The sequence below is a fragment of the Leptodactylus fuscus genome, chromosome 7 (assembly GCF_031893055.1).
Source record: "Leptodactylus fuscus isolate aLepFus1 chromosome 7, aLepFus1.hap2, whole genome shotgun sequence".
In the NCBI taxonomy this organism is placed as follows: domain Eukaryota; kingdom Metazoa; phylum Chordata; class Amphibia; order Anura; family Leptodactylidae; genus Leptodactylus; species Leptodactylus fuscus.
Genome location: NC_134271.1, coordinates 147,419,013 through 147,491,101, shown reverse-complemented (window position 1 = coordinate 147,491,101; position 72,089 = coordinate 147,419,013). Strand labels below are relative to the sequence as shown.

The following is a 72,089-nucleotide window of genomic DNA, read 5'->3' as shown; positions in this document are numbered from 1 at the left end:
GTGGTGGTAACTTGACCTCCTTATACCAGTAAGTTGAGGTCCCTATTTTTGCATGCTTCCCCTTTGGATCCAGAACTAAGAAGTCCTCAGTTCTGAGTAATCCCTTTTTGATATATTTCCATCATTTTTGCAAAAAAAACCAATCTCCTGCCCATTATCCTTTATACTAATGTAATGGACCACTGATTGGGGTCAAGTCCAGGGTGTGACTAACCTCTTTGTAAGCATTTCTCATCCAGTTTGCTGTACAACATCTTATCTTCCTGATCACGGTCCCCTAGCAATGCAGAGGATAAAACAAAAGTAAATTAATAGAAGTAATTAAAGGGGTTTTCTAGGAATACGGGGAATCCTAGCGGGGGCTGTGGTAGGGTAAAATAAAAAAAAGAAAAAGATACTCACGCTCACTGGTCTTCTGTTCCAGTGTCAGGTCCCTGATTCCATCCCGTGAAGGCAATGGACTGGCAGGAAGTGAGGTGGCATAGGTGACCACTGTGGCCAATCTCTGGACTCATCGGACACATGAAGATACCAGTGACATCACTGCCAATATGTCACCGGTATCCAAGGTGTGACTGCTAAGTCCCATCATTAATCACAGCTGTTAGCTGAGCTGCGTTCCTTCTGGCCCAGCCAGTGGCCAATGCCAGAATGGTGGACCCAGGAGAAGGTGAAGCATTACTTCTTTACATATTTTATCCCACCACGGCCCCCCAGGATTTCCATTTCCTCTGGAAAGTCCCTTAAACTCTATATACAGTATGGATTCTAAAAACATATTTGTGGTCTAGCCATAAGGAGACCATCATTGATGGTCAAGAAAGAATAATAAGTAAACGTCAATGTGAAATCTGGCAAAATACCACAGGATGGAGAAAACCATGCTGAGCAGATAGAGGACCAAAGCCAGGACCACATAAACCACAGGGTGAATGGTGATTTAGCATGGGGTTCTATGGCAGCTACTGAGGCAAGATTATACTGTGTGGGAGTACCAGGGGGAATTATTTTGTGTGAGATCATTAAGTGGATATTATTCTATTTCAGACCACTGATGGAGCATCATACTATGTAGGGAACCACAATTTGGGGTATTCTAGTATGTGGGATAGCATAGGTGCTACAGGGCTTAACTCATTCTGGGGGCCTACTCCAACAACTTCTTGCTAATAGCTTACACCACTTACTGGAATCCTTAATATCTGCTGACTATATGGAGTTACTGGGTATGTTTTCAGTATAGTCATCCCCTATAGTACTGTGCAGGCCCCAAACAACTCCATGGCTGGTTTATGCACAGGACTGTATGAGGAATTAAATGGTCATGGCGCACTACACGTATGTGCAAGATTTTAGCAAGGGAGCTGTGATGCAAGTGATGGAAGATGTAGCAGGTTTTCTCACTTTCAGACAAGTGCTGGAACAGGCTGGAAGCCCTACCAATGTCTAGAGGAAAGAGGTTCATGGTGCCCATTTGGATTCTACCTTGCTGAATTTTATTTAGTTATGTCAGTCCCTATGGTGACCTGCAAATACTGCCCAGAAATCTGGGTTAAATATCACAAGATACTATTGCTGCCTTCATTCAAGAAGTTACTGGAGGTGTCCCACTTTCCCTTGTGGGCTGGAGCCCTGGTTGTGAGAGAAACATGAATGGAGTAAAGCCATATTTGCACGGAGGTGCGACCGAGTGAGCAGAAGACTTTAGTCCATGTGCTGAAATAATGGTTGATTTTGGTTATAACTTCCTCCTTCCAGGAGATTGAGGAACATGTTTCGTCCACAATCTTCAGCTTTAAGAAATGAAATGCTAAGTTTGGAAGGACAATTTACAAAAACACTGACTTTTTGAAGGACATGTATCGTAGCTCTTTCCATATATGATGGAACTACGTTGGTGCACTGAGATGAACAATGAAGCTGGTTGGCACGTACCTTTGGGAAGTTTAGTCACCAAGATGGTAATAATGAATATCAAGAGCAGAGCAACTGTGGCGAGCACACATAGGATTATTGTGATCCATACTACAAGATGAAAGACAGACTGTTATTGATGGTCACAGTGGGACATTTTGCTCAGAAGAAGACAATACAATAAGGAAAACAGAAGAGACAATGAGAGCTTCTCTACTCAACATGTACAACTTCCATGTTACCCACACCCTTGGTCACACCGACTCAACTCATTGTATTCGGTAAAAGAGCTCCACATACAAGAAATTGTGTTGGAATAAGGTGGGACGGGGTGGGACCCTATCTCCACGAAACAGAATATCTGCTGTATCCCTGAATCCAACTCATTGTATTCGAGGATCCATTTTGGACAAACCAATTTGGTCACACTAGAAGACCACTATGAATGCAGAGATGGTCCTTGTCCATTTTAGCCCAGACAACTAGCCTACATACAATGCTATGCAAAAAAATCCCATCAATAATTGGTGTGACCTATGCCCTATGGAGGAGGAGTCCTGGAAGTGATGATATGATCCCCACAGAGCTCTGACCTCAACATCTTCAGTCTGTTTGGGATGACATGTATAGACAGAAGGGTTGGAGTAGGCACAGAAGATCTGGGCTTAGTTCTCCAAGATGGTGGGAACAACCTCCCTGCCGAGTTCCTTCAAAAACTATCTGCAAGTATCGAGAAGATCTGATGGAAGGCAAAGGGTAAAGGTCAAACCGAATATTGATAATGCTTACATTTCTCTTTTCTTCATTCACTTCATTTTGTTGAAATAATCCATTAACCCTTTTATTTCTGAAAGCATTTTAACTTTTCCTTCCACAATGGTCTAAAACCTTTGCCTAGAACTGTATAAATGAATAAAATACAAGTTGTCCTGAACCTTCTCCTATACAGTAAAGCTATATATCATGTATAGGTCCTAAGTATGGTTCCTGCCGTTTAGTCTGTTACTTTCCCTTTAAGGACGTGACAATTATCAGACCAGATAACACTTTATCAGAAATATAGCTCCATAGCCCCCTGATGGTACCTGTGACCTGCTTTCTGGATGGGCTGGTCTTAGTGTTGTTCCTTGTGGTGGTCGCTCCAGTGCTGTTTGATAAAGTTGTGTTTGGGATTCTGGAGACTTCCTCTTCTAAACCAAAAATGAAGACATCTCAATGACTTATGAAGTATGCAAATAGCAGACATGATATGAAACCCCATAATTCACATGTCCTATATATAGACAGGCGATGGTGGTGGAGGTTCCAGCCTTTGACCAGTGGTATATGTAAGTCAAATAAAGACAGAGCCCCCACCTGCCGCTTGTCACCATATCAGATCTCTTAGGCTCTTTTCAGATTGAGTTTGAGACTTCCATTGGAGTGATAGTGGAGGTGACATATACCATTGTATAAGCGTATAGTGGCATACATTGCTCGTAAATACACACCGGTCTGTTGCAGCATTTGGTGTAGGCCCCAGTTTACCAGCAGGAGATTCCCATACACATACCTAGCTTACAATGCTGATGACACAGTGACACACACATATTAGGTGTCCCCATTAGGGTTGAGCCGATCTTGACTTTTCAGGATCGATTTTGAAATCCGATTTCCAATCATTTTTCATTCGAACCCGATCTCAATCCCAATTCCGATCCCAATGCAAGTCAATGGGATTTTTTATTAATCGGAGATCAGATTTTAAAAGCAATCCTATTCACTATACAGCATGGAATCTAACAATTGAACGCTTTAATTGTTAGAATCCACGCTGTGTAGTGATTTTTTTAAATCACTAAGTAGCCAGAGGATTTTTTTAATCCTCTGGCTTCTTAGTCCGCCCCTGGTGTCCACTTACCTGCAGAGATGGCTGGTCCGGTGCCCAGTGTTGTCGTTCTTCTTCGCCTCGCTGTCCCCTGCCTCCCAGGTTAGGAGAGTGTGGGTGGGTAGTGGGAGAGGAGACGTCACATCTCCCCACCCTGTACCCGCCCACACTCTCCTAAGTCACAAGCCCCGCCTTCTTCCTAGCTCTTTAACACTAACCTGGGAGGCGGGGACAGCGAGGCGAAGAACAACAAGAACACCGGGCACCGGACCAGCCATATCTGCAGGTAAGTAGCTACTAGAAATGTGAGTTAGTCTCCCACTAGAATGAATGGATGCAGCCAGCGCTCAGGGGGTTAAGGCTGTATGCCGGCTGCTTCCATTCATTCCTATGGAACCGCAGCGGAGCCTTCACACTGAGTATACACTCCACTCAGAATGAAGGGAAGGGGTTCAAAATAGGTTACAGGAGGGTACACCTACCGATTATGCTCAAATTGTAGAACTGAACGCACTGGCCTGATGTCCGCCTCAGGACGCTCCCTTTATAGAGTCCTCCGTCTTCTCTGGTTAGTTTGGTGATAATTAATGACCCATTGGCCGTAGACTTCAGGCGTCCATTGTAGATCGGACTTCTAATAGTAACCAGTTTCCCAGGTTCTGTCCCCGCAAAGATATTTTTGTTTTTGTTGTTCATCCAGGTGATGTCCCAGACCTCAGTCTGCTGTACAGGGAGTAACACCTCGCCTCCTACCTCACTGGAGACATGTTTTGTAGTCCCACAGGTTTCTTCAGTGGTCAAACCTGGAAAAAGGAAGGAAGCTCACAGTTTACTGGATATTTGTCCAAAGAACACGAAGACAATAACCATATGAGAAGATAAGTAAGGAGAGACGGAACTATAAGGGTTGAAGAAAGAACATCCTGGCCCTGGTGGTCGACGACCCTTTGCTACATAACTAGAGAAATCCCACACACTAGGGGACCCTGTTTCGGATTTTAAATTGTTGCCCAGGAGCCTCAAGATTAATCTTTTCCTTTAAGGTCTTAATAATCTGTTCATCCATCTTAGTTTCCTTGAAAGTTTACTTCCAACCAATATTTTAATATGGTAAAGAAAATTTCTCCCAAAAAAAAGTTCTGGGGTAACTAATGGTTTACTACCAATGTCTCAGGAGTCACATGTGTCTTTCGCATTGGTGGTTGCTCTAAATGTTATGTTGACCTAGTGGCAACATGGAGGTCATGACATCGAAATATTTCTAGAGTCAAAAACATGTCACGACCAGTTAAAGGGATTTGCCTTATCTATTCATGGTGATTTTGTTCCTCTTATTTTTGCTATTGAGTAGGGTTGAGTGATCGGGATCAGGAAAGATCGGATTCCGCTCGATGATCGAGCAAATTTCACAATCACGATCGGGATCGGTTGGAAAATGATCAGAAATTGGATTTTAAAATCGATCCTGAAATCTCAAGATCGGCTCAACCCTACTCTTGAGTCATTAAACATCCTGGTGATACAGTTTTATTTTCATGTATATTATATTCTTATGAAACTTTTTTAACCCCTTAAGGACCAGGCCATTTTTTGGTTTCGCATTTTCGTTTTTCCCTCCTCACATTTCAAGAGCCATAACTTTTTCATTTTTCAGTTCACAGAGTCACATGATAGCTTATTGTTTGCGGGACAAATTGTACTTTGTAATGGCACCATTCAATATGCTGTGCAATGTACTGGGAAGCTGGAAAAAAATTCAGAATGAGGTGCAATTGGAGAAAAAATGCATTTGCGCCATTTTCTTATGGGTTTAATTTTTACAGCGTTCACTGTTTGGTACAAATGACATGTTACCTGTGTTCTACGTGTCAGTACAAACGTGGTGATACCAAATTTATATAGTATTTGAAATGTTTTGATACTTTTAAAAAAAATGATAAACTTTGCAAAATAGAAAAAAAATTTTTGTGTCATCATGTTCTAACACCTGTAACTTTTTCATATTTCCATGTATGGAGCTGGTTGTGGTGTCTTTTTATGCGGGACAAGATGACGTTTCTATTGATACCATTTGGGGAAAGATCTGATGGTTTGATCACTTTTTATTCAATTTTTTATAGGAGGCAAAGTGTTGAAAAAAACGCTTTTTGGCTGTTTTTATTTTTTTTGCCGCTACGCCGTTCGCAGTATGGGATAAATGTTTTAATATTCTAATAGTTCGGGCATTTTGGAGCGCGGGGATACCTAATATGTTTATGTTTAATGTTCTTTATTTACTTTTATAGCTAATCTAGGGAAAAGGGGGTGATTTGAACTTTTATATTTTTTTTATTTTTTTAATACTTTTAAAAACTTTTTTTTTTCTTCTGTTACATTTATGATCAGACCCCTTAGGTACCTTGAAACCTAGGGAGTCTGATCGCTCATACTATTCACTGCAATACTACAGTACTGCAGGGAATAGGAAAATCGCAGCACTTCTATTAGATGCTGCCTCTGGCATCGTCTAATAGATCTAGTGCAGAGACAAGCCTGGAAGCCTTCAATAGGCTTCCGGCTGTCAGAGCAACCGATCACCGCCCTCACGTGACGTTCAGGAGGGCGGCGATCGGGGAAACATGGCGGCGCCCGTGCCGCCGGCGCCGTTTACACGCTGCGGTCGCGTTTGACCGCAGTGTGTAAAGGGTTAACAGCAGCGATCGGCTCGGGCACCGACCGCTGCTGTTATTGGCAGGTCCTGGCTGTATGATACAGCCGGCATCTGCCGTGTATGGAGCGAGCTCAGCGTGTGAGCTCGCTCCATACATCCCCATGCGACCCATGACGTACAGTTACGTCAAGGGTCGCTAAGGGGTTAATGTTTTTGGAAATTCTTTATACAAGGGAACATGGATTAGTAAATTACATAAATTTACCATTTAATGCCAGATTGTAGAACTGAACGCACTGGCCTGATGTCCGCCTCAGGACGCTGCCCTTATAGACTCCTTGGTCTTCTCTGGTTAGTTTGGTGATAATTAATGACCCATTGGCCGTAGACTTCAGTCGTCCATTGTAGATCAGACTTCTAATAGTCACCGGTTTCCCAGGTTCTGTCCCTGCAAAGATATTTTGATCTCTGTGGTTCATCCAGGTGATGTCCCGGACCTCAGTCTGCTGTACAGGGAGGGTCACCTCTCCTCCCACCTCACTGGAGACATTTATTGTCTCCCCACAGATTTCTTCAGAGGTCAAACCTGGAATAAGAATTGGATTTTACCAAAATTCAGAAAAAAGAAAGAATAAAGTTTCACAAAAAAGAGAAAAAATAAGGATGTTAGCTTCCCAGGGATGTGAAGAACCTGATTTTTATGCATGTTCGATAGATGATAGATAGATAGATAGATAGATAGATAGATAGATAGATAGATAGATAGATAGGAGATAGATAGATAGATAGATAGATAGATAGGAGATAGATAGATAGATAGATAGATAGATAGATAGATAGATAGGAGAGAGATAGATAGATAGGAGATAGATAGATAGATAGATAGATAGATAGATAGATAGATAGGAAATAGATAGATAGATAGATAGATAGATAGGAGATAGATAGATAGATAGATAGATAGATAGATAGATAGATAGATAGATAGATAGGAGTGCTGCCATTTTTTCCATTTTCTATATAAAGTTGAACATTAGCCACCTTCCAGTTTGGCTTTGCACCCGGTTTGTATGCTGTGCTGCTTCTGCATTTTATTCTACTAGATAGATAGATAGATAGATAGATAGATAGATAGATAGTAGAGATGAGCGAACAGTGTTCTATCGAACTCATGTTCGATCGGATATTAGGCTGTTCGGCATGTTCGAATCGAATCGAACACCGCGTGGTAAAGTGCGCCATTACTCGATTCCCCTCCCACCTTCCCTGGTGCCTTTTTTGCTCCAATAACAGCGCAGGGTAGGTGGGACAGGAACTACGACACCGGTGACGTTGAAAAAAGTAGGCAAAACCCATTGGCTGCCGAAAACATGTGACCTCTAATTTAAAAGAACAGCGACGCCCAGCTTCGCGTCATTCTGAGCTTGCAATTCACCGGGGACGGAGGTTTCCGTCCAGTTATCTAGGGCTTAGATTCTGGGTAGGCAGGGACAGGCTAGGATAGGAAGGAGAAGACAACCAACAGCTCTTATAAGAGCTAAATTCCAGGGAGAAGCTTGTCAGTGTAACGTGGCACTGACGGGCTCAATCGCTGCAACCCAGCTTTCCCAGGATCCTGAATGGAATACACTGACAGTGTATTCCCGTATATCCCATATATACACCCCAAATCCCCGTTCCAACGGTGTGCCCCCCCCACCTTCACCTCAGAAATACCCTGCAAGTCCCCTAGCAATAGAATTGGGGCTATATACACCCACAATTTTTGCTACTGGTATATAGTGCCATTGTCTGACTGGGAATTCAAAGAATATATTGGGGTTACGTGCACCCACAATTTTTGCTACTGGTATATAGTGCCAATTTCTAACTGGGAATTCAAAATGCGCAAGGCTCCCGGAAAGGGACGTGGACGAGGCCGTGGGCGAGGTCGGGGGAATGGTTCTGGGGAGCAAGGTAGCAGTGAAGCCACAGGGCGTCCCGTGCCTACTCCTGTGGGGCAGCAAGCATTGCGCCACTCCACAGTGCCAGGGTTGCTTGCCACATTAACTAAACTGCAGGGTACAAACCTTAGTAGGCCCGAGAACCAGGAACAGGTCTTGCAATGGCTGTCAGAGAACGCTTACAGCACATTGTCCAGCAGCCAGTCAGACTCTGCCTCCTCTCCTCCTATTACCCAACAGTCTTGTCCTCCTTCCTCCCAAAATTCCCAAGCTTCACAGAACAATAACCCCAACTGTCCCTGCTCCCCAGAGCTGTTCTCCGCTCCTTTCATTGTCCCTCAACCTGCCTCTCCACGTCATGATTCCACGAACCTAACAGAGGAGAATCTGTGTCCAGATGCTCAAACACTAGAGTCTCCTCCATCTCCGTTCGATTTGGTGGTGGATGACCAGCAACCCACCCTCATCGACGATGATGTGACGCAGTTGCCGTCAGGGCATCCAGTTGACCGGCGCATTGTGCGGGAGGAGGAGATGAGACAGGAGTTGGAAGAGGAAGTGGTGGATGATGAGGACACTGACCCGACCTGGACAGGGGGGATGTCAAGCGGGGAAAGTAGTGTGGATGTTGAGGCAGGTGCAGCACCAAAAAGGGTAGCTAGAGGCAGAGGCAGAGGTCAGCAGCTTAGGCGAAGCCAGGCCACACCCGGAATCTCCCAAGATGTTCCAGTTCGTACCCAGCCCCGAAAAACTCCCACCTCGAGGGCACGTTTCTCGAAGGTGTGGAGTTTTTTCAAGGAATGCGCCGAGGACAGATATAGTGTTGTCTGCACAATTTGCCTCTCGAAATTGATTAGGGGCTCTGAGAAGAGCAACCTGTCCACCACTTCAATGCGCCGTCATTTGGAATCCAAGCACTGGAATCAGTGGCAGGCAGCAACGGCAGGACAAAGGCCGCCTGCCGTTCACGCCACTGCCACTGCCTCTGCCACTGCCTCTGCCTCTGCCACTGCCACGGCTGACTGTGCTGGCGATGCACTCCAGAGGACGAGCCAGGACACCACTTCATCTGCCTCCGCCACTTTGTTGACTTCTCCCTCATCCTCCCCTGTTCCTGTCTTATATCCTTCTCCTGCACCATCAAAGGCACCATCAGGCGCTTCTTTACAACAACCCACCATCTCTCAGACATTGGAGCGGCGGCAGAAATACACTGCTAACCACCCACACGCGCAAGCCTTGAACGCCAACATCGCTAAACTGCTGGCCCAGGAGATGTTGGCGTTCCGGCTTGTTGAAACTCCCGCCTTCCTGGACATGATGGCAACTGCGGCACCTCGCTATGCCGTCCCTAGCCGTCACTACTTCTCCCGGTGTGCCGTCCCCGCCTTGCACCAGCACGTGTCACTCAACATCAGGCGGGCCCTTAGTTCCGCGCTTTGCACAAAGGTCCACTTGACCACCGACGCTTGGACAAGTGCATGCGGACAGGGACGCTACATTTCACTGACGGCACACTGGGTGAATGTAGTTGAGGCTGGGACTGCTTCCCAAACTGGCCCGGTGTACCTCGTCTCCCCGCCTAAAATTCCTGGCAGGGACACGAGAAGAACACCCCCCTCCTCCTCCTCCTCTACCGCCTCCTCCTCCGCCACCCCCCCCTCCTCCGCTGTTAGATTGACCCCAGCTACGAGTTGGAAACGTTGCAGCACTGGCGTTGGTAGACGTCAGCAGGCTGTGCTGAAGCTGATCAGCTTGGGGGACAGACAGCACACTGCCTCCGAGGTGAGGGATGCCCTCCTCGATGAGACGGCAATATGGTTTGAGCCGCTGCACCTGGGCCCAGGCATGGTCGTTTGTGATAACGGCCGGAACCTGGTAGCAGTTCTGGAGCTTGCCGGACTCCAACATGTTCCATGCCTGGCCCACGTCTTCAACCTAGTGGTGCAACGTTTCCTAAAGAGCTACCCCAATGTTCCAGAGCTACTGGTGAAAGTGCGGCGCATGTGCGCCCACTTTCGCAAGTCGACAGTAGCCGCTGCTAGCTTAAAATCTCTCCAGCAACGCCTGCATGTGCCACAACACCGGCTTTTGTGCGACGTCCCCACACGCTGGAACTCAACGTTTCAGATGTTGAATAGAGTGGTTGAGCAGCAGAGACCTTTGATGGAATACCAGCTACAAAACCCTAGGGTGCCACAAAGTCAGCTGCCTCAGTTTCACATCCATGAGTGGCCATGGATGAGAGACCTTTGTGACATCCTACGGGTCTTTGAGTAGTCCACAAGGAGGGTGAGCTCTGAGGATGCGATGGTGAGCCTTACAATCCCGCTCTTGTGTGTTCTGAGAGAATCCCTGATTGACATCAGGGATAACTCAGATCACACAGAGGAGTTAGGGATAGCATCCGATCCGTCACAGCTGGAGAGTAGGTCCACACATCTGTCCGCTTCACTGCGTTTAATGGAGGAGGAGGAGGAGGAGGAGGAGGAGGAGGAGGAAGAAGAGTTGTCCGATGATGTGATGGTGATACAGGAGGCTTCCGGGCAACTTCGAATCGTCCCATTGTTGCAGCGCGGATGGGTAGACATGGAGGATGAGGAGGAAATGGAGATTGAACTTTTCGGTGGGGCCAGAGGAGTCATGCCAACTAACACTGTGGCAGACATGGCTGAGTTCATGTTGGGGTGCTTTACAACCGACAAGCGTATTGTCAAAATCATGGAGGACAACCAGTACTGGATCTTTGCTATCCTTGACCCCCGGTATAAAAACAACATCTCGTCTTTTATTCCGGTAGAGGGGAGGGCCAATCGCATCAATGCTTGCCACAGGCAATTGGTGCAGAATATGATGGAGATGTTTCCAGCATGTGACGTTGGCGGCAGGGAGGGCAGTTCCTCCAGTAGGCAACCAAGTTCTCACCGGTCCACACAAACGAGGGGCACACTGTCTAAGGTCTGGGACACCTTGATGGCACCCCCTCGCCAAAGTGCCGCCATGGAGGGTCCTAGTGTCACCAGGCGTGAGAAGTATAGGCGCATGTTGCGGGAATACCTTTCCGACCACAGCCCTGTCCTCTCCGACCCCTCTGCGCCCTACACGTATTGGATGTCAAAGTTGGACCTGTGGCTTGAACTTGCCCTATATGCCTTGGAGGTGCTGTCCTGTCCTGCCGCCAGCGTCCTATCTGAGAGGGTGTTCAGTGCAGCCGGTGTCATCATCACTGACAAGCGCACCCGTCTGTCAGCTGAGAGTGCTGACCGGCTCACTTTGATAAAAATGAACCACCACTGGATAGAGCCTTCATTTTTGTGCCCACCTGTGTAAAGCACCCCAACATGAAACTCCATGTCTGTACTCAACCTCTCCAATTCCTCCGCATCCTCATACTCATCCACCATAAGCGTTGCACAATTCTGCTAATACTAGGCTCCCTCCACCCTGATTTCCCCCAACTCTGCTGGTTAGAGGCTCCCTCCACCCTGATTTCCACCAACTCTGCTGGTTAGAGGCTCCCTCCACCCTGCTTTCCCACAACTCTGCTGGTTAGAGGCTCCCTCCACCCTGCTTTCCCACAACTCTGCTGGTTAGAGGCTCCCTCCACCCTGCTTTCCCACAACTCTGCTGGTTAGAGGCTCCCTCCACCCTGATTTCCACCAACTCTGCTGGTTAGAGGCTCCCTCCACCATGAATTTGCCCAAACTGGGCTGTTTAGAGGCTCCCTCCACCATGAATTGGTCCAAACTGGGGTTTTTAGAGGCTCCCTCCACCATGAATTGGTCCAAACTGGGGTTTTTAGAGGCTCCCTCCACCATGAATTTGCCCAAACTGGGCTAGTTAGAGGCTCCCTCCACCATGAATTGGTCCAAGCTGGGGTTTTTAGAGGCTCCCTCCACCATGAATTGGTCCAAACTGGGGTTTTTAGAGGCTCCCTCCACCATGAATTTGCCCAAACTGGGCTATTTAGAGGCTCCCTCCACCATGAATTTGCCCAAACTGGGCTGTTTAGAGGCTCCCTCCACCATGAATTTGCCCAAACTGGGCTGTTTAGAGGCTCCCTCCACCATGAATTGGTCCAAACTGGGGTTTTTAGAGGCTCCCTCCACCATGAATTGGTCCAAACTGGGCTGTTTATAGGCTCCCTCCACCATGAATTGGTCCAAACTGGGGTTTTTAGAGGCTCCCTCCACCATGAATTGGTCCAAACTGGGCTGGTTAGAGGCTCCCTCCACCATGAATTTGCCCAAACTGGGCTGTTTAGAGGCTCCCTCCACCATGAATTGGTCCAAACTGGGGTTTTTAGAGGCTCCCTCCACCGTGAATTGGTCCAAACTGGGGTTTTTAGAGGCTCCCTCCACCATGAATTGGTCCAAACTGGGGTTTTTAGAGGCTCCCTCCACCATGAATTTGCCCAAACTGGGCTGTTTAGAGGCTCCCTCCACCATGAATTGGTCCAAACTGGGGTTTTTAGAGGCTCCCTCCACCATGAATTGGTCCAAACTGGGCTGTTTAGAGGCTCCCTCCACCATGAATTGGTCCAAACTGGGGTTTTTAGAGGCTCCCTCCACCATGAATTGGTCCAAACTGGGGTTTTTAGAGGCTCCCTCCACCATGAATTTGCCCAAACTGGGCTGTTTAGAGGCTCCCTCCACCATGAATTGGTCCAAACTGGGGTTTTTAGAGGCTCCCTCCACCATGAATTGGTCCAAACTGGGCTGTTTATAGGCTCCCTCCACCATGAATTGGTCCAAACTGGGGTTTTTAGAGGCTCCCTCCACCATGAATTGGTCCAAACTGGGCTGGTTAGAGGCTCCCTCCACCATGAATTTGCCCAAACTGGGCTGTTTAGAGGCTCCCTCCACCATGAATTGGTCCAAACTGGGGTTTTTAGAGGCTCCCTCCACCGTGAATTGGTCCAAACTGGGGTTTTTAGAGGCTCCCTCCACCATGAATTGGTCCAAACTGGGGTTTTTAGAGGCTCCCTCCACCATGAATTTGCCCAAACTGGGCTGTTTAGAGGCTCCCTCCACCATGAATTGGTCCAAACTGGGGTTTTTAGAGGCTCCCTCCACCATGAATTGGTCCAAACTGGGCTGTTTAGAGGCTCCCTCCACCATGAATTGGTCCAAACTGGGGTTTTTAGAGGCTCCCTCCACCATGAATTGGTCCAAACTGGGGTTTTTAGAGGCTCCCTCCACCATGAATTTGCCCAAACTGGACTGTTTAGAGGCTCCCTCCACCATGAATTTGCCCAAACTGAGCTGTTTAGAGGCTCCCTCCACCATGAATTTGCCCAAACTGGACTGTTTAGAGGCTCTACAAACAGAAAAACAAAAAATAGAAGTCGGCACTCCAATTAATATGCAAAAATTAAAATATACTTTTAATGTCCATAATTAAAATGAATAAACCAACATAGAAGACCAGTGCAAAAATTTGAAAAATACAAAAAACAAACACTTACAGCATGATGAAAAAATAGACGTGCTCAAAGCATGAATGAACCAGCGTTAGTAGCCTACGCGTTTCAGGGCTTTAGCCCCTTACTCATGGCAGAATGCCATGAGTAAGGGGCTAAAGCCCTGAAACGCGTAGGCTACTAACGCTGGTTCATTCATGCTTTGAGCACGTCTATTTTTTCATCATGCTGTAAGTGTTTGTTTTTTGTATTTTTCAAATTTTTGCACTGGTCTTCTATGTTGGTTTATTCATTTTAATTATGGACATTAAAAGTATATTTTAATTTTTGCATATTAATTGGAGTGCCGACTTCTATTTTTTGTTTTTCTGTTTGTATGGCCTGGACCGGGAGGTATGAAGCCTTGAGCACCCAAGCAGAGTATTTCTAGAGTATCGCACACTATACAAGCACTTGGCACGGGGGCTGTGTTCACTTTCCATATGTTTAGAGGCTCCCTCCACCATGAATTGGTCCAAACTGGGGTTTTTAGAGGCTCCCTCCACCATGAATTGGTTCAAACTGGGCTGGTTAGAGGCTCCCTCCACCCTGATTTCCACCAACTCTGCTGGTTAGAGGCTCCCTCCACCATGAATTGGTCCAAACTGGGGTTTTTAGAGGCTCCCTCCACCATGGATTGGTCCAAACTGGGGTTTTTTAGAGGCTCCCTCCACCATGAATTGGTCCAAACTGGGGTTTTTAGAGGCTCCCTCCACCATGAATTTGCCCAAACTCTGCTGGTTAGAGGCTCAATCCACCCTGATTTTCAAAACAAATGTTGGTGCCAACCTCAACTTACTACAAGGGCCAAATTCACTGCTGGTGACAAGCTCTCCTCACTGCAAGTGCCAAATACACATGTTTCAAGGTGTTTTCCTACTGTCAGAGAGGTGGTATTGAGTGTGTAAAGTGTGTAGTTGTTAGGCTGTGATGTTGGGGTAATAGAGGGTCTTTGGTGTGTTAGATGCCCCCAGACATGCTTCCCCTGCTGTCCCAGTGTCATTCCAGAGGTGTTGGCATCATTTCCTGGGGTGTCATAGTGGACTTGGTGACCCTCCAGACACGGATTTGGGTTTCCCCCTTAACGAGTATCTGTTCCCCATAGACTATAATGGGGTTCGAAACCCGTTCGAACACACGAACATTGAGCGGCTGTTCGAATCGAATTTCGAACCTCGAACATTTTAGTGTTCGCTCATCTCTAATAGATAGATGATAGATAGAGAGATAGGAGAGATAGATAGATAGATAGATAGATAGATAGATGATAGATAGATAGATAGATAGATAGATAGATAGATGATACATAGATAGATAGATAGATAGATAGATAGATAGATAGATAGATAGATAGGAGATAGATAGATAGGTAGATAGGAGATAGATAGATAGATAGATAGATAGATAGATAGATAGATAGATAGATGAAAATTTTGTACAGGGCCCAGGATTCTCAAGTTACATTAAACAGATTTTCTGGTTCCTAGACCACTTTTGATATTGATGACCTTAACCTTCTGTATCCTGAGGATAGGTCATCATCAGACCTTTGGTGGTTTGGGTCCTATACTTATTTGGGCTATATCTGTTCCCCATATAGCGTCTCTGCTCCATACAAGTAAATAGTATAAACCTGTAGTCCTCCACAAAGGCTAAGATAGAGTGGACTGAGCCATCTTCTTCTGTCTCTATCAACTTTATGACCTCCGGACTAGACAAAGCCCTGAACACCTGATCAGGATGGGACTGGGTCTCTGACCCTCATCATTCTCATAATGATTACCTATTCTGAAAAGAGGTCCTCAGGATCAAAATTCGCCCGACCAGGAACCCCCTTTACATTCTTAAAATTATACTCATTCATATATATTTCTACAATGCTTGGTGAGACCAATGACTAACCCAAATCTTGATGTTTTAGATAAACCTCTAGAGTCGTAGTCGTAGCTTCTGGAACTTTCCCATCCAAAAAGTAGTTGTAGGCTATACAGTATATTATTTAGATGAGTGTGCCCCAATAAGAGATTAGGGAGCTACATTTGGCTCTCATCCCTTTACATGAAGGTCCTCATCCAGGGACATCAGTTTTTCTGAAGTATTTATGGGGTCAAAAACATGTCACGACCAGTTATTACTTGCCTATTAGCCATGGTCCTTCAAGAAGTAGACTATGGACATTCTAGCTATCTAGCTTTGAAGAAGAGCTAAGTTTATCACTAGCTAGCTTCTAGCCTCAAGATCACATAAAGTCTTAGAACTTACCTTTGTGAAGGTAAAGAAGTATCACGGAAAACGTTAAGAGATGCCCCATGTTGTTCTGTGTCTCGGTGCAGATATTCCGTACTTGACTTTCACTTCTTAGAAGAGAGTAGAGACCTCAACCACAGACCATCGAACATCTAACAGCGATGGTGGCCAAGAGCTCACAAAAAGAGGTGGAGTTTCTGTATTAGAGCGACAAAGTCCCCAGATGGTGATATGTACTATAAGGACTACGTGTACAGTCTTCAACATCCAGGGATGGCTGACACCACCAAAACTGTCCTCTCTTGAGGACACCTGGTGATGTCCCCATACAGTAGAAGGAGGCCGCCCTCTCTTCTGGTGGGAGGAAGATGGTGGCCAATGGATTGTGAATGTTTAGTTATTTGATCTGTATCTAGTTGTGGTTTTATATAGACAGGGCAGGAAACCTCACCATAGTTCTAGAATATATTACATATAATGTCTGCAATAAGATGAGGTGCAGGTACCTAAAACATGAACGTAGACTAAAAAGGGGATGTGAACTTCCTCCTAAGATGTACAAGCTAAGAGGAACTAAGACAAAGCAACTAAACGGAGGAATAGGAAACAATAGCCTGGTTTTAAGTGACTACAAGTAATATACATCCAGATAGATAAATAGATAGATAGATAGATAGATAGATAGATAGGAGATAGATAGATAGATAGATAGATAGATAGATAGATAGATAGATAGGAGATAGATAGATAGATAGATAGATAGATAGATAGATAGATATATAGATAGATAGGAGATAGATAGATAGGAGATAGATAGATAGATAGATAGATAGATAGATAGATAGGAGATAGATAGATAAATAGATATGAGACAGATAGATAAATAGATAGATAGATAGATAGGAGATAGATAGATAGATAGATAGATAGATAGATAGGAGATAGATAGGTAGATAGATAGATAGGAGATAGATAGATAGATAGATAGATAGATAGATAGATATATAGATAGATAGGAGATAGATAGATAGATAGATAGGAGATAGATAGATAAATAGATATGAGACAGATAGATAAATAGATAGATAGATAGGAGATAGATAGATAGATAGATAGATAGATAGATAGGATATAGATAGATAGATAGATAGATAGATAGATAGATAGGAGATAGATAGATAGATAGATAGATAGATAGATAGGAGATAGATAGATAGATAGGAGATAGATAGGTAGATAGATAGATAGATAGATAGATAGATAGGAGATAGATAGATAGGAGATAGATAGATTAGATAGGCGATAGATAGGAGATAGATAGATGGCCAAAAATATTGGCACCCCTGCAATTGTGTCAGATAATACTCATGTTCTTCCAGAAAATGATTGCAATCACAAATTCTTTGGTATTATCTTCATTTAATTTGTCTTCAATGGAAAACCACAAAAAGAATTGTCAAAAAGCCAATTTGGATATAATTCCACAGCAAACATAAAAAGGGGGTGGACAAAAGTATTGGCACTGTTTGAAAAATCATGTGATGCTTCTCTAATTTGCGTAATTAACAGCACCTGTTACTTACCCGAGGCACCTAACAGGTGGTGGCAATAACTAAATCACACTTGCAACCATTTGAAATGGATTAAAGTTGACTCCACCTCTGTCCTGTGTCCTTGTGTGACCACATTGAGCATGGAGAAAAGAAAGAAGACCAAAGAACTGTCTGAGGACTTGAGAAGCAAAATTGTGAGGAAGCATGAGCAATCTCAAGGCTACAAGTCCATCTCCAAAGACCTGAATGTTCCTGTGTCTACCGTGCGCAGTGTCATCAAGAAGTGTAAAGCCCATGGCACTGTGGCTAACCTCCCTAGATGTGGATGGGAAAGAAACATTGACCAGAGATTTCAACGCAAGATTGTGCGGATGGTGGATAAAGAACCTCGACTAACATCCAAACAAGTCCAAGCTGCCCTGCAGTCCGAGGGTACAACAGTGTCACCACGTACTATCCAGCGTCAGCGTCTGAATGAGAAGGGACTGTATGGTAGGAGACCCAGGAAGACCCCACTTCTTACCCAGAGACATAAAAAAGCCAGGCTGGAGTTTGCCAAAACTTACCTGAGAAAGCCAAAACCGTTCTGGAAGAATGTTCTCTGGTCAGATGAGACAAAAGTAGGAAAAGGCCTCAACATAGAGTTTACAAGGAAAAAAAGAGGCCTTCAAAGAGAAGAAGACGCCCCCTACAGTCAGACATGGCGGAGGGTCCCTGATGTTTTGGGGTTGCTTTGCTGCCTCTGGCACTGGACTGCTTGACCGTGTGCATGGCATTATGAAGTCTGAAGACGACCAACACATTGTGCAGCATAATGTAGGGCCCAGTGTGAGAAAGCTGGGTCTCCCTCAGAGGTCAGGGCTCTTCCAGCAGGACAATGACCCAAAACACACTTCAGGTCAGCACTAGAAAATGGTGGTGAGAGAAAGCCCTGGAGACTTGTAAAGTGGCAGCAATGAGTCCAGCCCTGAATCCCATAGAACACCTGTGGGGGAGGAGAGATCTCCTGATGGCAGTTTGGAGAAGGCCCCCTTCACATCTCAGGGGGGACCTGGAGCCGTTTGCCAAAGAAGAATGGTCTAAGATTCCAGCAGAGCCTTGTAAGAAACTCATTGATGGTTACCGGAAGCGGTTGTGCGCAGTTATTGTGTCTAAAGGTTGTGCTACCAAGTATTAGGCTGAGGGGGACAATACTTCTGTCCGGCCCATTTTTGGAGTTTTGTGTAAAATGATCAATGATGTGACTTTTTTTTTTCATTCTCTTTTGTGTTTTTTCATTGCAAGCAAAAGAAATGAAGATATTAATACTGGAGATGAGCGAACAGTAAAATGTCCGAGGTTCGATATTCGTTTCGAGTAGCCCCTCAATATTCGACTACTCGAATCGAATATCGAACCCTATTATAGTCTATGGGGGGAAAATGCTCGTTTCAGGGGTAGGCAACATTCAATCAAATTACACTTACCAAGTCCACGAGTGAGGGTCGGGCTGGATTCTCCGTGCAGTCTTCTCCTTGCAGTGTCCCCGCGGCGTCTTCTGGCTCTTCATTCACTCTGCCAGGCATCGGGCCTGGGCAGAGCCGACTGCGCATGCCCGCACTACAAGAAAATGTAGTGTGGCATGCGCAGTCGGCTCTGCCCAGGCCCAATGCCTGGCAGAGTGAATTCAGAGCCGGAAGACGCCGCGGGGACACTGCAAGGAGAAGACTTCTAAAGGTAGGAGAAGAACCAGCATTGATTGGCCGACTGTATAGCATTCGGCCAATCAATGCTGGTTCTGTATCGAACTTTTCCATTCGAATAGTGAGTGGTACTCAATTGAGTATGAGTATTTCAAATACCGTAATATTTGATCGAATACTACTTGCTCATCTCTAATTAATACCAAAGAGTTTGTGCTTGCAATCATTTTCTGGAAGAACATGAGTATTATCTGACAGAATTGCAGGGGGGCCAGTACCTTTGGCCAACACTGTAGATAGATAGATAGATAGATAGATAGATAGATAGATAGATAGATAGATAGATAGATAGATAGATAGATAGATAGGAGATAGATAGATAGATAGATAGGAGATAGATGATAGATAGATAGATAGATAGATAGATAGATAGATAGATAGATAGATAGGAGATAGATAGATAGATAGATAGATAGATAGATAGATAGATAGATAGGAGATAGATAGATAGATAGATAGATAAGAGATAGATAGATAGATAGATAGATAGATAGATAGATAGGAGATATATAGATAGATAGATAGATAGATAGATAGATAGATAGGAGATAGATAGATAGATAGATAGATAGATAGATAGATAGGAGATAGATAGATAGATAGATAGATAGATAGATAGATAGGAGATAGATAGATAGATAGATAGATAGATAGATAGATAGGAGATAGATAGATAGATAGATAGATAGATAGATAGGAGATAGATAGATAGATGGATAGATAGATAGATAGGAGATAGATAGATAGATAGATAGATAGATAGATAGGAGATAGATAGATAGGTAGATAAATAGATAGATAGATAGATAGATAGATAGATAGATAGATAGATAGATAGAAAAAAGTGGTGTATTGAAAGTACCAAGCACAGCCAATATGATATGTGCGGCACTGTGCTTGGTATTCAGTGAAGAGGATACAATACGCTCCCGAGTAAGATAAGATAAGATAATCCTTTAATAGTCCCACCTTGGGGAAATTTCAGCGTGTTACAGCAGCATAGTAATACAGATACAGGATAATACAGAGTAATATATTACAGATGTAGACACAGATAAGTTGAGAAGAGAAGATATACTAGGAGTCCATGGCAGCTAAGGAAAAACAGAAGAGAAAGAGGAAGACCTCATGGTCATCGTCATAATCATTTAGTTCTCTGTGCGGAGAGCTCTTCGTTTGGTCTGATGTAGATTATACAGCCTGGTCGCGGTTGGAAGGAAGGACCTGCGATAGCGCTCCTTCTCACACTTGGGGTGAAGCAGACGGTCGCTTACAGTGCTGCCAAGTCCCATCAGGGTCCCATACATGGGGTGGGATTTGTTCTCCCGCATGGAGGTCACCACAGACAGTATCCTTCTGTCACCCACCACCTGTACTGGGTCCAGGGGGCTCCCCAGGACAGAGCTGGCCCTCCTGATCAGCCTGTCAAGTCTATTTCTGTCCCTGGTTGATATACTGCTCCCCTAGCAGGCCACACCGAAAAAGATGGCTGAGGCAACCACAGAGTTGAAGAAGGCCCTAAGAAGTGTCCCCTGGACTCCGAAGGCCCTCAGCCTCCTGAGCAGGTAGAGTCTGCTGTGGCCCTTTCTGTGCAGCGCCTCCAGGTGATCAGCCCAGTCTAGTTTATTATTGAGGAGCACACTCAGATACTTATAGGTCCTGACTATCTCAATACATGTCCCCTGGATCTCCACCGGGGTCGGAGCACCTCTCCGTTTACTAAAGTCCACCACCATCTCCTTGGTCTTCCCAGCATTAATCCTGAGCTGGTTCTGCTGGCACCATTCAACAAAATCCCGGTTTAAGTCTCTGTATTCCCTATCGTCGCCATCAGTGATAAGGCCGACTATAGCAGAGTCATCGGAGGACTTCTGTAAGTAACAGCTGGATGAGTTGTGCCTAAAGTCAGCAGTGTACAGTGTGAAGAGGAATGGGGCAAGAACTGTACCTTGTGGTGCCCCCGTACTACAGATCACAGTGTCAGACACACAGTCCTGGGCTCTCACATACTGAGGGCGGGTTGTCAGGTAGTCTAGGATCCAGTTGGAGAGGTGATGGTCCCTCCACCAAGGTTCAGCTTCTCCCTCAGTAGCCCTGGCTGAATGGTGTTGAACGCACTGGAGAAATCAAAGAACATTATTCTCACAGTGTTCCCGAGTACTGCGGTCTCTTTAACCAGCTGATCTGTGGGGGTCCTGGGTGTCAGATCTATACTGATCATATGGACAGATATGCAGTATTGGGGGTAGGGGTCTAATACCCAGCACCCCACTGATCCTCTGTTGTCTGTACTGAATACAGAGCTGGATATACACTGCAGGGACCAGGCCGTGACGTATCAGCTCAGCCGAACCTTTCAGGTTTATGGGAAATGATCTACAGATCTGCTCCAGCACTTGGCCATGATACGTCTTCTTGATATGGGATTCAGTGTTTCAGTATTTTTCCCTATCATCATGGACATGGTTGGAATGGCCCACCACACTACCTGAGGATGCTCCATTGGGCCCACACATTAATACAATGATGGTCCAGTGGGACACCCGGAATTGAAGGCTACTGTGGTCCATAACCTAATGTTTTGTGAAGAGCACGACTGTACCTCTATAGGACAACACATTATACAGAGGAAGGCCGAAGGTTTTCCTTTGGATTCTGTGTAAGTATGACAGTAAGAATAGTTTTTTTTCTATTGGGTCATATTCCAGAGAGATTCCTGACATTACTCCTAGGGGTGAATGACTTTATTATTTTTCCCTTCACGCACAGACTATCTGCAGTCACATATCTAGTTGTCCTTGTGAGGCTACATCGTATTCATCTTTAATGTAGCAGGTCTCTAAGGTGGTGTGAGGGACTCAATGGGGTTAATAACCCTTCGCCAGCCGCCCAATCTATTCTTTTATATAATGATTACATACAACCACTAGATGGCGCTGTAGATTGTAAACTACTCTATCGATTTGCAACTAAGATCTCTTTACAACACTTGTGCCATCTAGTGGTGCCATTGCCTATCATATAGGCTTAATAAGACTCTACACACCTAAATGGTGGTCTCTCCCTATGGAGTGACAATATCCCCCCAACCCTGTCTAAGCCTCTCACTTCTGCCAGATCAGTCCTCTCTGCACCAAGCTGACGAGATGCAATAACATCAAAACGGCTGTCCTCGGCTGAGAAGACAGTATCTGGAATAATCCCAACATCATTGCAAACAAAGGCCTCTGGGTAGGTCGGTATGATGTTAAAGGGAGCGCCCTCTATTGGGTTGCATGACTGAGGCACTGACTTCCTAATTACATCATGGAAGATAGACTTGCACATCCTCAGTCAGCGCCCTCTATTGGTGTGCATGACTGAGACTCTGACTTCCTAATTACATCATAGAAGTCAGATTTGCATATTCTTTCTATAATATAGAACTTAGCAAAGGTGATTACCAATATTTCGTCTCCTGTATCACTCACCTTCCACAGAAACAGGATACCGCCATATACCCACGGACTAAGCCTGCCCAAGTTATGTTAGGAAGACCACCAGAAGTATGAAACTAAGACCCACTCAGCCAAATGAAACAACCTGCCATTGCTCCAAACCTCACTCAGACACCTGCCACCACCATCATTGATACTTTCACCACTAGATGGCGCTTTGCATTTTATAATATCGGTCCGATCATCGCCTTTTTTAGAATATCGAATAATATGATCTGAGCCAAGTGCCATCTAGTGGCCATGTAATCTTCATATGAATACGACAAAATTCAACCTCAACCGATGATGTTTACATAAAATTCTAGCGCTATATCCTTATAAGTGACACTGGCAGCTCCTCTATTATAACATTATGATTAGAGATGAGCGAACAGTGTTCTATCGAACACATGTTCGATCGGATATCAGGGTGTTCGCCATGTTCGAATCGAATCGAACACCACGTGGTAAAGTGCGCCAAAATTCGATTCCCCTCCCACCTTCCCTGGCGCCTTTTTTGCACCAATAACAGCGCAGGGGAGGTGGGACAGGAACTACGACACTGGGGGCATTGAAAAAAATTGGAAAAAGTCATTGGCTGCCGAAATCAGGTGACCTCCATTTTAGACGAATAGTGGATTTCAAATCCGGGTCATATGAGAATGTGAACTTTGTGACTATGAGACAGGGATAGCTGTACAGGCAGGGATAGCTAGGGATAACCTTTATTTAGGGGGGAATGTTATTAAAAATAACTTTTTGGGGCTCTATCGGGTGTGTAATTGTGATTTTTGTGAGATAAACTTTTTCCCATAGGGATGCATTGGCCAGCGCTGATTGGCCGAATTCCGTACTCTGGCCAATCAGCGCTGGCCAATGCATTCTATTAGCTTGATGAAGCAGAGTGTGCACAAGGGTTCAAGCGCACCCTCGGCTCTGATGTAGCAGAGCCGAGGCTGCACAAGGGTTCAAGCGCACCCTCGGCTCTGATGTAGGAGAGCCGAGGGTGCACTTGAACCCTTGTGCACCCTCAGCTCTGCTACATCAGAGCCGAGGGTGCGCTTGAACCCTTGTGCACACTCTGCTTCATCAAGCTAATAGAATGCATTGGCCAGCGCTGATTGGCCAATGTATTCTATTAGCCTGATGAAGTAGAGCTGAATGTGTGTGCTAAGCACACACATTCAGCTCTACTTCATCGGGCTAATAGAATGCATTGGCCAGCGCTGATTGGCCAGAGTACGGAACTCGACCAATCAGCGCTGGCTCTGCTGGAAGAGGCGGAGTCTAAGATCGCTCCACACCAGTCTCCATTCAGGTCCGACCTTAGACTCCGCCTCCTCCGGCAGAGCCAGCGCTGATTGGCCGAAGGCTGGCCAATGCATTCCTATGCGAATGCAGAGACTTAGCAGTGCTGAGTCAGTTTTGCTCAACTACACATCTGATGCACACTCGGCACTGCTACATCAGATGTAGCAATCTGATGTAGCAGAGCCGAGGGTGCACTAGAACCCCTGTGCAAACTCAGTTCACACTAATAGAATGCATTGGCCAGCGCTGATTGGCCAATGCATTCTATTAGCCCGATGAAGTAGAGCTGAATGTGTGTGCTAAGCACACACATTCAGCACTGCTTCATCAAGCCAATACAATGCATTAGCCAGTGCTGATTGGCCAGAGTACGGAATTCGGCCAATCAGCGCTGGCTCTGCTGGAGGAGGCGGAGTCTAAGGTCGGACCTGAATGGAGACTGGTGTGGAGCGATCTTAGACTCCGCCTCCTCCAGCAGAGCCAGCGCTGATTGGTCGAGTTCCGTACTCTGGCCAATCAGCGCTGGCCAATGCATTCTATTAGCCCGATGAAGTAGAGCTGAATGTGTGTGCTTAGCACACACATTCAGCTCTACTTCATCAGGCTAATAGAATACATTGGCCAATCAGCGCTGGCCAATGCATTCTATTAGCTTGATGAAGCAGAGTGTGCACAAGGGTTCAAGCGCACCCTCGGCTCTGATGTAGCAGAGCCGAGGCTGCACAAGGGTTCAAGTGCACCCTCGGCTCTCCTACATCAGAGCCGAGGGTGCGCTTGAACCCTTGTGCAGCCTCGGCTCTGCTACATCAGAGCCGAGGGTGCGCTTGAACCCTTGTGCACACTCTGCTTCATCAAGCTAATAGAATGCATTGGCCAGCACTGATTGGCCAGAGTACGGAATTCGGCCAATCAGCGCTGGCCAATGCATTCTATTAGCCCGATGAAGTAGAGCTGAATGTGTGTGCTAAGCACACACATTCAGCACTGCTTCATCACGCCAATACAATGCATTAGCCAGTGCTGATTGGCCAGAGTACGGAATTCGGCCAATCAGCGCTGGCTCTGCTGGAGGAGGCGGAGTCTAAGATCGCTCCACACCAGTCTCCATTCAGGTCCGACCTTAGACTCCGCCTCCTCCAGCAGAGCCAGCGCTGATTGGCCGAATTCCGTACTCTGGCCAATCAGCACTGGCTAATGCATTGTATTGGCTTGATGAAGCAGTGCTGAATGTGTGTGCTTAGCACACACATTCAGCTCTACTTCATCGGGCTAATAGAATGCATTGGCCAATCAGCGCTGGCCAATGCATTCTATTAGCGTGAACTGAGTTTGCACAGGGGTTCTAGTGCACCCTCGGCTCTGCTACATCAGATTGCTACATCTGATGTAGCAGTGCCGAGTGTGCATCAGATGTGTAGTTGAGCAAAACTGACTCAGCACTGCTAAGTCTGCATTCGCATAGGAATGCATTGGCCAGCCTTCGGCCAATCAGCGCTGGCTCTGCCGGAGGAGGCGGAGTCTAAGGTGGGACCTGAATGGAGACTGGTGTGGAGCTATCTTAGACTCCGCCTCCTCCAGCAGAGCCAGCGCTGATTGGTCGAGTTCCGTACTCTGGCCAATCAGCACTGGCCAATGCATTTCTATGGGGAAAAGTTAGCTTGCGAAAATCGCAAACTGACAGGGATTTCCATGAAATAAAGTGACTTTTATGCCCCCAGACATGCTTCCCCTGCTGTCCCAGTGTCATTCCAGGGTGTTGGTATCATTTCCTGGGGTGTCATAGTGGACTTGGTGACCCTCCAGACACGAATTTGGGTTTCCCCCTTAACGAGTTTATGTTCCCCATAGACTATAATGGGGTTCGAAACCCATTCGAACACTCGAACAGTGAGCGGCTGTTCGAATCGAATTTCGAACCTCGAACATTTTAGTGTTCGCTCATCTCTACTAATTATGATTGATTTCTCATAGTCTTGTCCTATTCTAGCTTGAAGGGAAATGTATGGCACAGACCTGGCCTGGTCAGTTGGTAGCAGAGTAAACAATATGGCTAAAAATTTGCTCTAAAAAATAGTCATGGCGGATCACGCTCCCTTATCAGTAAATGAAGTAGCTCATGAGTATAGATAGACGGATCACTGGCCTCGGTGGTGACCTGAGGTAACTCCTTCCTATTCCGCGCTTTACTATAACGTTGCGCTGAGCATGTAATTAACACTAACAATGGCGCTGCAATGCTGCAGCCTGGGACTAGCCAGCAAACTCAGAAGATACTCTGACTCTTGCGGATTAACCCATTGGATCACGGCATTGCAAAGATAATTCTCCCCCGCTACCCCTCAGTACTTCTGAAATGTCATCCGAAGGGGTGCCATGAAGCTAGAAGGGTGAGCCAAGTATATAAAATAAATAAACATGTTTGGTATCCCCATGTGCATATACGCCCCCATTATCCAAAAATAGTGTTAGTTATTAGAGATGAGCGAGTAGTATTGGATCGAGTAGGTGTTCGATCGAATACTACGGTATTCCAAATACTCGTACTCGATCGAACACTACTAGCTGTTCGAAGTCTAAGGTTCGATGCAGAACCAGCGTTGATTGGCAGAATGCTATACAGTCTGCCAATCAACACTGGTTCTTCTCTTACCTTTAGAAGTCTTCTCCGTGCAGCGTCCCCACGGCGTCTTCCAGCTGGAATTCACTCTGCCTAGGCATTCGGCCTAGCAAAGCCGACTGCGCATGCATGGGCATGCCCTCGCATGCGCAGTCGGCTCTGCTCAGGCATCGGGCCGGGCAGAGCCGACTGCGCATGTCTGCGCATGACCGCGCATGCGCAGTCGGCTCTGCCTAGGCCCCAATGCCTAGGCAGAGTGAATTCCAGCCGGAAGAAGACTTCAAGGAGAATCCAGCCTGACCGTTACTCGTGGAATTGGTAAGTATAATTTTATCGAATTTTGCATACTCCTGAAACGAGCATTTCCCCCCATAGACTATAATGGGGTTCGAAATCCATTCGAACAGTGTGCAGCTGTTCAAATTGGATTTCGAACCTCGGACATTTTAGTGTTCGCTCATCTCTATTAGTTATCTGATATGGTGAACACTGTAAAAGATAAAAAATACCGCAATGCATAAAATAATGTATGGTCACCTTTTTTTCTCAAAATAATTGCAATAACAAGTGATTACAAAATCATACATACCAAACATTGGTACCAATAGAAAGTACAACTTGTCCTGCAAAAAATAAGCCCTGGCATATCTCTGTCAACAGTACAGTAAAAAAGTTATAGGCGTCAGGATATGGAGACCTCAGGAAAATCCTTCATTTAAAAAAAGTTACATTTAATTTGTAAAAAAACTAATAAAACAATATAAATTTGGTATTGCACAATTGTAATGACCCACCAGACAAAGTCGCCATGTCCCGTCTAAGGTAGAATGAACGCTGTAACAACAAAATGCAAAAAAGTCTGATCAAATTGTGTGTTGTTTTACATGAACCCCCAAAAATATTAATAAATAAAACATTATATGTATCTCAAAATGGAGACAAATGAAAGTACAACGCATCACACAAAAAATAAGCCCTGGCATAGCTAGGTTGCCAGGAAAATAAAAAAGTTACGAATTTATGAATTTTGGAGGACGGAGAAGGAAAATATAAAAAAAGACGCCAAACATTATCATACAAACTACCCTGTGTCCTTAAGGAGTTAATGGCCTATTACACAGACCAATTATTAGGTCATTTATCATGAACGAGAGTTTGTAGGAGCGAGCGTTCCTGATCCATGTAAGGCCCCACTTATCTCCTCTCAATAATCCTAATTTCCAGACGTCTCCTGAGCCGTATAAAACTGGTCTGTTCAGAAGAGCGGAGCGCGTTCCTTCATTACCTGCTTATCTAATCCTGGACTGTCCCCATACTAGTCATCTGGGATGGAATTACTCAATGTTTTATATGTCATATGGCTCAGACCCCCGAGGACCCGACAATGGTCATTACTGGTTCTTGTAAAGGATTCCGAAACATGAGATGGGCCAGGGAGACCTTCAATAAAACAGGTCAGAGAGACCTTCTATGATTGAGTGAATATGGGTGACCTCCGATTTTTGACACCCTATTTTTACTCCATTTTGTGAGATTTTGATCTAGTTCCAGATGTGTCAATGTCATGAAATATCAACCTATAGTAATAATAACTAGAGATGAGTGAACAGCAAAATGTTCGAGGTTCGATATTCGTTTCGAGTAGCCCCTCAATATTCGACTACTCGAATCGAATATCGAACCCTATTATGGTCTATGGGGGGAAAATGCTCCTTTCAGGGGTAGGCAACATTCGATCAAATTATACTTACCAAGTCCACGAGTGAGGGTCGGGCTGGATCCCCCGAGAAGTCTTCTCTGTGCAGCGTCCCCGTGGCGTTTTCCGGTTCTGAATTCACTCTGCCAGGCATCGGGCCTGGGCAGAGCCGACTGCGCATGCCCGCACTACAAGCGGACATGCGCAGTCGGCTCTGCCCAGGCCCGATGCCTGGCAGAGTGAATTCAGAGCCAGAAGACGCCGCAGGGAAGCTGCACAGAGAAGACTTCTAAAGGTAGGAGAAGAACCAGCGTTGATTGGCCGACTGTATAGCATTCGGCCAATCAATGCTGGTTCTGCATCGAACTTTGGTACTCGATCGAGTACGAGTATTTCGAATACCGTAGTATTTGATCGAATACCTACTCGATCGAATACTACTCGCTCATCTCTAATAATAACTTCAGAGGTTTATTACTGTAGCCAATGATGGGGTCCCGGGGAATGCACTGGTAAGCCTTATTACTCTCAAATAACCCCTTTATGTAGTGTAATCTCTGGTGGTGGTGGTATAGTCTATAGTATATAGCTACCCAAGTTATGACCATTTTTATGTTCTAAGATGATGTGTAGTGCTACAAAGTTTCCATCACCATCTTCTATATTCTTCACCGCTTTCCTCTGGTCTAATGACCTAAACAATAGAACGGGAAGGTTTCGCCTTTGGATTATTTCTTCCCCTCTGGTCATGGATTTATCAGGCAACAAAAACTTCAAAAAGAAAGCCAGACGCCCGAACCCTTCAGACAGGACTTGTGTCACATCATGATACAAAGCCAGATAACACTAACACCAGCACAAGACGCACAGAAGACTGGAAAAACCACTATGTGCAATATTCCACGTAGAGACGCAACCACAAGAATTTCAATGGACAACTTTTTGTAAAAAGAACTTCAATGTCCTTCCCATAAATGGAAGTCCATTGTATTCTCGGCACATTGGGACACATCTAGGTGGTAACACAGAGGTAAGAGATTTCTTCTGTCACCCCATTGGTGCACTGTGAATTTCAAGGTCTGTTCTGGATTCCATTTTGTTTCCTAAATTAAATATGGTGACTTATCTGGGGTTCGAATTTATTTGCGAATGAAAATTAAATATGGACACCCATCCCCGATATTCCACACTGAATTATTTTTGTGGTATAAATTCATTTTAGCATCTGATCTAGAATATGCATCGGTTTTGGGGTGTGAATTAATTTTGGGGTATAGTATGGAGTGCATCATTTTTCAGGATTAGATTTGTATGTGAGATTTCTGGGAACTGGCTTTATTCTAGGTCCTATAAAAAGCTATGTGACTTTTTTTTAGGATCAGTATGAAGCTTAGGGAGTAGAGATGAGCGAAGAGTAAAATGTTCGAGGTTCGATATTCGTTTCGAGTAGCCCCTCAATATTCGACTACTCGAATCGAATATCGAACCCTATTATAGTCTATGGAGGGAAAATGCTCGTTTCCGGAGTTGGCAACAATCAATCAAATTACACTTACCAAGTCCACGAGTGAGGGTCGGGCTGGATTCTCCGAGAAGTCTTCTCCGTGCAGCGTCCCCACGGCATCTTCCGGCTTGGAATTCACTTTGCCAGGCATCGGGCCTGGGCAGAGCCGACTGTGCATGTCCGCACTACAAGCGATGCCTGGCAGAGTGAATTCAGAGCCGGAAGACGCCGCGGGGACGCTGCACGGAGAAGACTTCTAAAGGTAGGAGAAGAACCAGCATTGATTGGCTGACTGTATAGCATTCGGCCATTCAATGCTGGTTCTGCATCGAACTTTTCCATTCGAACAGCGAGTGGTACTCGATCGAGTACGAGTATTTCGAATACCGTACTACTCAATCGAATACTACTCGCTCATCTCTATTAGGGAGCTTTCACATCGGCAAAATGGCTCGGATTCTGGCGCAACTCTGCGCGGAATTCACATGGTGTCCACGCGAATTCTGTGCGAGGTTGCCGCCAGAATCCACGCGGTTAAAAAGCCTCGCCATGGAACTCTATGGAGAGGCTTTTTAACCGCGTGGATTCTGGCGGCAATCCCGCACGGAATTCGCGCGGACACTGCATAAATTCTGCACAGAGTCGTGCCAGAATCCGAGCCATTTTGCCCGTGTGAAAGCTCCCTTAGGCTCCCAATTCAATATATAAGGACAAAGTTTGTGATTCCACTAGTAAAGTTAACATTCTGCTTTTTTTTCAGGAATGTAGATGTTTTTGCAATCTCAACTTTCCCGTGGCTCTTTTTTCCGCAACACGTGGGTGAGATGAACCAGAATCTCATTTACTTTGATGGTTCTGTAAAACACGATATTTTTTCCTGCTGCACAAATATTGCTGCGAGACGTCCCATGGGGCCTTGGCCTCATGGATATTTTTTGAAACTCGGAATGAAATCTAAGAAACGCGCCCCAACATTAAGCAGAGTATGCGTGCAATATCCCCAGCGTGACCCGGAGCACCAGGGTTTCCATCCATTATTTTATGGGCATGACTTGTTATCAGTTCATGTTAATACCACAAATAATTGTGCAGATACTTCACCATCTTTATGTACATGGGAAGAATATGCAAATCTGACTTCCATGATGTAATTAGGATGCCAGTGCCTCAAGTATGCACACCAATAGAGGGCGCTGACTGAGAATGTGCAAGTCTGTCTTCCATGATGTAATTAGGAAGACAGAGTCTCAGTCAAGCACAATCTATAGAGGGCGCTCCCTTTAACATCATGCCGACCTACTCAGAGGCCTTTATTTGCAATGATGTTGGGATTATACCAGATATAGTCTTCTCAGCCAAGGACAGCTGTTTCGATGTACTTGCATCTCGTCAGCTTGGCGCAGAGAGGACTGATCTGGCAGAGGTGAGAGGCTTAGACAGGGTTGCACATTCTCAGTCAGCGCCCTCTATTGGTGTGCATACTGGAGGCACTGGAATCCTAATTACATCATGGAAGTCAGATTTGCATATTCTTCCCATGTTCCTTTGCAGTGGAGTGTTCATGGCTTAATAAGACTCCACACACCTAAATGGTGGTCTGTCCCTATGGAGTGACGATATCCCCTCAACCCCATCTTTATGTAGGGATTGTAGGGATTCACAGCTTTGCTATTTATTCTGTATGTTGAGATGCGGAAACATAGTCTAAGTCATTGTGTCCATATGGTTACATAGGTTTATGTGACGATAGATGATCACCCTAAATTTCTTCTTTGAATTAAAGACATAAATTTCTACGATACATTTTAGTTTTATGTTTTATATATAACAAACATCAAAAATTCCAGAATATATTTACAAAAAAATTGAATGCTTAATACTGTATATTAGGGAATGCATTGGAACATCAGCATCCCTCTAATGGTGAATCAGATACATTTTGCTGAATTTCAAGGACTCGTTGGGTCTCCACGTCGGCCATAAGACAGATGAGGTCCTATATCTATGTCTCGGTGGGGTGCGCCATACGCCGTTCAGATTTGCCGATCCGCAGGCGTTAAACCACCAGCCTGCTTGGAATAGCTCACTGCAGCTGAGATACATTGTATCCCCAACCCCACATTCTGGGTGACAGTTGTCATTGGCGACATCCTGAGCGCTGAATGAGTTGCCGTACTGGTCGGTGCCATTAATCTCCGCATCTCCAAGGAAGGCGTCTCCTACAATGGAAAAAAACATTGTATATTTTACATCTTTTTGATGATATTTTGCTGTATAATATTTAGTTTTGACCATTTTTATATATTTATTCTGTATCCACTCACCTGCTGTACCCGAGTAATTTCCAACCAACAGGTTATAGGAGTTTTCCGCATTTCCTACACTAAAGGAACCATATTCTGCATAGGCTTCATAGTCATCAAAGTCCCCAAGGCTGATATGCAGTTTGGAGGGTCGGCCGGGCTGGTGGGTCAGGGCGTGTATGTACTCAAGGCCGAGCCAATGTTCACCTGGAACAACAAAAAGAGTTGGTTATATGGAGGAAAGAAACTAAGGCCTGGTTCACATCTGCATTCGGTATTACGTTCGGGGAGTCCACTTGGGGACTCCCAGAATGGAATACCGAATGCATTAAAAAGCGGTTAGCAAAGAAACCACAGGGACCCCATAGACTATAATGGGGTCCATGTGTTTTCTTTGCGGTGTCCACACGAATCATGTGGGGAGAAAAGTGCTACAAGAAGTACTTTTCTCTCCACATGATTCAGATGGACACCACGCAGAAAACACACGGACTTGATTATATTCTATGGGGTTCATGTGGTTTCTTTGCTAATCCCGTGTCAATGCGTTCGGTATTCCGTTCGGGGGACTCCCCAAATGGAATAACGAATGTGTACACAGTATTGTAAGTGGCCATTTTTTTGTGGACAGCGAGCATGCGGAGTTGGCTTTGCCCGAGGGCTAGTAGTTTGAAGCCAACCCCTGGAAGAAGACACATGAAGAGCCCGTTCCTGAAGAAGACGGAGGCAGCACTGGAGAGTTCTCTCGCAGCATTGGGGACGCCCCCAGTGCTGTTTGAGCGCTGGGGCCCGCTCCCAGTGCTGCAAGAGAACTTATTTGCATACCGGCAAAAACCAGGATTTCTACGGAATGGGGGCGCGGAGAAGACATCTAAAGGTAGGAGACAAATAGCCTTTCTTAAGGCTATTCCTATGTGTTAGCGAGAAAAAAATTTGATTTTAATGGTAGAATCCCTGTAAGACATGAATAGCGGGGCAACCTTTGTTTAGGACCCCCTTCCATAATTCAGAATGGAGAGTTTCTCTTTACGAATAGCTCCGGTATTATCAGACTCAAGATGTACTTTTATATGAGTAAGAAAGATTAACTTGACACTTTCACTTTTACTAGTATTTACCTCTTTGGGCTTTACAAAAACAGCATCGTACAGCCACATTGTGGTATCTCAGTGGCTTCCAACCACTTCAGGGAAGAGGAGACAGAGAAAATCCCATCTCAGCCATCAAAGACTGAGACCATGGGAAGAATATGCAAATCTGTCTTCCATGATGTAATTAGGAAGTCAGGTGCCACAGTGTTGCAAACCAATAGAGGGCGCTCACTGGAATGTGCAAGCCTGTCTTCCCTGATGTAATTAGGAAGACAGAATCTCAGTGATATGGCCCAATAAAGGTTTGCTCCCTTTAGTATCATGCTCGACCTTCCAAGAGGCCTTTGTTTTGCAATGATGCTGAGATTATTACCAGGTATAGTCTCTCAACCGAGGACGGCCGTTTCAATGTTATTGCATCTCGTCAGCCCGGTGTAGAGAAGACTAACCTGGTAGAGGTGAGAGGCTGAGACAGGGTTAAGGGGATATCGTCACTCCTTAGGGAGAGACCGAGGTCAGATTAACCCTTTAGGGACCAATCCTTTCATAACCATTTGCATATTCTAAATCTTTTACACCTCAATTTCCATTATGATACCGAAAACAGTACATGCTACAAAAGAGAGTTTCTGTCTCTAACAAAAAAAAATTCTAATCCCAACCCAGATGATCACTTTTGTCATGATATCATCTTATTTACCTTCAAGTTGACCAAATCCCTTCTCATACTCTTCCCACGTACTATCGAAGCTTAGCCCGTCCGTTCCATCGTGTCTTTGTATAAGAGTCCAGCCACCATTTTCCGACATTTCACAGTAGACCTAAAATGGGAGCAGAAATATCAGAATTAGAGATGAGCGAGTGGGTGTTCGAGCGAATACTTCGGTATTCGAGATACTCGTACTCGATCGAACACTACTAGCTGTTCGAAATTTAAGGTTCGATGCAGAACCAGCGTTGATTGGAAGAATGCTATACATTCTGCCAATCAACGCTGGTTCTTCTCTTACCTTTAGAAGTCTTCTCCGTGCAGCGTCCCCACGGCGTCTTCCGGCTGGAATTCACTCTGCCTAGGCATCTGGCCTAGACAGAGCCGACTACGCATGTGCAGGCATGCCCCCGCATGCGCAATCGGCTCTGTTCAGATGTCAGGCCAGGCAGAGCCGAGTGCGCATGCGCAGTCGGCTCTGCCTAGGCCCCAATACCTAGGCAGAGTGAATTCTAGCCGGAATACGCCGTGGGGGCGCTGCGCCGGGAGTAGACTTCAAGGGGAATCCAGCCCGACCGTCACTTGTGGACTTGGTAAGTATAATTTTATCGAATTTTGCCTACCCCTGAAATGAGCATTTCCCCCATAGACTATAATGGGGTTCGAAATCCGTTCGAACAGCCGAACAGTGTGTGGCTGTTCGAATCAGATTTCGAACCTCGGAAATTTTAGTGTTCGCTCATCTCTAATCAGAATTGTAAATCTTATTGTTTGTTTTACTCTAAGACTGAATAATAGAGTAGATATCAAAAAGATCAATTACATCCAAAAATTGTAATTGGGGCCTTAGCCTAAATAACTGCTGGGATTCTCGGATTGTCTTACCGGAAAAGAATAGTTAGCGCTTTTTGGCTTTATCCAGTAAATTCCACTGGCAGTGCCGTTATTTCCTTGCCATATGTCGGAGCAGTCGTGGCCTACCGAAAATAAGTAGTGAAATAAATAAAGTCAATGGAAACCAATTATTTGCATAAATATCACATTCTTATGATTTGATATATTTTAGGACTATTTCATGTATAGATAGAATTCTACTTTTGAAATAAAATTTTAAAATTTTTATATTGTCTTACCTTGAATGACTTGAGATTGAGCCTGGAATCACAAAGACAATAGGGGTTATTTATGATTTAGCTGGTAATTTGAAATAAAGTGTGAAGCTTCCAAAATGATTGATTTTTTTTTTCAAAATTAACAGTTTTGTCACAATTAAACATAATAGGTATAACTAGATAGGTATAACTAGATCTATTTCGATTCAAGTAAAATTCACAAAAGTTTACAAAATTGGAAAAATTTTTAACATAAATTTGGTTTCAATTCCAAAGGATAAGTTCAGATGGAGTTTTTTTGTTTGGATCCTGAGCTGGAGGCCGCCTCAGGTTCCAGACCAAAAACCGGGTAGCTGCGACGGAAAGCAGGTTCACTGCACCGGCATCCAGCCGCGCACTCCACTACGGATTAGGCCCAGTGAATGGGCCTAGTCCGGAGCAGGTCGTGTCTTCAGGCCGAATCGCGAGGCGAAACGGCCTGAAGAATGAACACCTCGCTTCTTTTTTTCGGGAGCAGGGAGAAACGGCTCCCGGAAAAAAGACCTGAGTGGCTTCCATTGATTTCAATGGGAGCCGTCTTTTTGGTCAGGATTTTTATGGTCTCAAAATCCTGGCCAAAAAACTCAGTGTGAACTTAGCATTCTAGTTTAATGTACTCACCAGTGATGTAGTTTGGTGGAAATAAAGGCTCAGTAATAAGAGACATCTCCACAGGTTCATGGCTGTCCTGGTTCAATTCCTGAATTGTAGAAATGAAAATAAATCAATTTTTTTTTTAGTAAATATTTCTAATTTTACAGTATGTTAATAAGATAAGATAAGATAAGATAAGATAATCCTTTAATAGTTCCACAGTGAGGAAATTTCAGGTTTTATGGTATTATAGTTAATAGATGAAGATATTAAAATAACTTGTGCATTTTATATTGTTATATGTAAAGAAAACCACAGATTCCTTAAAAAAAAATTCTAAAGAAAAAGTACATTTTTGTAAAATTTGAAATGGAATAAAAAAATTAGGACACACAATCTTGGTGCAGAACTTACTCCGTATATCCAGAGGTGATCACCTTCCCTTGAGCTGAGGACAATGTTCTACTCCTTCCGTCTTCACTTTTTGTAGCCCCATGTACAAGGGTGGAGTCCGAAACCTGTTGGTCGGGTGGCAGAGACGCCTCAGGATCAGGCTTTATAACCAGCCAATAACAATTCAGTTTATCTCTGTATACTTTGATGTTTTAATGACTTTGATATGGTTTCATGCTTGTTTTTTGAGCAATAGAATTTTTTTTTAGAATTTGTTTTAGCAATAGAATATATTTTTAATATACATTAGATCTAAAAAAATCTATAAAAACGTATGTGAATAGAAATAGTTTAAACTTCTGTAATATATATATATATATAGATATATATATATCTATATATCTATCTATCTATCTATATATATATATATATATATATATATATATATATAGATATATATATATCTATACTTACACATATATTTTTATATTTAGATCAAATTTTTCCGATATCGAAATATCAATAATATGTAATATTTTGTATTCAAAAATAATAATTTAATTGAAAAGTCTTAAAAAATCTATTGTAAATTTAATTTAATGTTCAGTCTATATGACAAAAATGCTGTAAAGTAGAAACTGAGGGGGCGCTAGTTTGATTTCGTCTTAGAGAATTTCCGTGAAAGGATCAGAGTCCATTAAAAAAAATAAATAAAAACAGCTGAATTTTTTTTTTAATGCATTTTGCTAAAATGAACCTTATATAAAATACAATTCATCCTAAAAAAATAAAATCTCTTACAGCTACAACTACGGTATTCGAAATACTCATACTCGATCGAGTACCACTCGCTATTCGAATGTAAAAGTTCGATGCAGAACCATCATTGATTGGACGAATGCTATACAGTCGGCCAATCAATGCTGGTTCTTCTCCTACCTTTAGAAGTCTTCTCCGTGCAGCTTCCCCGCGGCGTCTTCCGGCTCTTCATTCACTCTGCCAGGCATCGGGCCTGGGCAGAGCCGACTGCACATGTGCGCTTGTAGTGCGGGCATGAGCAGTTGGCTCTGCCCAGGCCCGATGCCTGACAGAGTGAATTCAGAGCCGGAAGATGCCGCGGGGACACTGCAAGGAGAAGACTTCTCGGAGGATCCAGCCCGACCCTCACTCGTGGACATTTTCCCCCCATAGACTATAATAGGGTTCGATATTCAATTCAAATAGTCGAATATTGAGGGGCTACTCGAAACGAATAACGAACCTCGAACATTTTACTGTTCACTCATCTCTAGTCTTAACTAGCAGAAAGAAATAAAAATTAAACCATTGTTCTGGTCCTGAAGATCAAAATTGGCTTAAAAAATAAATAAATAAATAAATAAATATATATATATATATATATATATATATATATATATATATATATATATATTTGTAAATAAAAATATTTTAGACTTTATTTTTTACTCTAATAAGATTTTTTTTAAATAAATCAGCTAAAGATTATTTCAAGTTTACAAATATAGAGAAGATATTTATTGAAAAGTTTGTCAAATAATAGTATGAAAACATATAAAATAAAAATGCATTTTAAAATCATTACCGACAAATCTATTTAAATTAATAGTTACATTGAATTTCACAATTTTTTTTTTTTACTATTTACTTAGGTCATGTGACTAAGAGTTCAGACAGGGTATTTTGGTCAGGATTTTGAGGCGAAATTGGCTTCAAAATCCTGACCAAAAAAACGGCTCATATTGAAATCAATTCTTTTTTTCCAGCTCCCGGAAAAAAGAATTGTCATGCTCATTTTTTAAGGCGGATTCGCCTCGCAACATCCACCTGTAGACACTCCCTCCCGACTAGATCCATTCATTTGGGCCTAATCCGGAGCGGAGTGCGCGACTGGATGCTGGAGCACTGCACCGGCATCCAGACGCAGCTACCCTTTTTTTTGGTCCAGAATCTGAAGCGGCCTCCGCCTCAGATTCCAGACCAAAATGCCCCGAGTGAACCCGGCCTAATTCCCTGTACAGAATAACTTTCTGCCTTTCCATTATTATTTATTATTATTATTATTATTATTATTATTATTATTATTATTTATTTATATAGCAGCATTAATTCCATAGTGCTGCACATTATTATATTAATTCCATAGTGCTGTACATTATTATATTAATTCCATGGTGCTGTACATTACTATATTAATTCCATGGTTCTGTATATTATTATATTACTTCCATAGTGCTGTACATTATTATATTAATTCCATGGTGCTCTGTACATTATTATATTAATTCCATGGTGCTCTGTACATTATTATATTAAGTCCATGGTTCTGTGTATTATTATATTACTTCCATAGTGCTGTACATTATTATATTAATTACATGGTGCTGTACATTATTATATTAATTCCATGGTGCTGTACATTATTATATTAATTCCATGGTGCTGTACATTATTATATTAATTCCATGGTGCTTTACATTATTATATTAATTCCATGGTGATGTACATTATTATATTACTTCCATGGTGCTGTACATTATTATATTAATTCCTTGGTGCTGTACATTATTATATTAATCCCATGGTGCTCTGTACATTATTATATTAATTCCATGGTGCTGTACATTATTATATTAATTCCATGGTGCTGCACATTATTATATTACTTCCATGGTGCTTTACATTATTATTAGAGATGAGCGAACACTAAAATGTTCGAGGTTCGAAATTCGATTCGAACAGCCGCTCACTGTTCGAGTGTTCGAATGGGTTTCGAACCCCATTATAGTCTATGGGGAACATAAACTCGTTAAGGGGGAAACCCAAATTCGTGTCTGGAGGGTCACCAAGTCCACTATGACACCCCAGGAAATGATACCAACACCCTGGAATGACACTGGGACAGCAGGGGAAGCATGTCTGGGGGCATAAAAGTCACTTTATTTCATGGAAATCCCTGTCAGTTTGCGATTTTCGCAAGCTAACTTTTCCCCATAGAAATGCATTGGCCAGCGCTGATTGGCCAGAGTACGGAACTCGACCAATCAGCGCTGGCTCTGCTGGAGGAGGCGGAGTCTAAGATCGCTCCACACCAGTCTCCATTCAGGTCCGACCTTAGACTCCGCCTCCTCCGGCAGAGCCAGCGCTGATTGGCCGAAGGCTGGCCAATGCATTCCTATGCGAATGCAGACTTAGCAGTGCTGAGTCAGTTTTGCTCAACTACACATCTGATGCACACTCGGCACTGCTACATCAGATGTAGCAATCTGATGTAGTAGAGCCGAGGGTGCACTAGAACCCCTGTGCAAACTCAGTTCACGCTAATAGAATGCATTGGCCAGCGCTGATTGGCCAATGCATTCTATTAGCCCGATGAAGTAGAGCTGAATGTGTGTGTTAAGCACACACATTCAGCACTGCTTCATCACGCCAATACAATGCATTAGCCAGTGCTGATTGGCCAGAGTACGGAATTCGGCCAATCAGCGCTGGCCAATGCATTCTATTAGCCCGATGAAGTAGAGCTGAATGTGTGTGCTAAGCACACACATTCAGCACTGCTTCATCACGCCAATACAATGCATTAGCCAGTGCTGATTGGCCAGAGTACGGAATTCGGCCAATCAGCGCTGGCTCTGCTGGAGGAGGCGGAGTCTAAGGTCGGACCTGAATGGAGACTGGTGTGGAGCGATCTTAGACTCCGCCTCCTCCAGCAGAGCCAGCGCTGATTGGCCGAATTCCGTACTCTGGCCAATCAGCGCTGGCCAATGCATTCTATTAGCCCGATGAAGTAGAGCTGAATGTGTGTGCTAAGCACACACATTCAGCACTGCTTCATCACGCCAATACAATGCATTAGCCAGTGCTGATTGGCCAGAGTACGGAATTCGGCCAATCAGCGCTGGCTCTGCTGGAGGAGGCGGAGTCTAAGATCGCTCCACACCAGTCTCCATTCAGGTCCGACCTTAGACTCCGCCTCCTCCAGCAGAGCCAGCGCTGATTGGCCAGAGTACGGAATTCGGCCAATCAGCACTGGCTAATGCATTGCATTGGCGTGATGAAGCAGTGCTGAATGTGTGTGCTTAGCACACACATTCAGCTCTACTTCATCGGGCTAATAGAATGCATTGGCCAATCAGCGCTGGCCAATGCATTCTATTAGCGTGAACTGAGTTTGCACAGGGGTTCTAGTACACCCTCGGCTCTGCTACATCAGATTGCTACATCTGATGTAGCAGTGCCGAGTGTGCATCAGATGTGTAGTTGAGCAAAACTGACTCAGCACTGCTAAGTCTCTGCATTCGCATAGGAATGCATTGGCCAGCCTTCGGCCAATCAGCGCTGGCTCTGCCGGAGGAGGCGGAGTCTAAGGTCGGACCTGAATGGAGACTGGTGTGGAGCGATCTTAGACTCCGCCTCCTCCAGCAGAGCCAGCGCTGATTGGTCGAGTTCCGTACTCTGGCCAATCAGCGCTGGCCAATGCATTCTATTAGCCCGATGAAGTAGAGCTGAATGTGTGTGCTTAGCACACACATTCAGCTCTACTTCATCAGGCTAATAGAATACATTGGCCAATCAGCGCTGGCCAATGCATTCTATTAGCTTGATGAAGCAGAGTGTGCACAAGGGTTCAAGCGCACCCTCGGCTCTGATGTAGCAGAGCTGAGGGTGCACAAGGGTTCAAGTGCACCCTCGGCTCTCCTACATCAGAGCCGAGGGTGCGCTTGAACCCTTGTGCAGCCTCGGCTCTGCTACATCAGAGCCGAGGGTGTGCTTGAACCCTTGTGCACACTCTGCTTCATCAAGCTAATAGAATGCATTGGCCAGCACTGATTGGCCAGAGTACGGAATTCGGCCAATCAGCGCTGGCCAATGCATCCCTATGGGAAAAAGTTTATCTCACAAAAATCACAATTACACACCCGATAGAGCCCCAAAAAGTTATTTTTAATAACATTCCCCCCTAAATAAAGGTTATCCCTAGCTATCCCTGCCTGTACAGCTATCCCTGTCTCATAGTCACAAAGTTCACATTCTCATATGACCCGGATTTGAAATCCACTATTCGTCTAAAATGGAGGTCACCTGATTTCGGCAGCCAATGACTTTTTCAAATTTTTTTCAATGCCCCCGGTGTCGTAGTTCCTGTCCCACCTCCCCTGCGCTGTTATTGGTGCAAAAAAGGCGCCAGGGAAGGTGGGAGGGGAATCGAATTTTGGCGCACTTTACCACGCGGTGTTCGATTCGATTCGAACATGGCGAACACCCTGATATCCGATCGAACATGTGTTCGATAGAACACTGTTCGCTCATCTCTAATTATTATATTAATTCCATGGTGCTGTACATTATTATATTAATTCCATGGTGCTGTACATTATTATATTACTTCCATGGTGCTGTACATTATTATATTAATTCCATGGTGCTGTACATTATTATATTAATTCCATGGTGCTGTACATTATTATATTAATTCCATGGTGCTGTACATTATTATATTAATCCCATGGTGCTGTACATTATTATATTAATCCCATGGTGCTGTACATTATTATATTAATCCCATGGTGCTGTACATTATTATATTAATTCCATGGTGCTGTACATTATTATATTAATCCCATGGTGCTGTACATTATTATATTACTTCCATGGTGCTGTACATTATTATATTAATTCCATGGTGCTGTACATTATTATATTAATTCCATGGTGCTTTACATTTGGGGGTTACATACAGTACACAGAATATACTGGTAGATATAATGCTAACAATGACTGACTGGCACAGTGGGGTAGAGGGCCCTGCCCGCGAGGGCTTACAGTCTATGAGGGAAGGGGGGTAGAGACAGGAGGTGGGGGGGAGACTGTACAGATGGTAGTGCGGTGATAGTGTTATTGGGGGGTGTAGGCCTTCCTGAATAGGGGAGTCTTCAGGGCCTTCTTGAATCCTGTGATTGTGGGGGTCAGTCTTATGTGTCTTGGTAAGGAGTTCCAGAGTATGGGGGATGCACGGGAGAAATCTTGGAGACGGTTGTATGAGGAGCGGATGAGGGCAGAGCGGAGCAGGAGGTCATTGGAGGATCTGAGGTTACATGTGGGCAGGTAGCGGGAGATGAGGTCAGAGATATATGGAGGGGACAGGTTTTTCTCATGAGACACAAGCCTGAGGGCAACAAGAAACCCCCTGAATCTCGTGTACATGACTTGTGTCACACCATGAGTGTAATCCCAGAAAGCACTAAAACCAGACAATGCACCAAAGACTGGAAATACCACTATGTGCAACACTTCATACACGTCCACAGCTTTCCTTTAATTGGACAATCTTGACTGTCAGCTTCATTTATTGAGTGTGAAATCGTCATTTTTGATTCACATTAACCCTTTATGTACACAAGGATAGTTTGGGTGTTAGGGTTTGGCAACAGTTATATTTTTGCATCTACGTTTTCAAAAACTCTTAAGTTCTTTACTTTTTGGTTGACAAAGCCATTTGCGGCATTATTCTTTGTCCGACACGTTGTACTTTAATTTGCCACATTTTGGGGTAAATATGTTATCATTAGCTATAATTACTGTTTTTTTGGGGGGCCATATGAAAAAACAAAACAAAAAAAAACTATGTACAATTCTATCAGGTGTTCAGAAGTGAGCTTAATACCAATAATGTAATATATAACACAATATAAAAGGGGGGGGGGGGGGATTTTATGAAGATGGGCATTCTCTGGTATAAAGAGGGGTAGTTTGGGGGCTATTTTTCCCCTCTTACATCTATGATTTAGAGGAATTAATTCAGGATTTTTTTTATCATGAATACTTTTAATCCCATAAGTGTTCCCTCATAGATTTTAAGTCTTGAATCTAAAATTCAGAAAATAAAAGTAAAAAACTGTTGACTGTTACAGTATAGACTTTTATCTAATAAAAATAGAAATTCATCTTATCTACGTATTTACTTATTTTTTTATGTATTTTATCTATATTTTTACTTTCTTAGACCATGTGTAGTAGAGATTAGTGAACAGTAAAATGTCCGAGGTTCGATATTCGTTTCGAGTAGCCCCTCAATATTCCACTACTCGAATCCAATATTGAACCCTATTATATTCTATAGGGGGGAAAATGCTTGTTTCAGGGGTAGGCAACGTTCGATCAAATTATACCTGGCAGAGTGAACTCAGAGCCGGAAGATGCTGCGGGGAAGCTGCACGGAGAAGACTTCTAAAGGTAGGAGAAGAACCAGCGTTGATTGGCCGACTGTATAGCATTCTGCCAATCAACGCTGGTTCTGCATCGAACTTTTACATTCAAACAATGAGTGGTACTCGATCGAGTACTACTCATCTCTAATGTGTAGTCCTACAAAGTTTCCATTCCCAACCTTTATGTTCTTCGCTGTTTTTGTGCTGGTTCTTCGAAATGCCTTATCAATAGAAAGGGAAAGTTTAGACAGTGGATAGTAACTTCCCCTCTGGCCATTGTGAAAAGATGTCAGGCAGAGTGCTGGAGTCCAGATATATAGGCCCCAGGTTTCTGACACGTGTGTGGTCCAGGGCAGATGTGGAGTAGGCCTCAGCCCAGTTGTAGATCCTTGGCTCATTACTGGGCCAGAAAAGGCTGCAGCTCCTGCGTTCCAGTGCAGTTCCATGGGGCAAAAGTAGGTGTACGGTTCTGTCCCGTAACCCTTAGGCTGGTCTTACACGACCGTAGTTTTAGACCGCAAATGGTCCACAATTGCGGGTTTTAAATTGCAGACCATTTGCGGACCAAGTGTTTTCTATGCGGCCTCTTACACCACCGTAGATTTTGTCCGTGATGTGGCGTGCCGTAACCGTGGTCCGGACAGTATACCGCATGTCCATAATGGCCGTGTTTTTACGGCATGGACTGTCCCATACAAGTCTATGGGCGCGTGCAGTTTTGTGGATGTAAAGTGTATATCCGCATTTGTGGATGTCAACATTGCAATTGGGGGTGTGTGGTTTTTTTTGCGGATCCGCAAAAAAACGGGTGAACACGGAGCCTTGCGGATGCACTTTGTGGTTGGACACGGACGTCGGCGGAATGAGTTTTTTGAGTGAAATTTGCGGACCGCAAAATCCACTACGGTCATGTAAGACCAGCCTTAGTCCGGTGAGACAATATTGTGCTTGTTTTGTTCATGTGGCAGGCAGTAATCTACACGTATAGTTAGGTTATCCATTCTGTTTATTGGCTCAGACGAGCAGGGATTTATTTTGTTTTTGCCTGAAGTTATGCATTTAGTTTGTTTTTCTCATTTTGTGCGTGAAGTCAAGGTTTATTTATTTTCCTGGTTTTTTTTTCCTACGTAAACCAGTTTGCTGCACATTTTGTGTCCCTTTCTTGACTGTTTGAGTCCACATCACTGCTTCTCCCAAGCTACTTCCCCCACACCATTAGAGATGAACGAACAGTAAAATGTCCGAGGTTCGATATTCGTTTCGAGTAGCCCCTCAATATTCGACTACTCAAATCGAATATCGAACCCTATTATAGTCTATGGGGGGAAAATGCTCGTTTCAGGGGTAGGCAACATTCGATCAAATTGAGGGTCGGGCTGGATCCTCCATGCAGTCTTCTCCTTGCAGCGTCCCCGTGGCGTCTTCCGGCTCTTCATTCACTCTGCCAGGCATCGGGCCTGGGAAGAGCCGACTGCGCATGCCCGCACTACAAGCGGACATGCGCAGTCGGCTCTGCCCAGGCCCGATGCCTGGCAGAGTGAATTCAGAGCCGGAAGACGCCGCGGGGAAGCTGCACGGAGAAGACTTCTAAAGGTAGGAGAAGAACCAGCGTTGATTGGCCGACTGTATAGCATTCGGCCAATCAATGCTGGTTCTGCATCGAACTTTTCCATTCGAATAGCGAGTGGAACTCGATCGAGTACGAGTATTTCGAATACCGTAGTATTCGATTGAATACCTACTCGATCGAGTACTACTCGCTCATCTCTACACACCATGTTTATGTCAGGCATTAGAAACTTGAACAGATAGTCATTGGACGTTCAGACATGACTTGCGTCACTTCATAGTATCTAAGCCAGATAACACTAAAACCAGCACAATACACACTGTATATTAGAAAAACAACTGGTATGTGCAATATTCTAAGCACATCCACAATCCATATTTTTTCAGAAAGTTGTGTATGTGCTTGGGATCACATCTTCTGATCTGCTGCTTCACATCGTTGTTTTTCCAGTCTACTGTGTGTATTGTGTTGGCTTTAGTCTTATCTGGCTTTGATATCATGATGTGACACAAGTCATGTAGGGAAGGTTGTCTTACCTTCTGTACAATGTTGTCCAAATACATGACCAGACGGGAAATAATTATCCACAACCTAAACTTACCAATTCTGTAGGTCGAGTCTTTTGAAGACAAAGTGAAAGCAGGGACAACATTGGTGCCCTGGGGACTGGATGTGGCTCCCACCCTTCGTAAACAAATTTGCTTGTTGAAATTCTTCAGGGCGAGGAAAATTGTGCATGGGATATTCCACATAGTCGTATTTCCAGTCTAATGACTGTATTGTGTTGGTTTTGGGAATTGGTTCTCTGGCTTTGAAGTCACGATATGATGCAAGTAGGTTTGAGCCAATTTTGACTTTTCAGGATCAATTTTGAAATCCGATTTCCGATCATTTTTCATTCGAACCCGATCTCGATCCCAATTCCGATCCCAATGCAAGTCAATGGGATTTTTTTACTAATCGGAGATCGGATTTTAAAAACAATCCTATTCACTATACAGCATGGAATCTAACAATTGAACACTTTAATTGTTAGAATGCATGCTGTGTAATGAATCACTAAGTAGTCAGAGGATTTATTTTTTTAATCCTCTGGCTACTTAGTCCCCACTGGTGTCCACTTACCTGCAGAGATGGCTGGTCCGGTGCCCAGTGTTCTGGTTCTTCTTCGCCCCGCTGCCTCCTGCCTCCCAAGTTAGGAGATTGTGGGCGGGTTAGGAGAGTGTGGGTGGGTACTGCCCTGTACCCGCCCACACTCTCCTAAGTCACAATCCCCACCTTCTTCCTAGCTCTTTAACACTAACCCGGGAGGCGGGGGCAGCGAGGTGAAGAAGAACAAGAACACCGGGCACCGGACCAGCCATTTCTGCAGGTAAGTAGTTACTAGAGATGTTATCTAGTCTCCCATTAGAATGAATGGACGCAGCCGGCGCGCAGGGGGTTAAGGCTGTGTGCCGGCTGCTTCCATTCATTCCTATGGAACCACAGCAGAGCCTTCACACTGAGTATACACTCCGCTCAGAATGAATGGAGCGTATGCTCAGTGTGAAGGCTAACATTGTTAGCTTTTCCCACAATGCTTGGCCAGTAGCAAAGCATTGTGGGAAATAATCACCGATCTCGATCCCACCTAAAAAGATCGTTTTCGGAATTCTGATCATGATCGTGAAATTTTCTCGATCGCCGATCGGAATCCGATCTTTACCGAACACGATCGCTCAACCCTAGATGCAAGTCATGTTTGTTGTTCAACATCTGGCTTTTGATCTGCTGCATGAAGTTTGTGATACTTGACAAAGGTTTAGGCCACAGGCCCAGTGTTTTCAGCTGGCAAGAAAATACATGAAAAAATGTGGCGTTAGGCTAAGCCGCACGTAGTAAACCACAGCCAAAAAGTGCAGCGGAAAAAACTCTGGCAGAAACTTATTGAGTTTTTTTCCCCTCTCTGCTTCAATTACACCGATACGGAAAACATCAGCGTTTCCGTAGATATAATTGACTTGCCGCGATTTACCAAAAATACAACATTTTTTGAAATTGCAGTGGATGTTTTTTTGCAATCTCGTCCACTTTGTAGATACTGTAAACAGCCAAACCATGGCAATTACACTACGTAGGCCAATGGCCTTAAGCAGTCCCAGCTAGAGATTGGCGAACCTCTTATAATTCTTTTGTTTGGATTTGTGTGGCTCGGAAAAACTGCGGCTGCAATGCATCACGGTTCTTCTCACAGCACTTAAGACTGAAAGTTTACTGAGTTTTCCTCTGCCGACTTTGTTACAATTATACCTATGGGGAAACCGCCAGCGTTTCCTTAGGTATAATTGACATAATGTTTTGACATGCAGCTTTGGAAATCATGGCGTGTCCGCACTGCGGTTTTTACCGGAAAGTAGGCATAGGATTCGCTTGAATCCCATCCACTTTGCCCTTACTGTAAGGCTCCGCAATTTTTCCTATAGTGTTTCTGCCGTGGCCAAATCGCAGTATTTCCATCCCGTGCCTTATGCATTTAACATTTAAAATGCAACAAAAATTTCTTTTTTCCCGGGGTAAAGGTGCTTGCCTGCACCCCAAGAAGGACCAAATGGAATTAAGACCACGCAATTAATTTTGATCCCAGTAACCTTGATAAACACATCGTCTACTTTTTATCCCAGTAAATGACATGGCCTCACAACTATTATGAATTTATGGTCACATAACAATATTACACTGCTCTTGTTGCAGCTTATCTCAGGTTCTGATAAAGCCAGGTCTGGTATCTCTCTATGTAAACACTCAGGTAACCCTCAGTGGATTCTGTACATGCATTTGCATATTATCTGATCTGCTCCAGACAGTGCTGACACACTGGATGGGAAAACCCCTTTAATCCAAATTGGCAGTTTCCCAATTTTAAACATGCGGGAAAAAGAAAATCTAATTTATCACAAAATTCTAAAACAACGAGAGCTATGAAGGTAGCCAGAAGTCACAGACTTCTCCTCAAGCTGAGGAGGATTGAGTAAACTAGGTGTCAAGTGGCTCTTAGATCAGCCTAAACGCCATAGCAGGTGGATCATCGACACCAAGAACACGCTCATTATATGGCGTCCCAGCGAGCTGCTGAGATGCCGGAACAATCACAGGCATGGTGTGAGGAACAAGTTCAGCAACAGGACAGCTTTAGAGCTGCCGAAACGCCAGAGCAGGTGGATCATCGACACCAACAACACGCAGATGAAGTTGCGAGCACAGACTAATAACTAAATAAATGTTATTGATTTTAATCATTTTAAAAACAATATTTAAAAGTATGTAAATCATTAGAATGAATCTTTTTAAAATATATATATATTTTTTTTTAATTAAAGGAATCCTTACTTTATTTCAATAAATTTTATCTGGCTCAAATAAATCCAAAAAAATAAAATTTAAATTTTAAATTAAAATTTAAATTCTGATACAAAAAATATATTTGTTTTTTAAATATCTTGTCAGATTTTTGGGGGGAAAAGAAAAAAAGATATGGGCTGTATATTATAAATATCTCCATTGGAGACGTCTGATATCTGTCAGTTGAAGCAAATTTGCTTCTGGGCGTTCTTCAGGGAAAGGAGACTGGAGGATGTACATGGAATACTGCACATAGTGGTTTTTCCAGTCCATTGGGTATTGTGCTGGTTTTGGTTGTGTTATCTGACTTTGTATCATTGTGATGTCTGGAAGGTTCATTGTCTGGCTTTTGTTCTGCCCCTTGAAGTTAGTGGTATTTGTGATAGTACAAATGTCCAGACTGGAAGTCGTTAGTCTGAGAATATTTGATGCTACTGATATTTTTAAGCCTGAAATACATGGGTTAATTAAATAATATTAAATTCATGATGTTTTTAGATTTTGTTTCTGCCAGTTTGTAACACAGAATTTTCTCATTAAAAAGTCCAGCGAGCCACGTAGCAAGCCACAGCCAAAAACTGCTGCGGGAAACAGTGTGGCAAAAATGCATTGCGATTTTTCCTGCAGCACCTTTCATAGAAAGTCTATAGAGTTTTCTATTATACCTATTCAGTATATGCCAGCGTTTCCATAGATATAATTGACATGCTCCGATTTCCAAAGACGTGAGCATTCTTGAAATCGCAGCATTTCCGCTACAGATTCTTTTAGCCAGAATCTCATCCACAATGCAGGTAATATAAAATGCAGCATTTTCTTGCATGACCAAAACTCTGAGTTTCTTGGAATATGGGGCCAAATTCCACCATGTGATTGTAGTCTTAGATGACTGTTAATACATCACCATATATGCCTGTACAAATATATCATAGATACTTACTGTTTCCCAAAAATAATATTTAATTTTCAACTGATTATTTGGCATAATAGGCATACCTTTCATTACATGCTAACCGATTAGTGGTAGTGTGTTCTATCAGATTTCCCCATCTCCATCGCCCCCTACCTCTGCGCCATTGGAATTTTCATTGCTCTAGGGCTCAGTATTTGAGTGGTTTAGGGGCTTGAGAGCTTAATAGGTTGACCAAGTTGAGGGTTTGATTTCTTGAGGGTTAAGGTACCACCCTTATAGGTTCCTAAGAGAAATGACAGTGTTCTACACTATGTTTTATAGATAGGTTCCTAGGAGCCCTGACAGAGTCATACACTGTGTTTTATAGATAGGTTCCTAGGAGTCCTGACAGTGTTATACACTATGTTTTATAGATAGGTTCCTAGGAGTCCTAAGAGTATTCTACACTATGTTTTATAGATAGGTTCCTAGGAGCCCTAAGAGTATTCTACACTATGTTTTATAGATAGGTTCCTAGGAGCCCTAAGAGTATTCTACACTATGTTTTATAGATAGGTTCCTAGGAGTCCTGACAGTGTTATACACTGTGTTTTATAGATAGGTTCCTAGGAGTCCTGACAGTGTTCTACACTATGTTTTATAGATAGGTTCCTAGGAGCCCTGACAGTGTTCTACACTATGTTTTATAGATAGGTTCCTAGGAGTCCTGACAGTATTCTACACTATGTTTTATAGATGGGTTCCTAGGAGTCCTGACAGTATTCTACACTATGTTTTATAGATAGGTTCCTAGGAGTCCTGACAGTGTTCTACACTATGTTTTATAGATAGGTTCCTAGGAGCCCTAAGAGTATTCTACACTATGTTTTATAGATAAGTTCCTAGGAGCCCTGACAGTCTTCTACACTATGTTTTCCCGCAGTGCTTTTCACACAATCCACAGATGTTTTCTTCTGCAGACTTTCTGCTTCCATTATATCACAGTGTTCCGCTGTGCGTATTTTCCCACAATATATAGATGGGATTTAGTAATCCACTATGTAAGGACTGTAAAACACTACATTTTTGTCTGCAGTATTTCCACTGTGGCCAAAAATGTGACATTTACGTCATGTGGGTCCTTGGTCTTTGGAGGCATGGGGCTTTCAGGCCTCCATTCTCCTGATAGCGGGGGTCTCAGCCATCAGACCCTCAACTTTCTGTTACCTATTCACTATCTTGGGGATATGGGAAAAGCGTCTTTAATGAGAAAACTCCTTATATTGACTCCCTATTATTTCTATATGGTATGGTCTGTACCCTGTATGGTACATGGTGATACATTTTCAAGACCTTTAGCACTTTATGGACACAAATTTCTAAGATAACTTCAAATTTTCTTTAACATATTAAGACAAACACATCCCAAATGATAGAATTTGACAATATTTATTTCAAAAATGAATTTTTTAAACATATATTTTACACCTAAATGTGGGTCATCACATGGAAGGGAACAGGAGAATCCTCCTATTAATGAATCAGATACATTTTACTGAATTTCAAGGACTCGTAGGGTCTCCATGTTGGCCATAACACCGATGAGGTCCTATGTCTATGGTTTGGTGGTTCTCGCCAGACACCGTTCAGATTTGTTATTCCGCAGGCATTATACCACCACCCCGCGTGGAATAGATAACTGCAGCTGACAAACAAGATGCTCCCATACATGCACGCTTGCTGACAATTGTCATTGACAACATCCGGAGTGCTGAATAAGCTCCCGTACTGGTTGGAGCCGCTAAGTTTTGAATCTCCAAGGAAGGCGTCTCCTACAATGTACATATGGAACATGTTTGTCACCATTCATTGAAGTATAAGATTAATGTTTTTGCATTTTTAATATATTTATTTTATACCCACTCACCTGCTGTACCCAAGTAATTACTGACGGACAATTTGTAGAAGTTCTCTGCGTTTCCTACGCTAAAGGAACCGTATTCTGCATAGTCTTCAAAGCCATTAAAGTCCCCGAGGCTGATGTGCAGTTTGGAGGGTCGGCCGGGCTGGTGGGTCAGGGCGTGAATGTACTCGAGGCCAAGCCAATGTTCACCTGGAACAACAAAAAGACTCAAATATTTAGACTGCTAGTCGTAAACTGACTAATCTCAACTAAAGGGATCTGTCCAGGGGCGTATCTACCATAGAGGCAGAGGAGGCGGCTGCCACAGGGCCCGGGCCATTAGGGGGCCTGGTGAAAGCCGCTACCGCTGCGTTTTTTTTTTTTTTTTAAATAGGCCGTTACGGGCCCTATTCACTTGCCGATCCTGGCTGGGCTGGGATCGGTAAGTGACACCGCGGGCCCTACAAATACTATCATTATACTCAGGGGTCTTTGCAGACCCCTGAGTATAATGATCGGCGGACCGAGAGAGGTAAGGGAACATAACAAATACTGTTACTTACCTCTCCACGATCCTGCCAGGCCTCCTTCCTGACGTCACATGAACCCAGCCTGCGTCCCGGGTCATGTGACCTCTGACGTCATTTCAGAAGGACAGCAGCGGAGAAGACAGCGCAGGAGCCAGGGACAGGTAAGAAACAGTAATTTTTTATGTTTCTATTCCCCCGGGTCTCCAATTATTATACTCTGGGGTCTGAAAAGACCCCAGAGTATAATACTTGTTTATGGGTGTCCACTATGGGGTATAATACTGTGTGTAGTAGCCACTATGGGGGATAATACTGTGTGCAGGGGCCACTATGGGGGATAATACTGTGTGTAGGAGCCACTATGGGGCATAATACTGTGTGCAGGGGCCACTATGGGGCATAATACTGTGTGTAGGAGCCACTATGGGACATAATACTGTGTGCAGGGGCCACTATGGGACATAATACTGTGTGCAGGGGCCACTATGGGGTATAATACTGTGTGTAGGAGCCACTATGGGGGATAATACTGTGTGCAGGGGCCACTATGGGGTATAATACTGTGTGTAGGGGCCACTATGGGGATAATACTGTGTGCAGGGGCCACTATGGGACATAATACTGTGTGCAGGGACCACTATGGGACATAATACTGTGTGCAGGGGCCACTATGGGGGATAATACTGTGTGCAGGGGCCACTATGGGACATAATACTGTGTGCAGGAGCCACTATGGGGTATAATACTGTGTGCAGGGGCCACTATGGGGGATAATACTGTGTGCAGGGGTCACTATGGGGCATAATACTGTGTGCAGGGGCCACTATGGGGCATAATACTGTGTGTAGGAGCCACTATGGGACATAATACTGTGTGCAGGGGCCACTATGGGACATAATACTGTGTGCAGGGGCCACTATGGGGTATAATACTGTGTGTAGGAGCCACTATGGGGGATAATACTGTGTGCAGGGGCCACTATGGGGTATAATACTGTGTGTAGGGGCCACTATGGGGATAATACTGTGTGCAGGGGCCACTATGGGACATAATACTGTGTGCAGGGACCACTATGGGACATAATACTGTGTGCAGGGGCCACTATGGGGGATAATACTGTGTGCAGGGGCCACTATGGGGTATAATACTGTGTGCAGGGACCACTATGGGACATAATACTGTGTGCAGGAGCCACTATGGGGTATAATACTGTGTGCAGGGGCCACTATGGGGGATAATACTGTGTGCAGGGGTCACTATGGGGCATAATACTGTGTGCAGGGGCCACTAAGGGACATAATACTGTGTGTAGGGGCCACTAAGGGACATAATAGAGTGCGGAGGAGTGCGGAGGGGGGCCGGTCGAGGTCTTCGACGTCGGTGTCAGTTGGGGGGGGCATGTGAAAAGTTCGCCACTGGGCCCCGCCATTCCTAGTTACTAGAGATGAGCGAACACTAAAATGTTCGAGGTTCGAAATTCGATTCGAACAGCCGCTCAATGTTCGTGTGTTCGAACGGGTTTCGAACCCCATTATAGTCTATGGGGAACAGATACTCGTTAAGGGGGAAACCCAAATCCGTGTCTGGAGGGTCACCAAGTCCACTATGACACCCCAGGAAATGATGCCAACACCTCTGGAATGACACTGGGACAGCAGGGGAAGCATGTCTGGGGGCATCTAACACACCAAAGACCCTCTATTACCCCAACATCACAGCCTAACAACTACACACTTTACACACTCAATACCACCTCTCTGACAGTAGGAAAAAGTGTATTTGGCACTTGCAGTGAGGAGAGCTTGTCACCAGCAGTGAATCTGGCCCTTGTAGTAAGTTGAGGTTGGCACCAACATTTGTTTTGAAAATCAGGGTGGATTGAGCCTCTAACCAGCAGAGTTTGGGCAAATTCATGGTGGAGGGAGCCTCTAAACAGCCCAGTTTGGGCAAATTCATGGTGGAGGGAGCCTCTAAAAACCCCAGTTTGGACCAATTCATGGTGGAGGGAGCCTCTAACCAGCCCAGTTTGGGCAAATTCATGGTGGAGGGAGCCTCTAACCAGCCCAGTTTGGGCAAATTCATGGTGGAGGGAGCCTCTAACCAGCCCAGTTTGGACCAATTAATGGTGGAGGGAGCCTCTAACCAGCCCAGTTTGGACCAATTAATGGTGGAGGGAGCCTCTAACCACCCCAGTTTGGACCAATTCATGGTGGAGGGAGCCTCTAAACAGCCAAGTTTGGACCAATTCATGGTGGAGGGAGCCTCTAAAAACCCCAGTTTGGACCAATTCATGGTGGAGGGAGCCTCTAACCAGCCCAGTTTGGGCAAATTCATGGTGGAGGGAGCCTCTAAACAGCCCAGTTTGGACCAATTCATGGTGGAGGGAGCCTCTAACCAGCCCAGTTTGGACCAATTAATGGTGGAGGGAGCCTCTAACCAGCCCAGTTTGGACCAATTAATGGTGGAGGGAGCCTCTAACCAGCCCAGTTTGGACCAATTAATGGTGGAGGGAGCCTCTAACCAGCCCAGTTTGGACCAATTAATGGTGGAGGGAGCCTCTAACCACCCCAGTTTGGACCAATTCATGGTGGAGGGAGCCTCTAAACAGCCAAGTTTGGACCAATTCATGGTGGAGGGAGCCTCTAAAAACCCCAGTTTGGACCAATTCATGGTGGAGGGAGCCTCTAACCAGCCCAGTTTGGGCAAATTCATGGTGGAGGGAGCCTCTAACCAGCCCAGTTTGGACCAATTAATGGTGGAGGGAGCCGCTAAACAGCCCAGTTTGGGCAAATTCATGGTGGAGGGAGCCTCTAAACAGCCCAGTTTGGACCAATTCATGGTGGAGGGAGCCTCTAAAAAACCCAGTTTGGACCAATTCATGGTGGAGGGAGCCTCTAAACAGCCCAGTTTGGGCAAATTCATGGTGGAGGGAGCCTCTAAACAGCCCAGTTTGGGCAAATTCATGGTGGAGGGAGCCTCTAACCAGCCCAGTTTGGACCAATTAATGGTGGAGGGAGCCTCTAAACAGCCAAGTTTTGGGAAATTCATGGTGGAGGGAGCCTCTAACCAGCCCAGTTTGGACCAATTCATGGTGGAGGGAGCCTCTAAACAGCCCAGTTTGGGCAAATTCATGGTGGAGGGAGCCTCTAAAAAACCCAGTTTGGACCAATTCATGGTGGAGGGAGCCTCTAACCAGCCCAGTTTGGACCAATTAATGGTGGAGGGAGCCTCTAAACAGCCAAGTTTGGACCAATTCATGGTGGAGGGAGCCTCTAAAACCCCCAGTTTGGACCAATTCATGGTGGAGGGAGCCTCTAACCAGCCCAGTTTGGGCAAATTCATGGTGGAGGGAGCCTCTAAACAGCCCAGTTTGGGCAAATTCATGGTGGAGGGAGCCTCTAACCAGCCCAGTTTGGACCAATTAATGGTGGAGGGAGCCTCTAACCAGCCCAGTTTGGACCAATTAATGGTGGAGGGAGCCGCTAAACAGCCCAGTTTGGGCAAATTCATGGTGGAGGGAGCCTCTAAAAACCCCAGTTTGGACCAATTCATGGTGGAGGGAGCCTCTAACCAGCCCAGTTTGGGCAAATTCATGGTGGAGGGAGCCTCTAAACAGCCCAGTTTGGGCAAATTCATGGTGGAGGGAGCCTCTAACCAGCCCAGTTTGGACCAATTAATGGTGGAGGGAGCCTCTAACCAGCCCAGTTTGGACCAATTAATGGTGGAGGGAGCCTCTAACCACCCCAGTTTGGACCAATTCATGGTGGAGGGAGCCTCTAAACAGCCAAGTTTGGACCAATTCATGGTGGAGGGAGCCTCTAAAAACCCCAGTTTGGACCAATTCATGGTGGAGGGAGCCTCTAACCAGCCCAGTTTGGGCAAATTCATGGTGGAGGGAGCCTCTAAACAGCCCAGTTTGGGCAAATTCATGGTGGAGGGAGCCTCTAACCAGCCCAGTTTGGACCAATTAATGGTGGAGGGAGCCGCTAAACAGCCCAGTTTGGGCAAATTCATGGTGGAGGGAGCCTCTAAACAGCCCAGTTTGGGCAAATTCATGGTGGAGGGAGCCTCTAACCAGCCCAGTTTGGACCAATTAATGGTGGAGGGAGCCTCTAAACAGCCAAGTTTTGGGAAATTCATGGTGGAGGGAGCCTCTAACCAGCCCAGTTTGGACCAATTCATGGTGGAGGGAGCCTCTAAACAGCCCAGTTTGGGCAAATTCATGGTGGAGGGAGCCTCTAAAAAACCCAGTTTGGACCAATTCATGGTGGAGGGAGCCTCTAACCAGCCCAGTTTGGACCAATTAATGGTGGAGGGAGCCTCTAAACAGCCAAGTTTGGACCAATTCATGGTGGAGGGAGCCTCTAAAAACCCCAGTTTGGACCAATTCATGGTGGAGGGAGCCTCTAACCAGCCCAGTTTGGACCAATTAATGGTGGAGGGAGCCTCTAAACAGCCAAGTTTGGACCAATTCATGGTGGAGGGAGCCTCTAAAAACCCCAGTTTGGACCAATTCATGGTGGAGGGAGCCTCTAACCAGCCCAGTTTGGGCAAATTCATGGTGGAGGGAGCCTCTAAACAGCCCAGTTTGGGCAAATTCATGGTGGAGGGAGCCTCTAACCAGCCCAGTTTGGACCAATTAATGGTGGAGGGAGCCTCTAACCAGCCCAGTTTGGACCAATTAATGGTGGAGGGAGCCTCTAACCACCCCAGTTTGGACCAATTCATGGTGGAGGGAGCCTCTAAACAGCCAAGTTTGGACCAATTCATGGTGGATGGAGCCTCTAAAAACCCCAGTTTGGACCAATTCATGGTGGAGGGAGCCTCTAACCAGCCCAGTTTGGGCAAATTCATGGTGGAGGGAGCCTCTAAACAGCCCAGTTTGGGCAAATTCATGGTGGAGGGAGCCTCTAACCAGCCCAGTTTGGACCAATTAATGGTGGAGGGAGCCGCTAAACAGCCCAGTTTGGGCAAATTCATGGTGGAGGGAGCCTCTAAACAGCCCAGTTTGGGCAAATTCATGGTGGAGGGAGCCTCTAACCAGCCCAGTTTGGACCAATTAATGGTGGAGGGAGCCTCTAAACAGCCAAGTTTTGGGAAATTCATGGTGGAGGGAGCCTCTAACCAGCCCAGTTTGGACCAATTCATGGTGGAGGGAGCCTCTAAACAGCCCAGTTTGGGCAAATTCATGGTGGAGGGAGCCTCTAAAAAACCCAGTTTGGACCAATTCATGGTGGAGGGAGCCTCTAACCAGCCCAGTTTGGACCAATTAATGGTGGAGGGAGCCTCTAAACAGCCAAGTTTGGACCAATTCATGGTGGAGGGAGCCTCTAAAAACCCCAGTTTGGACCAATTCATGGTGGAGGGAGCCTCTAACCAGCCCAGTTTGGGCAAATTCATGGTGGAGGGAGCCTCTAAACAGCCCAGTTTGGGCAAATTCATGGTGGAGGGAGCCTCTAAACAGCCCAGTTTGGGCAAATTCATGGTGGAGGGAGCCTCTAACCAGCCCAGTTTGGACCAATTAATGGTGGAGGGAGCCTCTAACCAGCCCAGTTTGGACCAATTAATGGTGGAGGGAGCCTCTAACCACCCCAGTTTGGACCAATTCATGGTGGAGGGAGCCTCTAAACAGCCAAGTTTGGACCAATTCATGGTGGAGGGAGCCTCTAAAAACCCCAGTTTGGACCAATTCATGGTGGAGGGAGCCTCTAACCAGCCCAGTTTGGGCAAATTCATGGTGGAGGGAGCCTCTAAACAGCCCAGTTTGGGCAAATTCATGGTGGAGGGAGCCTCTAACCAGCCCAGTTTGGACCAATTAATGGTGGAGGGAGCCGCTAAACAGCCCAGTTTGGGCAAATTCATGGTGGAGGGAGCCTATAAACAGCCCAGTTTGGGCAAATTCATGGTGGAGGGAGCCTCTAACCAGCCCAGTTTGGACCAATTAATGGTGGAGGGAGCCTCTAAACAGCCAAGTTTTGGGAAATTCATGGTGGAGGGAGCCTCTAACCAGCCCAGTTTGGACCAATTCATGGTGGAGGGAGCCTCTAAACAGCCCAGTTTGGGCAAATTCATGGTGTAGGGAGCCTCTAAAAAACCCAGTTTGGACCAATTCATGGTGGAGGGAGCCTCTAACCAGCCCAGTTTGGACCAATTAATGGTGGAGGGAGCCTCTAAACAGCCAAGTTTGGACCAATTCATGGTGGAGGGAGCCTCTAAAAACCCCAGTTTGGACCAATTCATGGTGGAGGGAGCCTCTAACCAGCCCAGTTTGGACCAATTAATGGTGGAGGGAGCCTCTAAACAGCCAAGTTTGGACCAATTCATGGTGGAGGGAGCCTCTAAAAACCCCAGTTTGGACCAATTCATGGTGGAGGGAGCCTCTAACCAGCCCAGTTTGGGCAAATTCATGGTGGAGGGAGCCTCTAAACAGCCCAGTTTGGGCAAATTCATGGTGGAGGGAGCCTCTAACCAGCCCAGTTTGGACCAATTAATGGTGGAGGGAGCCTCTAACCAGCCCAGTTTGGACCAATTAATGGTGGAGGGAGCCTCTAACCACCCCAGTTTGGACCAATTCATGGTGGAAGGAGCCTCTAAACAGCCAAGTTTGGACCAATTCATGGTGGAGGGAGCCTCTAAAAACCCCAGTTTGGACCAATTCATGGTGGAGGGAGCCTCTAACCAGCCCAGTTTGGGCAAATTCATGGTGGAGGGAGCCTCTAAACAGCCCAGTTTGGGCAAATTCATGGTGGAGGGAGCCTCTAACCAGCCCAGTTTGGACCAATTAATGGTGGAGGGAGCCGCTAAACAGCCCAGTTTGGGCAAATTCATGGTGGAGGGAGCCTCTAAACAGCCCAGTTTGGGCAAATTCATGGTGGAGGGAGCCTCTAACCAGCCCAGTTTGGACCAATTAATGGTGGAGGGAGCCTCTAAACAGCCAAGTTTTGGGAAATTCATGGTGGAGGGAGCCTCTAACCAGCCCAGTTTGGACCAATTCATGGTGAAGGGAGCCTCTAAACAGCCCAGTTTGGGCAAATTCATGGTGGAGGGAGCCTCTAAAAAACCCAGTTTGGACCAATTCATGGTGGAGGGAGCCTCTAACCAGCCCAGTTTGGACCAATTAATGGTGGAGGGAGCCTCTAAACAGCCAAGTTTGGACCAATTCATGGTGGAGGGAGCCTCTAAAAACCCCAGTTTGGACCAATTCATGGTGGAGGGAGCCTCTAACCAGCCCAGTTTGGGCAAATTCATGGTGGAGGGAGACTCTAAACAGCCCAGTTTGGGCAAATTCATGGTGGAGGGAGCCTCTAACCAGCCCAGTTTGGACCAATTAATGGTGGAGGGAGCCGCTAAACAGCCCAGTTTGGACCAATTCATGGTGGAGGGAGCCTCTAAAAACCCCAGTTTGGACCAATTCATGGTGGAGGGAGCCTCTAAAAACCCAGTTTGGACCAATTCATGGTGGAGGGAGCCTCTAACCAGCCCAGTTTGGACCAATTAATGGTGGAGGGAGCCTCTAAACAGCCAAGTTTGGACCAATTCATGGTGGAGGGAGCGTCTAAAAACCCCAGTTTGGACCAATTCATGGTGGAGGGAGCCTCTAACCAGCCCAGTTTGGACCAATTAATGGTGGAGGGAGCCTCTAACCAGCCCAGTTTGGACCAATTAATGGTGGAGGGAGCCTCTAACCACCCCAGTTTGGACCAATTCATGGTGGAGGGAGCCTCTAAACAGCCAAGTTTGGACCAATTCATGGTGGAGGGAGCCTCTAAAAACCCCAGTTTGGACCAATTCATGGTGGAGGGAGCCTCTAAACAGCCCAGTTTGGGCAAATTCATGGTGGAGGGAGCCTCTAACCAGCAGAGTTGTGGGAAAGCAGGGTGGAGGGAGCCTCTAACCAGCAGAGTTGGTGGAAATCAGGGTGGAGGGAGCCTCTAACCAGCAGAGTTGGGGGAAATCATGTTGGAGGGAGCCTAGTATTAGCAGAATTGTGCAACGCTTATGGTGGATGAGTATGAGGATGCGGAGGAATTGGAGAGGTTGAGTACAGACATGGAGTTTCATGTTGGGGTGCTTTACACAGGTGGGCACAAAAATGAAGGCTCTATCCAGTGGTGGTTCATTTTTATCAAAGTGAGCCGGTCGGCACTCTCAGCTGACAGACGGGTGCGCTTGTCAGTGATGATGCCACCGGCTGCACTGAACACCCTCTCAGATAGGACGCTGGCGGCAGGACAGGACAGCACCTCCAAGGCATATAGGGCAAGTTCAAGCCACAGGTCCAACTTCGACACCCAATACGTGTAGGGCGCAGAGGGGTCGGAGAGGACAGGGCTGTGGTCGGAAAGGTAGTCCCGCAACATGCGCCTATACTTCTCACGCCTGGTGACACTAGGACCCTCCGTGGCGGCACTTTGGCGAGGGGGTGCCATCAAGGTGTCCCAGACCTTAGACAGTGTGCCCCTCGTTTGTGTGGACCGGTGAGAACTTGGTTGCCTACTGGAGGAACTGCCCTCCCTGCCGCCAACGTCACATGCTGGAAACATCTCCATCATATTCTGCACCAATTGCCTGTGGCAAGCATTGATGCGATTGGCCCTCCCCTCTACCGGAATAAAAGATGAGATGTTGTTTTTATACCGGGGGTCAAGGATAGCAAAGATCCAGTACTGGTTGTCCTCCATGATTTTGACAATACGCTTGTCGGTTGTAAAGCACCCCAACATGAACTCAGCCATGTCTGCCACAGTGTTAGTTGGCATGACTCCTCTGGCCCCACCGGAAAGTTCAATCTCCATTTCCTCCTCATCCTCCATGTCTACCCATCCGCGCTGCAACAATGGGACGATTCGAAGTTGCCCGGAAGCCTCCTGTATCACCATCACATCATCGGACAACTCTTCTTCCTCCTCCTCCTCCTCCTCCTCCTCCTCCATTAAACGCAGTGAAGCGGACAGATGTGTGGACCTACTCTCCAGCTGTGACGGATCGGATGCTATCCCTAACTCCTCTGTGTGATCTGAGTTATCCCTGATGTCAATCAGGGATTCTCTCAGAACACACAAGAGCGGGATTGTAAGGCTCACCATCGCATCCTCAGAGCTCACCCTCCTTGTGGACTCCTCAAAGACCCGTAGGATGTCACAAAGGTCTCTCATCCATGGCCACTCATGGATGTGAAACTGAGGCAGCTGACTTTGTGGCACCCTAGGGTTTTGTAGCTGGTATTCCATCAAAGGTCTCTGCTGCTCAACCACTCTATTCAACATCTGAAACGTTGAGTTCCAGCGTGTGGGGACGTCGCACAAAAGCCGGTGTTGTGGCACATGCAGGCGTTGCTGGAGAGATTTTAAGCTAGCAGCGGCTACTGTCGACTTGCGAAAGTGGGCGCACATGCGCCGCACTTTCACCAGTAGCTCTGGAACATTGGGGTAGCTCTTTAGGAAACGTTGCACCACTAGGTTGAAGACGTGGGCCAGGCATGGAACATGTTGGAGTCCGGCAAGCTCCAGAGCTGCTACCAGGTTCCGGCCGTTATCACAAACGACCATGCCTGGGCCCAGGTGCAGCGGCTCAAACCATATTGCCGTCTCATCGAGGAGGGCATCCCTCACCTCGGAGGCAGTGTGCTGTCTGTCCCCCAAGCTGATCAGCTTCAGCACAGCCTGCTGACGTCTACCAACGCCAGTGCTGCAACGTTTCCAACTCGTAGCTGGGGTCAATCTAACAGCGGAGGAGGAGGCGGTGGCGGAGGAGGAGGCGGTGGCGGAGGAGGAGGCGGTAGAGGAGGAGGAGGAGGGGGGTGTTCTTCTCGTGTCCCTGCCAGGAATGTTAGGCGGGGAGACGAGGTACACCGGGCCAGTTTGGGAAGCAGTCCCAGCCTCAACTACATTCACCCAGTGTGCCGTCAGTGAAATGTAGCGTCCCTGTCCGCATGCACTTGTCCACGCGTCGGTGGTCAAGTGGACCTTTGTGCAAAGCGCGGAACTAAGGGCCCGCCTGATGTTGAGTGACACGTGCTGGTGCAAGGCGGGGACGGCACACCGGGAGAAGTAGTGACGGCTAGGGACGGCATAGCGAGGTGCCGCAGTTGCCATCAGGTCCAGGAAGGCGGGAGTTTCAACAAGCCGGAACGCCAACATCTCCTGGGCCAGCAGTTTAGCGATGTTGGCGTTCAAGGCTTGCGCGTGTGGGTGGTTAGCAGTGTATTTCTGCCGCCGCTCCAATGTCTGAGAGATGGTGGGTTGTTGTAAAGAAACGCCTGATGGTGCCTTTGATGGTGCAGGAGAAGGAGATAAGACAGGACCAGGGGAGGATGAGGTAGAAGTCAACAAAGTGGCGGAGGCAGATGAAGTGGTGTCCTGGCTCGTCCTCTGGAGTGCATCGCCAGCACAGTCAGCAGTGGCAGTGGCAGAGGCAGAGGCAGTGGCAGTGGCAGTGGCGTGAACGGCAGGCGGCCTTTGTCCTGCCGTTGCTGCCTGCCACTGATTCCAGTGCTTGGATTCCAAATGACGGCGCATTGAAGTGGTGGACAGGTTGCTCTTCTCAGAGCCCCTAATCAATTTCGAGAGGCAAATTGTGCAGACAACACTATATCTGTCCTCGGCGCATTCCTTGAAAAAACTCCACACCTTCGAGAAACGTGCCCTCGAGGTGGGAGTTTTTCGGGGCTGGGTACGAACTGGAACATCTTGGGAGATTCCGGGTGTGGCCTGGCTTCGCCTAAGCTGCTGACCTCTGCCTCTGCCTCTAGCTACCCTTTTTGGTGCTGCACCTGCCTCAACATCCACACTACTTTCCCCGCTTGACATCCCCCCTGTCCAGGTCGGGTCAGTGTCCTCATCATCCACCACTTCCTCTTCCAACTCCTGTCTCATCTCCTCCTCCCGCACAATGCGCCGGTCAACTGGATGCCCTGACGGCAACTGCGTCACATCATCGTCGATGAGGGTGGGTTGCTGGTCATCCACCACCAAATCGAACGGAGATGGAGGAGACTCTAGTGTTTGAGCATCTGGACACAGATGCTCCTCTGTTAGGTTCGTGGAATCGTGACGTGGAGAGGCAGGTTGAGGGACAATGAAAGGAGCGGAGAACAGCTCTGGGGAGCAGGGACAGTTTGGGTTATTGTTCTGTAAAGCTTCGGAATTTTGGGAGGAAGGAAGACAAGACTGTTGGGTAATAGGAGGAGAGGAGGCAGAGTCTGACTGGCTGCTGGACAATGTGCTGTAAGCGTTCTCTGACAGCCATTGCAAGACCTGTTCCTGGTTCTCGGGCCTACTAAGGTTTGTACCCTGCAGTTTAGTTAATGTGGCAAGCAACCCTGGCACTGTGAAGTGGCGCAATGCTTGCTGCCCCACAGGAGTAGGCACGGGACGCCCTGTGGCTTCACTGCTACCTTGCTCCCCAGAACCATTCCCCCGACCTCGCCCACGGCCTCGTCCACGTCCCTTTCCGGGAGCCTTGCGCATTTTGAATTCCTAGTTAGAAATTGGCACTGTATACCAGTAGTAAAAATTGTGGGTGCACGTAACCCCAATATATTCTTTGAATTCCCAGTCAGACACTGGCACTATATGGCAGTAGCAAGAAATGAGGGTATTTGTATTCCCAATATATTCTTTGAATTCCCAGTCAGACAATGGCACTGTATACCAGTAGTAAAAATTGTGGGTGCACGTAACCCCAATATATTCTTTGAATTACCAGTCAGAAACTGGCACTATATGGCAGTAGCAAGAAATGAGGGTATTTGTATTCCCAATATATTCTTTGAATTCCCAGTCAGACAATGGCACTGTATACCAGTAGTAAAAATTGTGGGTGCACGTAACCCCAATATATTCTTTGAATTCCCAGTCAGACACTGGCACTATATGGCAGTAGCAAGAAATGAGGGTATTTGTATTCCCAATATATTCTTTGAATTCCCAGTCAGACAATGGCACTGTATACCAGTAGTAAAAATTGTGGGTGCACGTAACCCCAATATATTCTTTGAATTCCCAGTCAGACACTGGCACTATATGGCAGTAGCAAGAAATGAGGGTATTTGTATTCCCAATATATTCTTTGAATTCCCAGTCAGACAATGGCACTGTATACCAGTAGTAAAAATTGTGGGTGCACGTAACCCCAATATATTCTTTGAATTCCCAGTCAGACACTGGCACTATATGGTAGTAGCAAGAAATGAGGGTATTTGTATTCCCAATATATTCTTTGAATTCCCAGTCAGACAATGGCACTGTATACCAGTAGTAAAAATTGTGGGTGCACGTAACCACAATATATTCTTTGAATTACCAGTCAGAAACTGGCACTATATGGCAGTAGCAAGAAATGAGGGTATTTATAACCCCAATATATTCTTTGAATTCCCAGTCAGACAATGGCACTGTATACCAGTAGTAAAAATTGTGGGTGCACGTAACCCCAATATATTCTTTGAATTACCAGTCAGAAACTGGCACTATATGGCAGTAGCAAGAAATGAGGGTATTTATAACCCCAATATATTCTTTGAATTCCCAGTCAGACAATGGCACTGTATACCAGTAGTAAAAATTGTGGGTGCACGTAACCCCAATATATTCTTTGAATTACCAGTCAGAAACTGGCACTATATGGCAGTAGCAAGAAATGAGGGTATTTGTATTCCCAATATATTCTTTGAATTCCCAGTCAGACACTGGCACTATATGGCAGTAGCAAGAAATGAGGGTATTTGTATTCCCAATATATTCTTTGAATTCCCAGTCAGACAATGGCACTGTATACCAGTAGTAAAAATTGTGGGTGCACGTAACCCCAATATATTCTTTGAATTCCCAGTCAGACACTGGCACTATATGGCAGTAGCAAGAAATGAGGGTATTTATAACCCCAATATATTCTTTGAATTCCCAGTCAGACAATGGCACTGTATACCAGTAGTAAAAATTGTGGGTGCACGTAACCCCAATATATTCTTTGAATTCCCAGTCAGACACTGGCACTATATGGCAGTAGCAAGAAATGAGGGTATTTGTATTCCCAATATATTCTTTGAATTCCCAGTCAGACAATGGCACTGTATACCAGTAGTAAAAATTGTGGGTGCATGTAACCCCAATATATTCTTTGAATTCCCAGTCAGACACTGGCACTATATGGCAGTAGCAAGAAATGAGGGTATTTGTATTCCCAATATATTCTTTGAATTCCCAGTCAGACAATGGCACTGTATACCAGTAGTAAAAATTGTGGGTGCACGTAACCCCAATATATTCTTTGAATTCCCAGTCAGACACTGGCACTATATGGCAGTAGCAAGAAATGAGGGTATTTGTATTCCCAATATATTCTTTGAATTCCCAGTCAGACAATGGCACTGTATACCAGTAGTAAAAATTGTGGGTGCACGTAACCCCAATATATTCTTTGAATTCCCAGTCAGACACTGGCACTATATGGCAGTAGCAAGAAATGAGGGTATTTGTATTCCCAATATATTCTTTGAATTCCCAGTCAGACAATGGCACTGTATACCAGTAGTAAAAATTGTGGGTGTATATAGCCCCAATTCTATTGCTAGGGGACTTGCAGGGTATTTCTGGGGTGAAGGTGGGGGGGCACACCGTTGGAACGGGTATCGGGGTATATATCGGGTATACGGGAATACACTGACAGTGTATTCCATTCAGGATCCTGGGAAAGCTGGGTTGCGGCGATTGAGCCCGTCAGTGCCACGTTACACTGACAAGCTTCTCCCTGGAATTTAGCTCTTATAAGAGCTGTTGGTTGTCTTCTCCTTCCTATCCTAGCCTGTCCCTGCCTACCCAGAATCTAAGCCCTAGCTAGCTGGACGGAAACCTCCGTCCTCGGTGAATTGCAAGCTCAGAATGACGCGAACCTGGGCGGCGCTGTTCTTTTAAATTAGAGGTCACATGTTTTCGGCAGCCAATGGGTTTTGCCTACTTTTCTCAACGTCACCGGTGTCGTAGTTCCTGTCCCACCTACCCTGCGCTGTTATTGGAGCAAAAAAGGCGCCAGGGAAGGTGGGAGGGGAATCGAGTAATGGCGCACTTTACCACGCGGTGTTCGATTCGATTCGAACATGCCGAACAGCCTAATATCCGATCGAACATGAGTTCGATAGAACACTGTTCGCTCATCTCTACTAGTTACGCCACTGGATCTGTCTTTCTAACTGATGGGGTACCCATACAATATGGCATCATGTGTTGACTGGTCAGAACCCTCTTATGTCATGAGAATGAAATAGACAAAGTTTTTTTTTTTTTTTTTTTTTTTTTTCATGAATCTGCTTTTAACCAGCCATTGTGCCAATTTTCCAAGGGTTTTACAAAAATATATTTGGTTAGAATTTAAAGAACCAGAAGCTTCATTGTAAATTTTTACTCTTACTATTGTAAGTTTGGTGTTTGCTTTTTTTGAAAATCAAAGTAGTGTACATCTAAAGGGGTTATCCAGAATCAAAAGGTAATTGATACTACTGACCTATCCCCAAAATGGACACCTGGACCCTGTCCAAAGTAACTCTTTTGGCCGCTGGAAGCCACCACAGTTCCAGGTGCCACCAGTATCTGGCCGTATACCTAGTATTTGGTGTCCAGTGGCTGTAATAGATGATTGGGAAGGAGTTCAGTGTTCAGTCCCTGACTGATCTGATACCAATGTCGTATCCGGTGGATAGACCATCAGTATCAATTACCTTCAGATCCTGGACTATCCTTATAACTATTCTGAGATGCATTTCATGTTAAACTTTTAACTAATAAAATTTCATTCTAACATAGGCGTATGTGTAATATTAAACAATGGTCGTCAATTCCCAAAAAATTACAATATAATTGAGCTTAAAGTGGTTGTATCATGGAGGCCATTCCTGTCCATGTGCCATATTGTCTGAAAACCAAGCCCAAAAGGTTCAGTCTTCTTGTGAGACAACATTGAGATGCCAACGTCCACCCATGCAGAAGAGTAGAGATATTTCCACTATTACATTATTCTCTAATCTCATACAGCCTACAGGTTTTTCATTCATCCTTATATTATTTGTATTACCTTGAAGATGTCCAAATCCCCTTGTATACTCGTCCCACATTTCATAAAAACTTAATCCATCCGATCCATCATGTCTTTGTATAGCGGTCCAGCCACCATTTGCAGACATTTCACAGTAGACCTAAAAGGGGGCAGAAAAATGTTATTAAATGTTTTCTTACGATTTTAGATTTTATTTATAGTAGGCCGAATCCGATCCCTGAAACTCGCCAATAATGAGGCTCACAAATATGTGTTCTTCTCCGGAGACAAGTACGAGAATGGACCATTCCTCTCTGGAACAGGGTAAACTTAATGACTAGAGATGAGCGAGTAGTATTCGATCGAGTAGGTATTCGATCAAATACTATGGTATTCGAAAGACTCGTACGCGATTGAGTACCACTCACTATTCGAATGGAAAAATTTGATGCAGAACCAGCGTTGATTGGACGAATGCTATACAGTCGGCCAATCAACGCTGGTTCTTCTCCTACCTTTAGAAGTCTTCTCCTTGCTGTGTCCCTGCGGCGTCTTCCGGCTCTGAATTCACTCTGCTAGGCATCGGGCCTGGGCAGAGCCGACTGCGCATGCCTGCGCTCCAAGAAAATGGACGCTTTGACTGTGAGCGGCCATTTTCTTGTAGTGCGGGCATGCGCAGTCGTCTATGCCCAGGTCCGATGCCTAGCAGAGTGATTTCATTGCTGCACGGAGAAGACTTCTTGGAGAATCCAGCCCGACTCTCACTCGTGGACTTTGTAAGTTCAATTTGAGCGAATGTTGCCTACCCCTGAAATGAGCATTTTTCTCCCATAGACTATAATAGAATTCGATATTCGATTCGAGTAGTCGAATATTGAGAGGCGAATATCGAATATCGAGTATTTAACTACTCGCTCATCTCTATTAATGACTGGATGGTATAAAATTGTTTCTGCTTTTTCTGTCAATCCCATATCCCATAAAATCTGAAGTGATTGCCCATATCACATTCTATTAGGGGACCCGGGGGACCTCCAACATCCAAATATCGATCCCTTATCCTCATGGATAATCCCATTTAAATACTAGTCAGGAGTCCTTACTGTCCTCCCTGAAAAGTGTAGTTAGAGTTTTTGGGCTGTATCCAGTATATTCCACTGGTAGCAAGATTATTAGTTTGCCAAATATCCGAGCAGTCATATCCTATCGGAAATAAGAAGCAAAATGAAATGCATCTAAATTATACCAAATAGTCAATCAAATTTATAGAAATATCCAAAGTGAAATAATGAATGTAAATGATATTTTATATACAGACATCGTTCTAGTTTTGAAATATTTTTTAAATAAAAATTCTAAATTTTCTAATTTCTTACCTTGAATCACTTGATCTTGAGCCTGTAAGCAGAAGAACAAGAGGGATTACTTACCCTATAACCATCTTTACATATGTGTTTATTTACAATAATAACATTTTTACATTTTGAGTATGGGTTAGTTGTTTGTTTTTTTTCCAAAATTGACAATTTTGTTAAATTTAGGCATGAATATGTTATTTGGCAGATCTATTTTAATTCTTGTAGAACACAAAAAAATCTTTTCAAGAGCAGATTTGGTTATTCCATGTAATCTTTATGTTTTTTGGTGCCTTGAATCAAAAAATGACCTCCATTTTGTCATAGGACATCATGTTTCGTGACAATATAAGTAAATGTGTTAAATAAGGCAATACTTCAAAATAAGTGGAAATAGAGTTTTATTACAATTCTTTGTGTATTTACATTTTTATGAGACTCAGTGGATACTGGTCCTTTTATTCATAATACACACTGGGTAATAATCTTTGCTATTATTATCAACAATTAGGCTGCATTTTGTGTGGGTTTATACCATACCATCTCCCACACTATGTAGCATACATATTCTTTCACTCATGATTTTCCCACACTGTGTAGCATATACATCTTTTTTTCTTAGGACTCAAACATCTGGTGACAACTTTTACTATTTATCCATTTGGTTTGACTTTGTCATCATGCTGTCCAGCACATTTATCTCTTTATTTAGTATCTTAATACCTAGCGACAATCTATAGTGTATGTGTCACGTTCGTGTCTATGCCCAGACCCAAAATCCGGACTGCAGACTGCACCGCTAAGGGAACAGGGGAAGGAGACTTTCTCTGATGCTACGGCGGCTGGCTAGGCCCTGCCTGCGGGTGGTGGTCAGCTGTTCCCAAGCTAGCCTTGGGCCCAACAACTCCTGGCTCTCTAACACAAAGACCTAGCCGACAGATAGGGCAAGAGCTACAAGAGAGTTAGGGACTGGGGATACTAAGGTGGTCACCCCTACAGAAACCAAGGTGCAGCTGCAGACAGACAAACGGGATGGGATGTGCTGGACAACAGACACGCAGCACAACACAATACGCAACAAGAGAATGAGGAGAGAGACAGTGGAGAGGGACAGTGGAGACGTGAGGAAAGGGTTAACACAGGACTGGGGCAAAACAAACTGGAACTTCCTCACAAACCACAAGATAGTGCCAGGCAACCAGAGCTGAAGGACAGGGAAGAGTAGAAGTGTGGAGGGACCAACCAGACTCACACACAAGGCAACACTCACACCACTTCCGAGGAAGCTATAGTTTCAAAAACACTCCTCCTCCCTGAGCCACAAATTCTATGCTGGATACAACAAAAACCGGCAACTAGAGAAGCCAGCCCTCCTCCTAATAAAGGCCCCAGAAGCGTCCGATAGGACAATGGTAATGACCAACACCTGAGGCTCAATCTAAAGAACTTCAGGTATACTCCGAAAGCCGATACCAAATGTCCAAACAGATGGTCCAATGGCAAGGAAACCACCAAAAGACTACAAAGCACTGGATCAAATCCCCACCAGAAAAAAACACATAACTAAATCACAAAAATTCAGGTCGTGACAGTGTGTCCATTTGGCTTGACTTCATTACTATGTTATATATGATTTGTCACGGTATATGGCATTTTTCTATACTTGTGATACTTACCCATGTATACTTTTATATACCTACCTTAGCCGAGACTCCAGTCTGATGGTATGTTGTCCTCCCTCGTGTATTCTTTCAAAACATTGATGTATAGATAAAGCTTTTGTACTTTGATTATATTTGGCTGCCCTAGTCACTTTGTTCTTGTTCTTTAGTCCAAATTATGCAAAATATAATTTTTTCACAAAGTCTGTAATATTCTGCTGTCGCTTAAACACTGTATATTCACCACACTTGGAACAGAAACTGTCTCTCAAATGAATACACTTTCACGGAGCCATAACACTGGGAAACACAGTTGAAGAATGACGAGCTAACACGATCTGCGACGTCAAAGTGTGAACAGGCTAGAACCAAGAAAAATAAATTGTATCAAGCCCAGTCATGTGAGAGCCTGAGCATTCAGCTCCCTACATGTTGATGCTGGTTTCCATTAGCTCCCTCTGGCGAATCTGCTCCAGATTCAGGGCAAAATCTACCCCCAAATCCGCAACAACTTCCTCCATGTGAACACACCCTGGAAGTTATTTTCTTTGAGAGTTAAGTTTTTTTGCATTTTATATCTTAAAGGGGTATTCCCAATTGGCTTGTTCACCAACCTGCATACTGTGTGTTCTATTCACTTCCTGGTTTTCTCAGTACATTTGTGGGCAGGGTATCACTTGTTCTGCTATCTATCTTCATTTCAGTACATGTTTGCAGTCGGTAATGAGGGATGGTTGTAAATAAATTAGCACAGTATCACTGGAAGATGCACAGTATGAAGATGATGTAGCAGAGCTGGATTTGATAGGTGATGAGAATCCCAAATTTACATGCTACAGGAACAAGAGTCAGCTTGCAATAAACTCCGTTTTCGTTTTAGGTCTGTGTTTACATACAGAGGTAACAGACTCCCTGTATCAGCCCTCATCAGCAAAATTCAATTAGCCGACCTGATAACTGGAAGAGCAGGAGATAAACAGCTCAGAAATACAAGCTGCTCTGAGCACTCAGCTCCCCTCCCTTCCTGAGAGCATTGAGTTATGTCACTTGTCTTGGCCAAGGAGATAAGCTCATCCCCAGGTCCGTGGTTATGGAAATGTAGTGTAAACAATGAAGTGAATAAATTAAGATAGCGGCCAAACAAAGCAGTTTTGATTAAGCAACGTATTTAGGAAAAGTCTTAAATCCACATAAACTAGCAGTATAGATAGGATCCTTAAGATGGGACATCCCCTTTAAATGCACTTATGTGAATTAATAGTAATATGGACTTTAAATTTGGTGTAAAAACTTATAAATACAACTATACTCACCAGGGTTGTAGTTTGGTGGTTATAGAGATTCACTAATATGAGACATCGGAATAGGTTCATGGCTGCCATGGCTCTGAAAATGTAAAAATTCTTATTAAAACTTAAATTTTTATTAAAACGTAAATGTTTCTATTTTGAAAGTATATTAATGCTACAGTTAATGTTAATTGGAGGAAAATATTCAATAAAATAACATGAAGTGAAGGCAAACAGCACAGGGGGTGTCCCCAATGCTGCGAGAGAACTCTCCAGTGCCATCTCCATCTTCTTCAGGAACTTCCTCTTCCTGTGTCTTCTTCCAGGACAGGCGGTGAAACTTGTAGTCCTCGGGCAGAGCCGACTGTGCATGCCCACAGGCCACAAGAAAATGGCCACTTACTTACTGTGTAAGCGGCCATTTTTCTTGTGGCCGTGGGCATGCGCAGTAGGTTCTGCCCGAGGCCCAAGGCCTACAAATCGCAGAGAAGACATCTAAAGGTCGGAGAACAATAGCCTTTCTTAAGGCTATTCCGATGTGTTAGGGACAAAAAATTCCATCTGAATGATAGGATCCCTTTTAATAAATTTCAAAAACAAAATTATTTTTATAATTGTAAATGGAAAATTAATATTTTAAGCTTTATTTTTGAGACTTTTTTTTAGTTCTAATCAATTAAGAATTAAATTCATAGTTATTTAAATGGTTTAGGGTAAGTCTGAAACATCTCAATTACCATCTTTATGTACTTGACACTAGAACTACAATCTACCCTTCCCCCACGTAGGCCTACAGTTACTTCCAGATGGTATGGGCGATGTTCCTGTTTTTTTGCTTTTTCTATAAAAATCATAGAAATATAAAAATGGATCTGGTTGACACCAATGCAAAACAATTTCTGTACTTTTTCTTAAAGGTAACGAAACATTTTTAAAAAATTGTATAAATTTGGAACCAATATAATCGTACAGAAAGAAGTTCTGCCAATGTAAAAACACCGCCACTAGGGGACTACACATAGTCGCACATGTA

At 44.9% G+C, this 72,089-nt stretch overlaps 1 protein-coding gene and 1 pseudogene across 1 annotated transcript; both read right to left on the bottom strand.

Moving 5' to 3' along the window:
• Positions 1-31,898: 31,898 nt before the first annotated feature.
• Positions 31,899-35,916, bottom strand: LOC142213434 (fibrinogen-like protein 1). Its single transcript, XM_075281749.1, has 6 exons — positions 35,857-35,916; positions 35,218-35,239; positions 34,970-35,061; positions 34,076-34,196; positions 32,306-32,491; positions 31,899-32,200 (listed from the first exon to the last, which is right to left on the bottom strand). The coding sequence occupies exons 1-6, from the start codon at positions 35,914-35,916 to the stop codon at positions 31,899-31,901; spliced, it is 783 nt and encodes a 260-aa protein (XP_075137850.1).
• Positions 35,917-50,824: 14,908 nt separating this feature from the next.
• On the bottom strand, positions 50,825-71,149 carry LOC142213433 (angiopoietin-4-like; annotated as a pseudogene).
• Between the last annotated feature and the right edge of the window lie 940 nt (positions 71,150-72,089).

Bases quoted from the DNA above. Each gene is read 5' to 3' on its own strand.
- LOC142213434 (XM_075281749.1), bottom strand. From the start codon at position 35,916: ATGAACCTGTGGAGATGTCTCTTATTACTGAGCCTTTATTTCCACCAA. The intron at 35,062-35,217 runs GTAAGACAATAT...TATTTTCGGTAG, and splicing joins TCAATCTCAAGTCATTCAAG to GCCACGACTGCTCCGACATA. The intron at 32,492-34,075 runs GTAAATAAGATG...TTGTTGTTCCAG, and splicing joins GGGATTTGGTCAACTTGAAG to GTGAACATTGGCTCGGCCTT.